The sequence below is a fragment of the Lactuca sativa genome, chromosome 3, assembly GCF_002870075.4.
Source record: "Lactuca sativa cultivar Salinas chromosome 3, Lsat_Salinas_v11, whole genome shotgun sequence".
NCBI lineage: Eukaryota > Viridiplantae > Streptophyta > Magnoliopsida > Asterales > Asteraceae > Lactuca > Lactuca sativa.
In genome coordinates, this window is record NC_056625.2 from 86,138,129 (window position 1) to 86,210,217 (window position 72,089).

At 36.7% G+C, this 72,089-nt stretch overlaps 1 protein-coding gene and 1 long non-coding RNA gene across 3 annotated transcripts; both read left to right on the plus strand.

Moving 5' to 3' along the window:
• Positions 1-32,517: 32,517 nt before the first annotated feature.
• Positions 32,518-37,156, plus strand: LOC111919010 (MADS-box protein JOINTLESS). 2 transcript variants are annotated; one of them, XM_023914619.3, is made up of 9 exons: positions 32,518-32,832; positions 33,115-33,309; positions 34,932-35,010; positions 35,624-35,688; positions 35,772-35,871; positions 36,139-36,180; positions 36,298-36,339; positions 36,424-36,578; positions 37,034-37,156. In XM_023914619.3, exons 2-9 carry the CDS (start codon positions 33,122-33,124, stop codon positions 37,050-37,052), a joined length of 690 nt encoding a protein of 229 aa, XP_023770387.1. In that variant the 5' UTR covers positions 32,518-32,832; positions 33,115-33,121; the 3' UTR covers positions 37,053-37,156. The 2 variants fall into 2 exon arrangements, with proteins under 2 accessions (XP_023770387.1, XP_023770386.1); XM_023914618.3 differs by having other exon boundaries at positions 32,518-33,309.
• An 11,701-nt stretch (positions 37,157-48,857) lies between these two features.
• Positions 48,858-49,921, plus strand: LOC111919008 (uncharacterized). Its single transcript, XR_002859384.3, has 2 exons — positions 48,858-49,436; positions 49,512-49,921. It is a non-coding gene; the product is annotated as an uncharacterized LOC111919008 (long non-coding RNA).
• The last annotated feature ends 22,168 nt before the right edge of the window (positions 49,922-72,089 follow it).

A 72,089-nucleotide genomic window follows, 5' to 3' on the forward strand; every position in this document is an offset into this window, starting at 1 on the left:
GAGTAGTTGGCTCCAGAATCAAATAAAATTTGGGCAGGAAATTTATTAACGAGAAAGGTACCTGAAGCGACATCAGCTTCATCTTTAGCAGCTTCCAGTGTCATCTGGAATGCTCTCGCCTTTGGCTTTGGCGGAATGTTGGGTCTTGCTGCTTCCTTCTTTTTCGGACAATCCCTTGAGATGTGCCCCTCCTCACCACAACCATAACAAACATTCTTGGTGAAGGTGCAGTCATTGGCATAATGCCCTAGCTTTCCACATTTGAAGCATGTGGTTTCCCCGCCACACTTCCCATGATGCTTCTTCTTGCACTTGTCGCACCATTTCGCCTCTACCTTTCCTCCACTTCCTCTCGAACTAGACTTCGAGAATTTACTTTTCTTGCTGGACCCTGAAAATCCATCGATTTTCCTTTTCTCGCCAACCTCTGACCTTTCCAGACCTTTTTCCCTGATCTGGGTCTCAACATTTCTAGCAGCCCAGATGGCGGCTTTCAATGTGGTTGCTTGCTTAACCATTGGACCATAGTCCGCTGGTAGTCCAAGGGCAAACTTGTTGACCTTAGAGAGTTATGTAGGCACCAAATATGGGATAAAATTCATCTTTTCTGTGAAACTTGCAGCGTATTCAGTAACGCTCAATTTCCCTTTCTTCAAATTCTGAAATTCATTACTGATTTCCAGAAGGTCCTGCTCGGAGCAGTATTGCAGTTTTAGTTGTTCCACAAAGTCTTCCCAAGACATTTTGCTTGCTTCTCCCTTGGGCATAGAGTCAGCTAACAGCTTCCACCAACTCAACATCCCAGATTTTAGCAAAGGGATCGCAAGAGCGGTCTTCTGCCTGTTGCTGCATTCGCAACTTTCAAACATAGTCTCCATTTCGGAGACCCAGTCCATAACTTGCACCGGCGTCGGGCTTCCGGATAGACATGGTGGTTTGGATGCCATGAAATCCTTATACTTGCACCCACGACCATCATTTCCTCCATACTGGTTATTGCGTCTAACCACTGGTTGTTCGTCTTGACCAATGATTCCACTAAAGTTTTCTCCTTCAGACTGCCCTCCATTCTCCTCAGGCTCTTCCGCTTGAATTGACGGTTCTTCACGATTCTGCCTAAGTAGGCGTCTTGTTTCTTCCATCTGACGATCCAACATCATTTGAATCATCATTTGTACACCAGCCATTGTTATCGGCTCAGGTGCATCAGCTACAACAGGTACTTGTTGAATTACAGGCGGTTGATTCCTGTTTTCATCAGCATTTCCAACTCCGCTTCTTGTTCTCACCATTTTTGATCTACACACCGAATAATTTCACCTTATTACTCCAAACGATTACATGCTAGTTCTAATATCGTATACATACGCTTAGAATTCTAAACACATAAACCTTCAGATCCGGTTGGCAACAAACCGTAGATCCGAACAAACAATATCATATATGGCAACATATAACATTTAGCACATAAAAGCATTTTAGGCAACTTTCCTAAAATAAACTAGTGCTCGTGTCTAAAATTTATCAGACACACATCTCATAATCTCCACTTAGCATACTAAGTTTAAGTCTAGAAATTCAACAAATTCCTAGTTCGCTTAAACTAATGCTCTGATACCAACTGTGACATCCCCAAAATCTCGGCCAGAAAAGACCGATTTCATTTATGCTTTTTAAACATTTTCAGAGTAAATCCGTTTGATTTTAAAAGAGATGCGGAATTTGTTCCCAAAAACAAAACATGATAAAATAGATATTTATCAAAACATTTCATATAGAAATATGATTTCATTTCATAATCAAAAGTCGGGATGTCATGTTCCGATACAGATCACAAAGCATAAACGATAACATTACAAGTCGTTCAACAAATATACACATATACAGACTTGTAAACAAAACAACTTGATGATTCGCCCATCTTAAGCTCTTGCGCCACTTCCTGTAATACAAATCAACTGAGTGGGTCAGGCTTGGGAGCCTGGTGAGCATATAGGGTTTTCAAACCCACAATAATTATATTTAATTTCATCAATCAACAATAAACCCGATTACCCATTCCCGTTATCCTCACCTTACGTTCCTAAAAATAACGTCTATTATAAGGAACTTATTTCAGGATTTTCATCGGGACGGACATTACTGTAGAGGGGCTTCCTCAACAATAAGTGTCCTAAAGGCAACCATGTGGGGGATAGAGTACACCGGTGAACACGTCGTTCACAACACCTACAGGTAATGAGCCTGCTAGTGTTCCACAGGACAGTCTAGAATAGTCCGTGGTCGTCATCCATACTCTGCTGAATGACTAGAATAACACCAATAACACTGAGGCCTCTCATCTGTTTATTTCACACCAATTATCTACCCATGTTCTACCCAACATATTAGTAGATAAAAATATATACATTTTTATACATTATTTATAAAACCTGTATAGCATGCTTTAATCAATACATATTCCACATAACAGATGAGGCATACACACATAACACGTATTTCATAGAGAATATATCAGATCTATGAGATAGAAGAGAGTGAATATACATTCACACATATAACCACAAAATATATACACGTAGCACGTATTTTATATTAAATACTTCATAATATTGCGTTGGAAAGAAAATAACTACACACTCACATCCCGTATTCTTAAATACGTTTAAAAATTACTTGTATAATATCGCGTATTGAAAAGGGACTATACACTCACTTAATCAGAAGATGATCCGACAGCACTACGGCTTATAGAAGTAGTATACTTCGATAGATCTGGAAGATCTTCACCAAAACCGAACTCCTCGCGGGCAGAGCTTCGGCTCGGGAATAACGCTCTTCGGGATCCTCGGGGCTTCGGATCTTGCTTCGGGGCTCGGGAATGATACCGGGGCTTCGGGATATGATTGGCATGCAATTTGAGGCAAAACTTAGAGAGAAAGTAAGAAAAATCGCAAGGAAATGGCTGATCTCGAGTTCTATTTATAGGCTGCTGGGTCTGGGATTACGCGGGACGTAATCTCAAATTACGCAGGGCGTACTCAGTACGCGGGGCGTACTCGGTTACGTGGGGCGTACTTTGAAGTCACTGCGTGCGTCGACTGGTGGCACTCGAGTATTGGTCAGACAAGTTGCATCCGACTGAGTACGCGGGGCGTACTCAATTACGCGGGGCGTAATTGACTCGTCGAACTTCTAAATTGCGTAACTTTCGCATACGAGCTCCGTTTTCGACGTTCTTTATATCCACGCGAAGGTCAGACCATACTCTATAACTTTCATTTAGACTCCGTCGGCTAGTTTTGACTTTTATTTTTATTAATTATTTTTAGAAGGCCCGGACAGGAAAACTTCGTCATAAAATCATAACTCCTTCGTCCGATGTCCGTTCTCGCCTATCTTTCCGTCGTTTCGCTACTAACAACGAGATCTTCGATTCTCATTTAGATTGTTTCGGCTAAAAACCGCTCGATCTCAAATCGAGTATTTGGGCTGCATACTGCTAAGTCGAAACTTAGAAAAATCATAACTTCCTCATACGAAGTCAGATTTGGGCGTTCCTTTTATGCACGCTCTCGGTTTAACGAAATCTACGAATTTCGTTTAGATCGCTAAGGCTAAATATCGCTCTATCTTAAATTCATATTTTACGTCACTCGACGTTGTGCCGGTTCTGTCGCGAAACTTCGACAGGTCATAACTTCTTCGTTATAACTCGGATTTTGGCATTCCTTGTATCTCCGGAATCCTTGTTTCAACCACTACAACTTTATGCAAAGATATCAGGCTTATCTCACAATTTAATTTTGACGCTTATTTTATTCTTAATTCATTAAATTATAATAATTAAGAAAATAAACACATAAATCACATAATTCACATAATTCACAAATAATACATTTTTATTATTTCAAATTGGGGTTACAAAGGTTAACCTAGACTATTAAATTGCTAAAAATGGCAAGCCTAGAAACACGGGCGTTACAATGTCGATATGGTCCATCCAATATGGAAACATTTCCATAATTTCCATATGACAAATCATTCTTAATAGAATCTTTTCTATTCATAATAATGTCGATATGGTCCATCCAATACCATGCTTCCAACTACTCACAAGCGACCAATCCTCATCAAACTTTGGATTGTCCTTTGATAGTTGTTTAATTATTTTAGTCAAAACCAATTCTAGTCCCTTTTCCCTCTAAATGCGCTCGACATTTGGAAAATTTTAGAATGGTCAAACATTAAAGCATTTGCAATTGATCCAATACCCGAAGCGTATGGGACACGACGCATAATGTTTTATTTGCTATGTTCTCAAAATTCGAATTTTGAAGAGGAATGCCGTAATCATAATCGAAATTTTAAGAACACACTATGTACCTTTGACTAAATTTATTAACATTCTACAACCTAAGCCTTTAGATTTAAAATGAAGCATAATATTCTCTCCCTTAATTATAGCACAACAACTATTCCATCCTTACAACTTTGCAAAGAATGACTCTTGTTTTCTATAATTAATATTGCCAACTTGCAATACGTGCCTTAATAATCATACAATCATAACATTTATGCTCCCACTATCATGATGATTATTATAAAACATAACACTTATGCTCCCACTAGCTTTGACATGTATTCAGAAACAGCTTAACTTTCAGAAAAATAATGCTTATTGAATTTCTTAAGTTCATGTTTCTAATACTTAGTGCTTTGATAATCTTTTATCAAGGCTTCTTGAACTTATACACCTTTGCCTTAGATAGTTCATATGTGTGTGTAAACAATTGCCAAACCTCACAATTCAAATTATGGAAAGGGATACCGTAACCATAATCGAATTCGAGAATGCAATTTTACAATCACTATCTTCTTAAAATCTTTCTTAGTGAAAGCATTTCCTCACAATCATTTTCATGAAGGAGGAAATCTTATGACACTTAGATTTAAATGGTATATTTGTTCCTATCCATGTGAATTTGTTAAAACCAAATTTTACGACAAATTCAAACTCATATGGACCGAACTTCCTTAATCTTGATTTCTTGCCTTTATGGTAGCACAGTTGCCCACCATGTCTTCCAAGTAGTTAAGCAGCTCACCTTTTCTTATCAATGTACTTTCCATTGATCAAGGTCCTTGCCATTTATGCATTCAAATGAGAACTCATAGGACTCACATGCATAATTAACTCGATTGGAACGGCATAAAAACAAAATAATGTCAACACGATAGGTTGTAAACCTCAACTCGTGCGCTAGTGATGATTGATAAGGTCTATTTGATTTGTTCTTGAAACTTTTCAAGACCATTAAGACTCCCACTGACTCCTTGACATATAGGATCCTTTTTTCAATAAACATTTCTTGACAAACAAATATTCAAGAGTTAGTGTAGCTTTTATCAAGACTCTTCATAAATTGGTTCTAGTTGGTCTTTGTCTTATGCAAGACATCACAACTTTCCACATTTGATGAATGTTATAAACCTTTAATACTTTTCACTCATTGTCACAATCTTAACTTTAAGACTTTTCATTGGAACGAAGTATGATAGACTTCTTGATTTAACCATTTCTTCAATCCTTGATTCCTCTTCTTAAACATACAATTGTGCTAAGATTTACTTAGAGGATCAATTGAGATATGGTTCTTAATCATTAAGACCCATCATAAAGCATAAAAGGTACTCTCCCTTCTTCTTAGAATGGAGAAACTTTTATCTTTCTGCCTACTTGATTCTTCTTATTCGTTCTACTATTGATTTAAACCCCTTTTCAATCAATCTAGAATTACACTTAATCTTGTAAGTATAATCACATTTACTAAACCTTTAGTAAATCATGAAGAATATCTTTGTTACTCTTATGGTGGACTTGATCAACACGCAACTTTGTGTGCTCGATCTCCTAGTCCTTCACTTGACACTTTGTCAACGAATTAGTCTAATTTCCAAATATGAAATTTCTCATTCATCATGCAACCAAGTTGCGTGATTCCAAATTTCTGTCCAATTGAAACTTGGGCGATGAGAAACTCTCCCTATTTGGTAAACTCTCGACTTTCCATAAATAAGAACCAAATCCACTATAGAAACATTCAAACATTAATTTTTCATATACGCCATTGCAAGGATAAATAAATAATATAAAATCAAAATTTATTTTATTGCGGAAAAATTTTGTCCTTACAATGCAATTCATTGAAAAACTATGCTAACACGTCTTTCTTAGCAATCTAATTCTAACTCTAAGTAGTAGCTCAAGAATCTAATCTTCGAGAAATGCGGTCGAAATCCATTCCTTCATGGTTAGATTCTGCTCACTTCTTCCCTTAAGCTTCCTTTCTTTTCTTCGATCCTACAAAACATCAATTGTAATCTTATCACATTATGTATTAAGAATCTAGGATAGAAGCTTAAAAGAGTTAGTTAATGGATTTTACCTATATTAGAGCCATACGTTTCGACTCTCCCATCTCTTAGATCTCTTAGGTAAATGGGGTAGCTTCGTCTCCAATGCCCTTTCTCTTGGCAATAAAAGCAAATTGACTCTTTTGGAACATGACATGGAACTACTTCAGACATTGCCTTTCTCTTATGATCAAACTATTCGATCATAGCATGTATTTCGTTGTCATTGTCTATATCCATTCAGGTCTTGAAGGCAGATTCACCAATCAACTTTGCTTTTCTATTGTGCCAAACCATTGTTGATTCAGCAGCAATAAGCATATAGGTGAGATCTATAACGGTCACATCGCGATTCGTCATATAGTACTCTCTTACGAACTCACTATATGAGTTAGGAAGTGACCGAAGAACCCAATCAACAGCCATTTCCTCACAGACAACGGATCCCAACATTCTTAACCTATCAATCTGTGACTTCATCCCTAGGACGTGTGCACACATCGACTTTCCTTCTTTATGTTTACTTGCCAAAAGGGCTTGAGTGATCTTGAACTTTTCAAGCCTTTGAACTTGTGGGTTAGGGAGAATAATTGGATGAGGTGGAGGAAGTGAAGCATGATTTCTTGTTCTTTGATCAAATCGTGGAATATCATCTTCATGTGGAAGGCTTGTTCCACGGGATTTGGGAAAACCATAGTTGTCGAACTCTAACATCTACAAAAATGGGAGAAAACGAATTCAAGTTAGTTGATAGATTGAGTCCTTCGTAAATCACCAAAATGAAATACTAAGGCTAGGACCCAACACACTATTCTACAACTCGGGAGAGGGATGTCGTAACCCTAATTGTAGAATATTTGAAGGTAAGTGAATGACGATTCACTAATTTCCACCACGAAAAAGAATTTAAGTTTTAAATCTATGAAAACTCCTAGATCCTTTGAGATTCATTGAACTTTCAATGGCATGTTTAAATCTCGATATGCCCCTCTTGTTTGTCACTGGGATGCCGAGGATCACAAAGCGGGTGTGAATAACCATGCAAACTTACATGGTGCCCTCACAATTTACGGTCACCTATTCGATGTGCCGGTAAACCACACACGCTCCACCGAACTATGACAAACATTGAGTCACCCTTTGTTACCTTTTCTTAGAACCATTTAGTGTGCCGGTAAACCACACACGCTCCACTAACGTCTTCGCAAGGGCACAAAGTGTAATTTCATGGAATTGCATCAATTCACTTTTGCCTAAGTAACTAAGATTGGGAATTTTATGAAAACATTTAGTTACTTTAGTAATTCATTATACTTATAATGGAAGGTTTTGTCCCATCCTACCCGTTCGGCTAACGACCCTCCACTAGTCAAGAGTGCGGTGGGTAAGAGTGGATACCCATTCAATCGCCATTTTATAGGCAATTTCCTTAAACACCCCTTATAGACTAGCTTCGTGAATGAGGCCTACTAACGGTAAGACTGAATTTTTACTCATACATATATATAATGTTAGACTTTTAATGTTATATATAGTATAGGGTGTATTTTATACTTTTAAAATAGTAGGTGGTCAATTTTAACAATTTAATTTTAAACCTAAACTTTTATGGATTTATCAAACTTCTTTTAATTATACACCTTAATTAATTAATAAACCATAAGGGTGTGATTTGAACTTTTTCAAAACTATAATAAGGTTTTAGAATTTAACATTCCTAATTAAACTTTTAATCAACTTTTAAATTCCAAAACTTGAGGGCAAGTTTTGAAAAATTTCAAACATTAGGGTTTAGAATTTAAATATACATCAAAATTAAACAATTAATCAAAATTTAAATTCCAAAACTTGAGGACAAGTTTTGAAACTTTTCAAAACAATTTAGTTTTAATCTTTCTTAAAAAATTTCGAATTTATGGCATTTAAATTAAAAAAGTTAAATATTTAAACTCTTGATTTAATAATTATCTTGAATTAGACTATTAATTTAATTATTAAATCATAAGGGATTATCTAAATCATGAGGATAATTACCATTTATACATTTAAGATATCCTAATCCCTTAAATATCTCTATAGATTTCGAAAATAAGGATAGGATAATGCAAAATCTATAATTATCATATTTAACAATTAGAGGATAATTACAAGATATGGGATAATCCAAATCCCTAAAATTTAGGATCTTATCTTGGGGAGGAGTCTAATTTCGAAAATCAAGGGATTAAAACAAACCCTAGATTTCGAAATTTAAGGGTTTAAGGAAAGGATTTGAAGATCTTATTCAAACTCTTGCAAATTAGGGTTTGCAAACCCTAATCTCGAAAAAAAAACCCCTAGCCTCCTAGGGTTTATTGGCAATAAACCCTAATATGTCAAGTTCATACAATTGAATTTTTCATACATATCAAGCATCAATACAATAGAAACCAGTCTAGGCTCTGATACCACTGATGGGTTTTGGTCATAAGACATCCTATGTGCTCATACAAACCCTAATGCTTGGATCTAGGTTTCTCTATTGTACATGCAAGTTATCCAAGACTATAAACCCTAATTCTAGCATATGGGAATCGATATTAACATAAGAATAGGTTTATAATATTACCTTGATTGTTATGTAGCAATAACAATCCCAATTCCTCCTTGAATTGACTTTGGAAGGCTTAGAGTCACAAGTGTCACTCCTCTAATGACTTACAAACACCAAGAGCAAATGGAGAAGGTATAAAAAGAGAGGAGAGGTATAAGAATTCGTCTCTAGGACCTCTTGGGAAGGCATGGACGAATTCATGAGCCTTGAGGGTCTTTATATAGGTGTAGAGATTAGGGTTTTAGTCCTTATCCTTATCTTGTTGCTTGCCCACCAAGTAACCATAAGATAAGTCTTGAAAACCCTTATCCTAGTCGAATTCTAAGGCCTTATCACCTTAAATTCGTCCAACCTATTAATAAGATGATCCTTACCTTATTTTGTAACTATCACATAATTACAATTCAGCCCCTCTAGTTTAATTAATTACATTTGACCACAAAATTAATTCTTAATTAATTATTGACCAATATTAATTAAACAAATATGATTTCTCCTTTAATATATTATTCTTATAACATATTAATAAATCATAATAACCTCTCTCTCTAGTTATCTCTCCAATTGAGTTGCTTTGGTGAAGGCAACCCAAAAGGACTATGCACCATCGGGTCAAGTACATACCAAAATAGTTATGGACTTAGACACTAATCCAACAAAAACTTGGCAAATGGATGTCAAAACCGCTTTCCTTAATGGAACGTTGACTGAAGATGTTTACATGAGTCAGCCAGAAGGTTTTGTCAGCAACGAGTACCCTAATAGAGTGTGTAAGCATGAGAAATCCATTTATGGATGAAAGCAAGCACCTCGCAGATGGAATCTTTGCTTTGATGAAAAGGTCAAGGAATTTGGCTTTTCTAGGAGTGAAGATGAATCTTGTGTTTATGTCAAGGCTAGTGGGAGTATAGTTAGCTTTTTGGTATTGTATGTGGATGACATACTACTCATAGGAAATGACATCCCAACTCTGCAGGAAGTTAAGTCCTGGTTTAGGAAGTGTTTCTCTATGAAGGACCTAGGAGAAGCTCCCTATATTCTAGGGATAAGGATTTTGAGAGACCGGAGTAAAAGACTAATTGGACTTAGTCAAAGTACCTACTTGGATAAGGTGTTGAAGAGATTCAGTATGCAGAACTCCAAGAAAGGAGAGTTACCCATCCAGCGTAATGCCATATTGAGTAAGACACAAAGCCCTAGTACTGAGGCTGAGATATCAGAAATGAGTCGAGTGCCTTATGCTTCGGCAGTGGGCTCGATCATGTCTGCTATGACTTGTACTCGACCTGATGTAGCCTTTGCCTTGAGCATGGTTAGCAGGTATTAGGGGAACCTTGGCAAGGCTCACTGGACTGCGGTAAAGAATATCCTCAAGTACCTACGGGGGACTAAGGACTGGGTCCTTACCCTCGGTGGGAGTGATGACTTGAGAGTTGTAGGGTATTGTGATGCTAGCTTCCAGACTGATTGGGATAATTTCCGCTCTCAGTCGGGCTGGGTCTTCACCCTAAACGGAGGAGCAATCACTTGGAAGAGTTCCAAGCAGGAGACAGTGGCTGATTCCACTTGTGAATCAGAGTATATAGCAGCGAGCGAGGCAGTAAAGGAGGCTATATGGCTGAAGAACTTCATTGGAGACCTTGGAGTAGTACCAACTATAAAGGAGCCCATGGAAATTTTATGTGATAGTGAAAGTGTTGTTGCCTTAGCCAAGGAACCAAGGGATCATGGGAGATCTAGACACATCGACATAAAATATCATTTTATCACACATCGCATAGAAGAAGGAATCCTCGTGGAAAAGAGGGTATCATCGGATGAGAACCCAGCAGATCCCCTCACGAAGGGACTGAGTAGGGTTAAGCATCTCCAGCATGCTCGGAGCATAGGGATGAAGGATGATATAAGTTTTAGAAGTTAGATAAATTATGAAATTTGTAAAGTGTAATTGACATTTGATGATGAATAAAACTTGTGTTTATTTATAAGTAAAGTGTTACTATCTTTTATCAATCGTTTTGAAACAAGAGGGCTTGGCCGATTTTGAGCGTGTTAGAGTATTCTCTCAAGTTTATACTTTGCATTTGGTGTTGTGTGAAGCATTTGAGGCATCACACTTTAGGTGCTAGGCTCATAAGGTTTCAAGGAACACTATCAACAACAAGGTATGTAGTTCTATCTATTATTCAAGTTAAAATTGTTCCCCATGTATGCTAGATAGGATCATAGCCTTGGAAATCAACTGTGCATGATAATTAGACAAACATAGATCCAAGGTTATTAGGGTTGCATGTACGCTTAGGAAGTGTTAGAATGCTCAAAACCCATCACCTAATAGCTAAGCGAAAGCCATGGCAGGCTCCGAGTCTGCTAAATGGAAAGAGCCAGTGGACAGCGAGATACAGTCCATGTATGATGTCACAACTAGGAATTTTGATGCTTTGTAACGACAACAATGATAACAATTGTGAACCAAAAATGTGAAAGCATGTATGATTCTTATTCAATAACAACAAAACTTCCATCAAACACTTTATACAAGCACTGCAAATAGTCAACAAAGAATTGGAAACCCTAGAAATCTCGGTTTAAGTCCATTTTGGACTATGACTTCCCTATTGGGCCTAATGGGCCAATATGTTTCCAATTTGATTATTTTGGGCTTAGAACTCTTATATGGGCTCTAATTGGACCCACTTTCATTTATTTTAACATTTTGGGCCATAATGGGCCTAGAATGAAATAAAATATCCTAATGGATCTTATTGGGCCATAACAAAATTAATTAGCCCTAAAGGGGCCATAAAACCCATACCTTGATTTCTTTGGGCCGTGAGCCATATCCAAAGGCCAATTGGGCCAAAAATCATTTAAATGGGCCATATTATGGACTTAAGCACAAAAGGCCCAACTTCTCTTCTTCCTTTTACCTCTCTCGGCCCAACTACAAAGCAAAGGAAGGGAAAAGTTGACTTTTGCTTGCCACCTCACAATTATACATGGGATATCCATGCACTTTTCCCATATTTCCATGCATATCAACTCAATTATCTCTCTTCTCCCTCTCCTTTCTACTCTCGGCCAAAGACACCCACACACACACACCCATTTCATTCATCTTTTGCAAACAAAACTCTCTCTAGAAAAGTTCTTTCTTCTTCATCAAAAATTTCGAGATTTAGGAGCTTTCAAGTAGGATTTTCCCTAAGAGTCATCATCTAAGGTAAGTTAATGCTTAAATCCATGATCTACTACTTCATTTCATCAAAAATCTCCTCTTAATCTATTCAAATTCGTGATCTTGCCTCTTAGAACTCATCTAAGCCAAAGATCCTCCAAGAAGCTTATTAGGCCGAGAATAGCATCAAAATTCTTCCATTTTTCTTCAAAACCGTGATCAACTAGAAAAGGTGAGTTCATACCCCTCTCTTTTCAGTTTTTACAAGTTTTATGGGGGGAGAATACAAGTAAAATGTGTAGATCTATGTGTATGTGTATGCTATGTATGATTTCATGTATGTATGTTAGAAATTATGTGCTTATGTGTTGAATATATAAACAAAAAGGAAAGAAATCTCGAGATCTATGACATATGAAGGAAAACAAACAGGATCTAAGCTATACTACACTAAACAAGTCAAGAAAAATAACCTCTAGATTAAAATTAACATATTGTAACATAAAACCAATTTTTGGGCTTAAATTATCAAATAAACAAAAGTTGCGTTAAAATTGCCATTCATGGTTTTTCTTAAGGATCAAAAGAGTCAAAACAGTTACAATAAATGTTTTTATGAACATTATGCTCTTCAAAGGACTTGAAATGTAAATTGTAGCTTAAAGGGCTAATTTTTGGGCTTTTCGACCCACTAAGCCCAAAGTTGCGAAAACATGATTTTCAAGGGGATGTAATGATAAATTTCTCAAAACAGGGGATAAAAAGTTAAACAAGACTATTTCAAGGGTTAAAATGCTTTTCTTTTCCAAAAAGGATAAAGAATGTAAAGTTTTTGGATTTTGGGCTAAAATTGTAAAAGTTGCAAAAGTTTGGGCTTTAACCAAAAAACACTTTTCTGGAAGGGCTGAAACTGCCAAAGAATAAGTTTTGAGCTAAAAATATTAATTGAGTAAGTCTATAGGTCAAATGTGTCAAGAAAATGATTTAAGGGCTTAAAATGACTTTTTTTTGTATAAAGGACTAAAATTGTTATTTTTATTAAAGAAGGGCTAAAAAGGGGTCAAACCAACATTTTGAACCAATTATTTTATTTTTAAGATATTTGAGTCAAAAATACCAAAAGTTACAACTCATGAAAATAGAGAGATGAACATACGTATAATCCAAATATCGTTATAAACAAATCGACCGGTCTCGTGTTGATTCGAAAATAACACTCGTTCAATCAAACCTTCCAACAATCATGCAATTCCTAAAACAAGTTGTGACAACCGTCAATTTTCGGTCAAGTCAAAGTCAACTAAAGTCAACAAGTCAAACTGGTCAACTCGATTTGCCCGTAGGTACTAGAGTTTACGTTATGTAATTTCTAAACAACTTGCTATTCTAATGAGAGATCATAAATCGAAAAGTGCGTACATCTAGATCTCCTTAACCTAAAACTATGGTACGTGGCGAGCCAAGCCGATAAAACAATGTTGCATACTCATCGAGAGTATGCAAAATCCTTAAACATGGCCTAACGGTGTTTACGGACCTTGCATTGCGAAGCCAGACGCTCAAAAAGGTCACAAATGAAACCTCTGTCAATCGTTTTCACTCTATCCCTCTCTATGTGAAATCTCTCCCAAATCTCTCTTTGTATGTGGAATCTCTCCAAGAATGTCAAATCTCTCCCAAATCTCTCCAAGAATGTGAAATCTCTCCCAAATCTCTCTTTGTATGAGAAATCTCTCCAAGAATGTCAAATCTCTCCCAAATCTCTCTAAGTATGTGAAATGTCTCCTAAATATCTCTTTGTATGAGAAATCTCTCCAAGAATGTCAAATATCTCCCAAATCTCTCTCGAAATCTCTCTCAACTTTCTATAATCACTCGAGGCATTCCGACCCTCGAATTTGGCGAAAACAGCCCAAAAACGGAAGTCTACGCGAAAAACGGACTTAAGGAGCCAAAACCCCTCTTAGGACCCGAAAGTCCTCTTAGGACCCGAACCCTTCTGAGCCGAAGGCTGCTGAACCGAACCTCACTCAAAGAACCGAACCCGAAGGCTCCTGGAACCGAACCTCGCACATCATCCGAACCCGAACGTTCGGCACATTTCGGGTCTGATCACTTTCTCTTCTGAAGACCGAAGACCGAGCCCTCGCCCCCTTCGCTTCGCGCCAAGCAGTCTTAGGGACCGAACCCAGCCACAGGAAGACCGAGCCTCGGCCAGGACCGAGAGGTCTCGCTGGGAAGCCTCTTTTCTTCCGGTTTTCGACTAATTTTGCGTTTTAGGCCCGTTTTTAATTGTTTTAACACGGGGTTTTCACCCAAAACTTTATTTTAACATATAAGACCTCCTTAATTAATGATTAATCACATTTTAAGGATAAAACCTTATCCAAAAGAGAGTAGGTGAAGTACAAGGGTAGAGTGTTGACTTTACCTTATTTTATGACACAAGCAACCACTCCCACACCCACTCCATGTCACTATTCACCACCAGCCCATCCCTAGTCACTTCATAAGTCCTTTCTCACTATTTTCAACCATTCCCACGTTCTTAGGGCTGGAACATCCACCCTCTCTCCTCACACTTCATTCATTCTCTCATTTTTCACCAACAACCACACTCCAAACTCTCTCATCTTTCTCTCCAATTCGAGAATTTCAAGGCATACTCCAAGACTTTTCTCCTACAATTAGTAAGTATCATCATCTTTCTTATGATTATTGCACACCCTCCTACTCAAAATCATAGATTGCTTACACAAACATCATCACATTCTTGTTAGATCTTCGAATCTTCAAGTGATTCTTCAAGTGTTCTTGGGTTGAACACTTCTCTTCTTCAACACTTACCTACTGAAATCACTCAAGGTGAGTTCATACCCATACACTTTCATATTTTCTCAAGTTTTTAGGGGGGAATACAAGTTAAAACACCAAGAACATAACTAAAATTTTCTAACAGCTTTCATCAGAAAAGTTGGACTCCATTCACGGACTGTTTTGTACAACTTAAAAATTTTTGTTTGAAAAACTGTTTTAGGTGTAAGTAGTTCCAGTTCTTAGCTTTAAAATGACTACTTGCACATCTCCATACGATTTTTCTACAATTTATGGTGATTTTTACAAAACTGCCTATCATTTCAAACACCAATCCAGACCAGTCTGTGATTATGGACTTTTTCACCCAAGTTGAAGGTTATTAAAAATCATGATAAAAATTATGAGTAAACTAGACACATTTTGGGAACTCTCAGAATTTACGGATTTAGTTTTCGACTTTGTATGATTTTTCTATGACTTTTCTAAAACAGTGCAGAAAGGTTTAATTTAGTTAACATCATATAACTTTCATAACACTTTGTATTATGTTTAGCAAAGTGTATAATAATAAGTTCTAAGTATTGAATGTGTTTCTTTGTTAATTTTATCATCATAAACTGAAAATTTGTCATTCATAATAAGAATATTCATTCATTTGGAACACGTATATTAAGCTATAACAAGCATAGTTTATGGATTCATAGCACAAATGTGTTTCATAAAAGAGTTCTTATACATTACAAACGTTTTGGATAAACTATAATAGGTATAGTTTATGTATCATTTACTTCTCAAACTTTTTACCAAAAGTTTTCAGTTTAGATCACGTAAATCTGTTAATGAATAAATTTGTGAGTCATTCGCTTCGGGTTACTTCCAAAGTAACCAAATCAAAAAGTCCTGTAAATTGTAACCAGAGTCTCTTGTTGGAAAAACGTGATAGTTGTGATAGATCTATATTGGGTTTGACAAACCCACACGAGAGCTGCTTGCAACAGCTAGACCGGCAGGTCTGTGGTGACAAGTGTCATTTCGGTTTCGCGACGCCTGAAGAACGTCGCAATTACGAGGCCGTCTAAGTCAAGTATGGTTATGATAGCTCACATGTGGTATTAACAAATCATAAGATTTACGGGTTCTAACTTTAAATTAGTGAGTTATGTCGATTTAGCTCTTAGAAATTACTTTAAGTATGGAAAAATACTTGTACGTCTTCATATTAAAAAGGGTTTTATGTTCATTTAAAATCACTTTTATATCAATTACAAATATCGCTGTATATTTTCCGTCTTAGTATTTAAGACTACACACCATTCATTACGAGAGTTTTTCTCAAATCAGAAAGGGTTTTACGCCAATTTGAAACCACTTTTATATCTTTAAGTATGACAAATACTTGTTCGATTTCGGTCCTGGTATTTAGGACCACATAACTTATGTAAGGAAAATATTGGATTTTTCTTGGTAACATACATCTCTTTACAAAGATAGATTTTCAAACTCTTACCGTCAAAAGCTTATGAACTCACCAACCTTTGTGTTGACACTTTTCAAAACTACTTGTATTCTCAGGAATTCAGTGAAACAGGAAATCAACCACATTTTGAGGATGGGACGATAAATCGTCAAATAGTTCATTTTGTATCATAATGTAACTGATTTGAATCATGTAAACATATACTTTGGTGTAACTTTTTTTTTTCAATTATATTTATGATGGTTGTATTTACTTTGAGCACTATTATACTCGTTGTTGTGATACTCTACATGAAGTCCTCCACCCCCGGACGTTTCCTCCATCCTTGGTTTTGGGGGTGTGACACAAGTAAACATTCAAAACTTTGGGCTTGAAAGTCCAATCATGCTTGTTGGACCTTTGTGACCCATTAACATGATTTTGGGCCCAAGAAATAATAATAAATGTTATTGGGCCTTCTACGACCCAATTTCATATTTAAGGGACCCTCAATGGCTTTTATGTGCTATTAGGCCTTAGTGGCCCATTAATACTGCTAGTAAGGTCCAAGTAAACAAATACAGGTCGATAATCAATAGTAATCAAAGTCAGTTGGGATTTAGTTAGTAATAACGGGTGGCACCAACGTGTGTCGGTCGTAGTCTGTAGTTATAATCAAAGTCTCCTGGAGGGAGAGCGAGAGTTTGTGTATAGATCTATACGGGGGTGACTACCCCACACCTCAGCTGTTCGCTACGGCTAGACTCGGCCAGTCTAGGGTGACAAAATCTTAAGATCAATTCCGGCTTTCACCAAAGTGCTAAGACAGGCGAACTAGTCATTATCATGCATGGTTATAACGACTCACATAAATAAATCCAATATAAATCAAGTAATCAAGGTAAGTCAAAATCATTCACGTGATAGGATAACAATTCGAACCGTTATATGATATTTTTATTTTCGGAAAACATCGGGTTTTCCGGGGAAGTTCAACATTTTTCATTGGTACTTTTAATACAAAGTTTTTCAATTATACACGTTTTGAAATCATCATGCATATATTTACGGATCTTCACAATTTTTATAAACAATGGTCTTTTCAGAAAATATCGGATTTTCTGGGTTGTTTTCGTTCAAACTACACAAAACATTTTCATATCAAACCTGCTTATGAACTCACCAACATTTATGTTATGATTCATGTATATTCATTGTGATGATATTCAATTTAAGTCACGTGAGCCCTCAGACATTTCCGCCGTCTGGTTCGGGAGTGTGACATATGACAATCAAGTTTGGAACTTGGTTGACAATGTACCAGGTCGTAAGACAGTTGGGTGCAAATTGATCTTCAAAAAGAAGACCAACATGGATGGTAATGTACACACATATAAGGCGCGAGTGGTTGCAAAGGGCTTTTCTCAAACTCCGGGAGTTGATTATGATGAGACATTTTCACCAGTAGCAAAGATTAAGTCCATTATGGTTCTATTAGCCATCGCTACATTTTATGATTATGAAATATGGCAAATGGATGTCAAAATAGTCTTCCTTAATGAAAGTTTGGTTGAAGATATTTACATGAGTCAGCCAGAGGGTTTTGTCAGTACAGAATACCCTAATAGAGTGTGTAAGATCGAGAAATCCATTTATGGATTGAAACAGGCACCTCGCAGATGGAATCTTTGCTTTGATGAGAAAGTCAAAGAATTTTGCTTTTCAAGGAGTGAAGATGAATTTTTTGTCTATGTCAAGGCTAGTGGGAGTATAGTTAGCTTTTTGGTACTGTATGTGGATGACATACTACTCATAGGAAATGACATCCCAACCTTGCAGGAAGTGAAGTCATGGCTTGGGAAGTGTTTCTATATGAAAGACCTTTGAGAAGCTACCTATATTCTAGGGATAAGGATTCTGAGAGACCGGAGTAAAAGACTAATTGAACTTAGTCAGAGTACCTACTTGGATAAGGTGCTGAAGAGGTTCAACATGCAAGACTCCAAAAAAGGAGAGTTACCCATCCAGAGTAATGCCAGACTAAGCAAAACTCAGAGTTCGAGTATTGAGGCTGAGATAGCAGAAATGAGTCGAGTACCTTATGCTTATGCAGTAGGCTCGATCATGTATGCTATGACCTGCACTCGACTTGATGTAGCCTTTGCTTTGAGCATGGTTATTAGATATCAGGGGAACCCTGGCAAGGCTCATTGGACTGTGGTAAATAATATCCTCAAGTACCTACGGAGAACTAAGGACTGGGTCCTTACCCTCGGTGGGAGTGATGACTTAAGAGTTGTAGGGTATAGTGATGCTAACTTTTAGACTGATAGGGATAATTTCCGCTATCAGTCAGGTTGGGTCTTTACCTTAAACGGAGGAGCAATCACTTGGAAGAGTTCCAAGCAGGAGATAGTGGCTGATTTAACTTGCGAATCAAAGTATATAGCAGCAAGCGAGGCAGAAAAGGAGGCGATATGGATGAAGAACTTCATTGGAGACCTTGGAGTTGTACCCGCTATAAATGAGCCAATGGAAATTTTCTGGGATAGTGAAAGTGTAGTTGCCTTAGCCAAGGAACCAAGGGATCACGGGAGATCCAGACACATCGACAGAAAATACCATTTCATCAGACATCGAATAGAAGGACTCCTCGTGGCAAAGAGGGTATCATCGGATGAGAACCCAACAGATCCCCTCACGAAGGGACTGAGTCGGGTTAAGCATCTCCAGCATGCTCGGAGCATAGGGCTGAAGGATGATATTAGTTTTAGTAGTTAGATAATTTTTTGAAATTTGTAAAGTGTAATTGACATTTGATGATGAATAAAAGTTGTATTTATTTACGAGTAAAGTGTTGCTATCTTTTGTCAATCGTTTACTATATTTCTTTTGCATGTTTTGACTTCCAGAATAATTATGTTGGTATAACATATTACTCGAATTCTCCACAGTCGGTCATATGTTGGATGTAGGTATGAATCAATACTGTCATGAGTTGGTTGCAGAGGTCTAAGTTGTTGGACATGGCTACAACATTCATGAGTGCTCATAAGTTCTGAGTATTGGATTCAACTCACGCTCACTGGTATCACTTCATGGAATTTATCTCGAGTGATCGTGAGACGGTAATATCATATAAGTCTTCAAACCTAGAGATATGACTTATTGCCTATGATTTGGTTATGCATTGATCGTACGAAACCGCATTGGTAACTCGATGTTATAAAACGTACTTTTGTGTGTGAATCAACAAGTAGTAGAATAAGCATACGAGTCGAAGTTTATCTGTTCCTTCTTGGATTAAAAGCGATATCTGGGTCTCTCGATGATTTTGTTTTGACCTATGTACCGGGCCTAGTCAGAACTAAGTTGATGTGTTCAATTAAGTTCTTTGTCAAACAAATCAAAAATCGAGAAACAAACTGCTGGACAATAAGTAAGACATTGGTCCATGTATTTGTCCGACTGATATCTAGAACAGAGGATTATATGATCACTTATCTTAAATGGCGTATCATCATCTTCTCAGTTCTGAGAGACCTTGAAAGAGCTACGATTGATGATCGGTTCCTGAAGTCATACTTGTAGTTATAGTAATTAGACTTATCCAAGTGGGTAACTGTTGGATAAGGTGTCTAAGTCCATAACTATATTTGGTATGTACTTGACCCGACCCGACATGGTCCATTTGGGTTGCATGGCATCATGCATTTGGATAGACTAAATGAGAGAAATAACACTTGTGGTTTATTAATATATTATAAGTTCTAATATATTAATAGTACTATTTAATTAGTATTCATCAAGACTTAATTTAGAATTAATTAAGTGATCAAAAGATAGCTAATTAAATATATGGGTTGATTATGTAAATCATCCATAACTTGTATAGTGGGCTAAAGGCTCCATGGATTATCAAGTTGGGCAAAGGTACATAGGATGCTCCATGGGAGTTACAAACCCATGGGTCATGGAAATGGAGAGTCATGTTGGTGTAACCCTAGATGTGAAACACTATATAAAGATCATGATGCACACCAAAATCGGTTACACTAAGAACAAGAGAGGGCAAGCCGATTTTACAAGTGTTAGACATTCTCTCAAAGTTATTCCAAAGCATTTGGTGTTGTGTGAAACTTTTGAGGCATCACACTTGGGGTGCTAGGCTCTCAAGGTTTTCAAGGAATCAAATCAACTACAAGGTATGTAATTCTAGCCATCTTTTATATTAAAAGTTTCCCATGTATGCTAGATAGGATTATGAACCTCAGAAATCATATTTTGCATGTATTTTAGACAAACATAGATCCAAGGTTTTCTAGGGTTGCATGTACCCTTAGGGGTGTTAGAATGCTCACAACCCATCATCTCTTCCCCAGGATGAAAAGTATACATTTTATACTTCTCTCTTTCTGAGCATGATCCCAACAATATCCTTTGTCCCGTCCGGGCCGACAGGACATGAGGAGTCCTATTGGTGGATCGTGCACCACTAGTGGTCATCTGCTTTTGGTTCAGAGGGGACAAAGGTTAACACTCTAAGTGTTACAGTTGTTGCCCCGAGTAGTGACCAACTGTGTTTTGGCTTATTATAGACCGAAGATTATTGTCTGGAATTGGACTTGGGCATGAGAGAGCCAACCACCAAGGTCCTAGTGCAGGACTACGAGGGAGACGACCTAGGTTTGAAGCTAGGTCAGTCAGCGACTGTTAACTAGGTTGTCCTAAAGAGAGAAGTTATGTTATCTTTAACGTATTCATAGAGGGATACATTAACAGATACCTTCAGAAATTGCATGATAGAATTTCCTGATTTGTGATGTTGTGTAGCCTAGGAGGAATTAGATGTTATGTGTTACTTGGAATCTATGTTTGCAAAGTTAATTGCTAACTGTATGTTTAAAAACTGTATACGATTAGGATCATATAGAATTAGAATGATTCACTTAGCCTTATTTCATGTTCCTTTTCTGGTTGTGGGCTTAGGGTAGAATCAGTTATTTGACAATCTATTTGATCCCGTATTGTCTATAATTTGCATGCCTAAGGAAACCGACGGTGTTGGTAGAAGTTCCTAGTATCGCAGAAGCAAGTGAGACAAGGATTCCTAGGAGAACCTAGGGAGTGTTATAGTGAGATATGTATGTTGTTTAACATAGATTTTATGAGAGTTTCCATGGTAAAGTGACATAGAAGATTTGGGATGATTCTTGAGGAATGTACCGATAGGTGTAGAAGGTAGCATTGGGATCATATTACTAGAAGCACATGATCCTTACTTGAATCAAGGAAAATCACAGAGATCCTAAGGAGCTTGCAGTGTGAGAGATTCCTCAAGTATAGTCAAATTGTTTATATGTTTGTATTTCAGTATGGTGGTGAGCACTCGAGGAGGAGGTTCGGGTTCGGGTTCGGGTTCAGGTTCGGTTTCTGGCTATGGTGTCGAACCAATTGATGAGAGGATATGCGAGTTCATCACGTATGAGATCATGCGTGGTATTTAAGATGCTATTCCTGTGATGTTTGGTACCATCAATGAGGCAATTATAGAGCTACAAGATGATCTATTGGGGACCTTTTGCACCGAGATCTCAGCTGGTCAGCTAGGGATACATACTCTATCTTTTTGGGAGTTCAAGACTTGTGGAGCCCCATAGTTCATCGGAAAGAAGGACTCGATTGCTAGCAGATGATTGATCGTTGACATGGAGAATGCTCAACGAACGAGTTTCAGCACCGAGGGGTCAGAGGTGGGATTTACATCCTGCCTTCTGAAGGACGGAGCACATGATTGGCGGGAGGATGTTGGACACTATTCGGGAGCTAAAGCTGTGGCATCCATGAATTAGGATGATTTTGTGACGATATTCATAGTTGATTTTGCACCAGCTATCGAGGTACAACGGGTGGCGATGGAGTTTCAGGACCTTTTCCAGACTATGAAGACTGTGACAGAGCTCACCACCAAGTTTCGAGAGAGAACTTTGTTGATTCCATAATATGTCATGAATGAGAAGTCGACGAAGACAAGATACCATGACATGCTCAGGGATGGCATTCAAGAGTTTGTGAGCATGTCGAGCTGCAAGATCCTGGAGGACATGATTGCTAGAGCCTGAGAACGGGAGATTGAGTTGGAGGTTTGGACAAAGTGCAAGCCGGAGCAGGTTATGATATCCATGATTTCACAGTCAGAAAAGACCTTTTTATTTATGCTTATTTAAAACATAGTTTATTTATAAATGCGTATTTTTTCCCATAAAAAGTATTTCTAAAGAAAATGTTTTTCATTGATTATGAAAACTTGGGATGTCATAACTGATACAAGAAATATAAGTATAAATGAAATCATCACTAGCCTTACAATGTCCTATGGCCTACATTTCTTTTAATCACTCATCGGATCCAAACATCAAATACCTTTGTTTCGATACCTATGATACAAAGAAACCGATTGGGTTAGTTTGGGAGAGATGGTGTGACAACCCGAAATTTCAATCTTGTACAATTAATCAATTCAATCAATATTCAACTTGTTTTGTCGATTTCTAGTGCTATTCAAGGGGTCATTTAAGTGTTCTAAGCTTATATAAATAACCAAGTTTGAGTTTAGGAATGAGTCAGAGTGTTGATTAGTGAGAAAATTGGGTCATACACACCTCTTGGAGGAGTGTACGGCTGTACACATAGGTATGAGGCCTCACACCCACTCCCTTGGCAGCACACTCACTTTTGGGCAACACCTTTACCCCTATATAAAGGGTAGCCCCTTCTTTTCATTCCTTTAGCACCTTGGCAGCACACAAAATCATTTCCTCTCAAGTTCCTCCAACTTTGAACCTTCCAAAGCTTCAAAAACGTGAGTAATCCATCCCTTAACTTGTTATGCATGAAGGAAATCTTGATCTAGGTCTTGAATCATGAAAGTCCCGTCATGTTCTTCCTCTCGTTGAAGGAGTGCGGTAGCACACTCATGTGTGCGACAGCACACTCTTGTGTGTGGCAGCACACACATTTGTGCGACCATACACACACCATAGGACCACAAACCCATTTCTAAGACCCTAAACTTGTACTACAACCAAGTATGGGCCTAGGACACTTCATGGATGAAAGTATGGACCTTGAAAACACCTCAAAGGCACCTTCCATCATGAGTGTACGACCGAACACCCATGGTCGTACACACCTTTAAAGTGGCCATACACCTCACTCATGCAATCCTTTGAGGTCCTAACACTTAGTGCAAGTAGTCCCAAGTTCTTAGAATGGTTCTTCTTCACATATAGTGGTGCAATACCATCATTTGACTCCTTTATGTGTCATTACTTGTTGATTAGGATCAAATCGTGTTCAAGGCTTCACTTGAACATTCCGCATTCCGTATCGATCCTTCATTCAAATCACCCGAGGTGAGTTCATAGCCCTACATTTTCCGTATTATTAATGTTTTCAGGGGGAATACGAGCTAAACATAAATGTTTTCAAAACTTATGCAAACTTCATACTTTAACCCTTTTGTACTGTGTTGAGCATAAGGGTCATTTTTCACTAAAATTTCATAGTTTTCCGGATTCGCTATTCACTACGTTATACATGCAAACTATAATCGGTATAGTTTGGGTTTTTTCTAAACATAACAAGGATAGAAACTTTCACTACTAAACGTATGCACTAAGACATAAATAGTTTACAGTTTGCACCACTAATTTATCACGTTTTCATAACTGTAATTATCACTACGAAAAGTATACATTCGGATTTTCACTATGGTAGAACGCTACTACACTACATGTAAACTGTGAGGCGCTACTTCACTACTAACCTTTAGGTGTACATGGATAAATCCTACCATAGTATAACCAGAGTCTCTTGGAGGGAGAGCGTGAGATTTGTGAATAGATCTATTTGGGGCTGACAATCCCACACCCGAACTGCTAGCTACAGTTGGGCAGGCATGCCCAGGGTGACAAATGTCATTTAACTCGACGCCTGAAGAATGTTGGAAAGGTCTCTAGTCATATCAAGTGTAACATCCCCCTCTGGCACGTATCACAATATTGTCCGCTTTGGGCCACTCGGCACGACGACTTCCCAGGGGGTCACCCATCCTGGTACTACTCCCGCCCGAGCACGCTTAACTGCAGAGTTCTTATGGGATCTGCTGCCCTCACGGCTTTAAAACGTGTTGTGATAGGGATGGTATCCACACCCCTTATAAGGAATGCCTAGTTCTCCTTCCCAGCCGATGTGGGATCAAATCTAACCTACTTTCACCCCCATTATAGGGTTCGACGTCCCCATCGAACACATCGACCCATGCCCTGGCTTTGATACTATTTGTAACATCCCCCTCTGACATGTATCACAATATTGTCCGCTTTGGGCCACTCGGTACGACGACTTCCCAGGGGGTCACCCATCCTGGTACTACTCCCGCCCGAGCACGCTTAACTGTAGAGTTCTTATGGGATCTGCTGCCCTCACGTCTTTAAAACGCGTTGTGATAGGGAAGGTATCCACACCCCTTATAAGGAATGCTTAGTTCACCTTCCCAACCGATGTGGGATCAGATCTAACCCACAAACCGTGACATCTCCATTTTCACGGCCAGAAAAGATCGATTTTGTTTATGCTTTATAAAAATTAGAGTACTTCTTTTCATAAAAATGTTGCGGAATTTGTTCCCAGAAAAATACGATAAATACATTATCAAAACATTTTCGAAGAAACGTATTTTATTTATTTTAAAACGTTTGGGATGTCATCGTCAATACAGGAACATAAGCATAAACGGAACTTACATTTATTTACACTAGTGATGTACATCTCTTTAATCTCTCAGTGTAATGTCACTTCGTATCGACACCTGTGATATAAATAAACTGAGTGAGTCAGGTTGGGAAACCTGGTGAGTACATAGGGTTTTCAACCCACAATAATATAATTATTATGTTTAAACAATCAAACAATCAACCTAGTTACCCATCCTCATTATCTTCTTTACTCTTAAGGATTTATCCTAAGAGTCATCTATCCTGCAATCGTTTATTTCGAAGTCCCTTACATCCAGGGTTATAGGACTGGCATTAAATCCATAGCTACCAATGCTCGTTCGTAAAGCACTAATTCCATAGCTGCTATAGTTTATTCATCGAGTACTAAATCCATATCTACTGGTGTTTATCTAATAGGTACTAAGTCTATAGCTACCAATTCCTAACAGGTACTAAATCCATAGCTACCAGCGTTTATCAAATAGGTACTAAGTCCATAGCAACCAATTCCTATCAGGTACTAAGTCCATAGCTACCAGTGTTTGTCCAATAGGCATTAAGTCCATAGTTGCCAATGTTATTTATTAGACACTAAGTCCATAGCTGCTTATGTTTACTCACATCATCTTTTCTCTCTCATCGTTCATCTACCCATGTCATCCCCCAACATATTTGTATATATAAAATACGTATACAGTTTAAATCATTTAAAACATGTATAAAAACGTTCATCCAGCATACACAACAAGTACTCAGATAATATGCACACATAGCATGTAATTTATATAAAATACTTCATATCTATGTATAAGATGAAATGAACTATGCACTCACTTGATAAGGTGGTGAGTCGGCACTCGGACAACACTTCGTTACTCTTAAAACAATTATCCCTTGACGAAACCTAGTATCATTACCACTAGAATTTAGTCTAACGTTTGATGAGACTAATTTAATAGTCTACTATTATTAATATTATATAAATGTTAAACAATACTTATATAACCCATAATAATAGCCCAAACACTCCTTATAAGGTCCTAATAACATTACTATATTGTAACATAAGCTATACTGAAGATAGGATAGGTACAGCTCACTTACATCGGGTTTTCTCGAAAACCGGGCTTCGCTGGAGCAGCGTTCCTGAGCCGAAAGGCTCTTTTCTTGGAGCCATCGAGCGCTTCGGGGCTTCCGCCTCGTGCTAGGGAGTTACCCTAGGCTTTGGGGGGTTAGGGAGGCTTAGAGAGAGAGAGAGAGTTTAGAGAGAGAAAGAAGAGGGTTGAGGGGTGAGGAAATGAAGGAACCCGGCACCTCTATTTATAGGGTGACATCCTGATGGACTCGCCGAGTCAGTGCCACGTGTCATCACCTGATGGCTTTCCTTGGGGAGAAAGCCTTGGCCCATATTCAGTCACGCCACCCTTTTTGCAGCAGCACCCTGCTGACTTCTAAACCCCGTACCTTTCGCATACGAGATCCGTTTTTGACGTTCTTTATATCCACGCGTAGGTAAAAACAAGATCTAAAACTTTTGTTTAGACTCCGTCGGCTAATTCTCGACCGATCTTAAATTTAATAGTAAGAGGTGATTAGACTGCTAAATGACCGCAAAGAATTCATAACTCCTTCATACGAACTCCGTTTTCATCTATCATTTTACCTTTGATTTCCTATTAATGAGATCTTCAACTCTCATTTAGGTCGCGTAAGCCAAAAACCGCTCGAACTAAAATTCGAGTTTCGGGTCGTGCATTGCTAAGCCGAATCTTAGAAAAGTCATAACTTCTTCATACGAAGTCAGATTTGGGCGTTTTTTTATGGATTTTCTCGGTTTAACATATTCTACGACTTTCATTTAGATCAATAAGGCTAAAAAGTCCTCCATCGTAAATTCACTATTTGCGCCTCCCGGTGCCGTGCCGGTTTTGCCGTAAAACTTCGGCGGGTCATAACTTCTTCGTTATAACTCGGATTTCGGCGTTCTTTATATGTACGGAAACCTTGAGACATATTCTACAACTTGGTTAAGACTATTTATTATAAATAAGCTTTTTCCGAAAAGTCGTTTTCGACACTTATTGCCTCTAAATTGACTAGCCCGGATCTGCGGGCGTTACAATTATCTCCCCCTTAGGATGATTACGTCCCGGAATCATCAACGAAACAGGGCAGTATAATGACTCCATACGTTATATCTTCATCCTAGGTAATAACTGTAACTTCTATGTTTCTTCGAATGAATATCTAACTCTAAGATCTCCTGACTACAGGCGATGCCCGATCTTGGACCCGCTCCCTATCTCACGTTGGACTCCCAATTATGACCTTCAAGTCACAATCTCGATCCTTACTGGAGACTGCTTCTTCCTCTTAAAAATCTTAGGGTTACTACTATGGACCGATGTGTCGTATTGTAATGACCTAACATCGTATGTTGCAACGCTTAGACTCAGGTCTGTTAGAGTCAAATTCCCGAAAAGACTACCTTCCACCCCAGAACGTTTCTGCCATTCTAGTTTTGGGGTGTGACAGATGGTGAGTACATAGGGTTTTCAACCTACAATAATATAATTAATATGTTTAATTATCAAACAGTTAACCCGGTTACCCATCCCTATTTTCTTCTATCTTTATTCTTAAGGATCTACCCTAAGTTTTGGGTGTGACACATTCCACTGCCTATCTGATCTTCATTGTATATAACCCTGATGTATATACTAAATAATAATATAGTTATTACTCCCTTTAGACTGTTTGAAAATATACCATTACGTAAATATTTAGTTAATGCTTATTGTGAATGTTGTTATAACCATGCTTACAACAATACGACGTTATTCAGGCGTCGGAATATAATGACATTTGTCACCCTTGAACTTTCGTTATGACTGTAGCTAACAGTCAGGGCACGAGATTTTCAGTCCCATATAGATCTATACACAAACTCACGCTCACCCTCCAAGAGACTCTGGTTATAACGTTTTAACGGGTACCTTTGTTGGTACAATGAAATAAGTGGCTCACAATCCTATATTAACTTGATATTTATAGAGAAGCGAAATAAACTTTTAGTAAATAACATGTAACTTTGTAAATATGTCCGTTTGTTCCATAAACTATACCTGTAATAGTTTATAAGTTTGTTTCCGTGTTGTAACCTGAACTTTGTAAAATAGTACATTTGCTCCATAAACTATAACTATAATAGTTTATAAGTTTGTTTCCGTGTTGTAACCTGAACTTTGTAAAATTATACCTTTGTTCCATAAACTATACCTATTATAGTTTATAAGTTTGTTTCCGTATTAATGTGAAAACCGTTACGTCTTGACAAGTTCTGTATGTATATATATTTTCATGTAATAGTTATAAAAACTATAAGAAAATAATAACGATGTTTTGTATTTTAACGCAAGTATTCCTATATTTTTACTTGTATTCCCCCTTAAAACAATTAAAAATCGTGAAAACATAGGGGTATGAACTCACGTTAAGAGTAATTGCAGGGAGTGTCTAGGTAGATACTGGCAGCAGTTAGCGATCGTCGGCACGGGAAAACGGCTTGAATTCAACAACACGGGAGAGAGGGTAGTGTCTTTATGTAACACAAAGAAAGAGAGCAAGCTCTCTATTTATAGTACGAGATTTTGACTCTCATGTCGTGAGCATGCATGGCCCACGTCGTGAGTTTGGTCCTGATCATCCCGTAGCTTTGCCACGCGCGTTTCTAGGTCCGAAATGTGTCCGGATGACTCCTCATGTCGTGAGAATTCAAGATCACGTCGTGAGCTTTTAATGTAGACTTGTCGTGTATCATCTAGGCTTGAAAGTGGCGTTTCGACTCCTCACTTCGTGAGAAATGATGCTCACGTCGTGAGTCCAGTCAGATTAGGGTTTCTGACACGCGTCGTGCTCTCAGACAGCTGTATCTTTGGAATGTCATAACTTTTGCATACGAGCTCCGTTTTTGACGTTCTTTATATCCACGCATAGGTCAAGACGTAATATACAACTTTCATTTAGATTATTAAGGCTAAAAAGTAATCTATCGTAAACTCACTTTTTATGATTCCCGGTGTCGTGCCCGTTTTATCGTGAAACTTCGACATGTCATAACTTCTTCGTTATAACTCGGATTTCGGCGTTCTTTATGTTGGATTAGATGTCTAAGCCCATAACTATTATTAGTATGTACTCGACCCGAGAGTAGCATGGTCCATTTGGGTTGCATGGCATCGAAACATTTGGATAGACAAATGAGAAAAGTTTATTTATGATTTATATTAATATATTATAAGTTCTAATATATTAATATGAAATCATATTATTTAATTAGTATTGATCAAGAATTAATTTGGAATTAATTTTGTGATCAAAAGAGACTAATTAAATATATAAGGATTGATTATGTAAATCATTCATTCTTATATATGTGGGCTTGTGATCCATTGTCCTTCATGTTGGGCTTAACCATGTGGTAACCCATGGATATTCCATGGAGGTCAAAACCCATGGATCATGAAGGAAAATGGAAAGTCATGCACATTAGGGTTTACAAGGTGTAACCCTAAATGAGCCACACTATATAAAGGACCATATGGTTCATGAAATGGGCACTAGTGGATACAAAAGAGGGCAAAGTCGATTTCATAGAGTGAACCAAGTAACCTCTTCTCAAGTTATTTCAATTTTTGGTGGTGTTGTGTGATTCCATTTGAGGTGCAACACTTGGGGCACTAAGGTCTTAAAGGTTCAAGACTTCAAGCTCCATCAAAAGGTATGTCATCTAACTAGACTTTTGTAGTATAGATACTCCATTGTATGCTAGTTAGGATGATGCTTTAGAATTTTGAATGTGTGTATGTATAATAGAGAAAACATAGATCCAAAGCATATAAGGTTGCATGTACACCATAGGAGTGTTAGAATGCTGAAAACCCAACACTTTATATGTATGGAAACCTTGTGACATATACTACAACTTAGTTAAGATTATTTATTCTAAATAATCCTCTATCAAAAAGTCATTTTCGACGCTTATTGTCTCTAAATTGACTAGCCCGAATCTGCGGGCGTTACAATTATCTCCCCCTTAAGATGATTACGTTATGAATTCACTGGCACATGATTGAAGTTTAGACCTAACTTGGTCTAAAATTTTCCAGTTGTCACAGTATGCCTCCCTACAAGCGTCTCTACGGGAGAAAGTGTCGAACCCCGGTTTGTTGGGGAGAAGTTGGGCAGAGTGTCATGGGGAGCATGATAATAGTGCTCAAGATGACAAAACTTATTCAATAGGTAAAGCATAGATTGCTAATGGCTCAAAGCCAACAGAAGATCTATGAGGACCGACGCCATTCGGAGTTAGATTTTCAGGTTGGGGATATGATACTTCTGAAGGTATCCCCTTGGAAGGGTGTCATCCATTTTGGGAAACGAGGAAAGCAGGGCCCCAGGTTTATTGGTCTGTTTTGATTCATGGACAGGGTAGGCATGGTGGCCTACCGATTAGATGTACTAGATGAGCTCATTCAAATCCATAACACCTTCCATGTTTTTGCAATTGCAGAAGTGTGTGGCCGACGAGACAACTATAGTTCCATTGGATGATATTCATGTCCACGCACGCCTGAACTATGTTGAGCGATCATTTTCAATCTGGATCGGAAGACGAATGCCTTACGCAATAAGGAGATGGGGTTGGTTAAGGTACAATAGCATAACCGAAAGGGTTCCGAATGGAGTCGGGAATCCGAGGAGGAGATGATGAAGCACTACCCTAAGTTGTTCATAACAGTGGATTTCGAGGGCAAAATCTGGCTCAAATAGGGGATAATTGTTACATCAATTTTTCCAAGTAATGATTTTTTCCAAGTTTAATTTATTAAATATAATTTTGAGGATTTTTTGGCGAGCCATGTCATGGTGGCTAAGGCCCCACTCCGTGGCATCGATTAATTAAGAACACAAAGCCGTGAAACGCCACGACATGGCGAGACCCTTGCCACGACGTTGTGGTTATTTTGGTACAAACCTATGGATGCCCACGACGTAGAAGGTCATATGGGGTTGACTTTGACCGTTGACCTTGATTGTTGACTTTTTGACCAAGTTGACTTGTGGTCATGTTGGTGGGTTTTAGGGAGACTAAGAGGGTACTTCTATATTGATGATCAGGAGATTCTTAGTACTAGTCTTCACTGTCAGAGAGTTGTTGTGTTAGTATGTTATTTGTGAGGCGAGTCTTCTTTCTTTATTACCTATGCCATGGTGATGTGCATGCTAGACTAGCTGAGTATTATTTGCTTATTTATGGTATGTGTATTATTGAGTTGCCGATAACTCCAAGATTACTAATATTCTGCAAGGTTGATGATAACCCATAGGGCTATTGTGAGCCTATATAATTGCTGATAGTCCTCAAGACTGCTAATAGTCCATGGTTGCTGATAGCCCATATATGTTTACTATGTTGTGATATATGTGATATTTTGGGGAACTCATAAGCTTCGTGCTTACAGTTATGGATTTAAATGTGTTTCAGATACTTTAGAAGATCATGGGAAGGCAAAAACTTGACTGTACACACTCATCAACAACTTTTGTGATTTTGCATTTCTATGATACTCTATTTTTCAGGATATGACTGTATGTAATACTCATACTTTTTTCTTGACCTGGTTTTTATGAACTAACACTTTTACCTAATTTAAAAATAGAAATTTTGGTTGTGAAATTGGGACGTTACAATTATTATTAAATTAGTATCACTTTTTAAAATTTTTAGTAACAAGAATAAAAATAATTAATCATAAGTTATTCTTATGTTTTGCTTAAATGAGATATATTTCTGTAAATGTAAGAAATAAAATACAACATATAAAGGGTATTACTATATCTACCTCTTCAGTTATATAAATCGTTTCATCATGGTGTGCTTACACAAACATTATTACACTCACATAGATGAGTACACAATGCAATTGAAGGGAACGTATAACCTTTAAAAAGAAACAAAAACATGAAAAATAAATCAATATAAGTTGTAAGAGGTAATGGAAAATAAATCAAAGTAGATGGTAAATAGGAAACAAGAACACCGTTTACTCCGACATAGCTCATGGGTCTTCCCAAGAGCCGAGCATTCGCATCAACTTCCTGTCAAATTTAAAACTTACTTCACATGGTAAAGGTAGGTGAATCAATCCAAGAATTTGTTTCACCATAAAAAGAATATTTTCCTTTAAAATTGGAAGTTAATAAAACTACATAAACAAAACAAAAGTCACCTCTTCTCTTCCCTCCCATGCCTTATTGCACATCAGTTTTTACCCAAATACAGATCATTTTCCTTTCCCCAAATTCACCACCCATCACGACTGACATGAACTCAACCCCATAGATTTTCTTTAGAATATATTCCAGTCTGTGAAATCTCCACTGCATTGTCGATGGGTTTTCGTTTTCTTTTTGAAAGTTCAGTTTTTTACTTGTAAAAGATTCATCACCTTCACCAACTAATCATCATCATCATCATCATCATCATCACCACCTTCTTCTTCTTCATCTGGATAAAAGATAGAATTGGGTAAATGGGTGTTGCTATCTGCTTTTGTTATGTTTAGGGTTACTAATTTTAGTATTTTGTATGCCCACCAAATTTGGCAAAAGAAATAATGCAAGCTTTTTGGTTGTTTACCATCAAAGATCAATATTTCCATTTATAAGAGACCCCTTCATTTGTATGCTGGTTTATTCCGTGCTCTCTTGAAAAATCTTTGTCAGAATTTTGATTTTCTTGATCACCTGTTTTGTGTGTGTGTGATTTTCTTTCTCTTTCGGGCACAAAGTGAGTGTGTATGTGCTGCAGTGCACTTATGATCATGGCTAGGGAAAAAATACAGATTAAAAAGATTGATAATGCTACAGCAAGACAGGTGACCTTCTCCAAGAGGAGGAGAGGGCTGTTCAAGAAAGCCGAAGAGCTCTCTGTACTTTGTGATGCTGATGTTGCTATCGTCATCTTCTCCTCTACTGGCAAACTCTTTCAGTATTCTAGCTCTAGGTAATCTTCGTTAGATGTATTTATTACATATGTGAGTGTTTCAAGATTGCTTTTCTTTTTCGGTGCTAGAGTTTCTATCATGGAATTTCATAGTTAGGGTTTTTTTTTTATTTCGTTGTGGAGATATTGTGACAGCCGGATCCGTCAAATTTGGCTTTTAATTGCGAACTAAGGGTTTTGAGTTTATCAGAAAACTATGGAGGGATAATAGACTATTGACAAACTGTGAAAACGTAAATGTAAAAACAAAACCACTGTTCATTCTTTAGGATGTGATGTTTTCTTTCCTTGTAAATTTTGGTTTGTACTACATGCTTGTTTGGTTTGTACTGTGCCCAAGCAATGAAAGTTTGATTCTTGTTATGCTTACCTACTGTAGCTTTCTGCTGTTTTCTATATAGAATGTAACCCTTTATAGTTTATAGCTTCCTCCAAAAGTAGCTCAGATTTGATTTCGGAAGTTTAACCTAGCACTTACTTCTTCAGATCAAAGTTAATTAAACCTATAACTTTTTGGCTTGTAGTTCTGTAATCCATATTTTTTAAGATAGTTTAATGGTTTTAATCTGTTTGGCAAATTGTTTGGTTGGACCACATGACTTTTGATCATTGTTGATGTACAACTGAAACTCTGACTCCAGGGGTTTAAATTTGATTTTATTTTTGAGATGGATGGAGTAAGCTTTTCATCATAGATCCTCACTGAAGTAGTTTCAACCAATTCATCAAGAATAGCTAGTCTTTTTTTTCTAGAATTTTTTGTTTAGATATAAATCACTAAATTAGATCCTTATGGTCATACATTAAAGAGCTCAGAAATTCTTTTAGGATAGATCTATTCCATTATATGATACAAGATCTCTTTATTAGGCTTCTTTTGAATTAACGTGTGTAATTTTGCCACTTGAGATAATGGGTGCCAATAATTTGGTCAATGTGATAAAAACTAGGTCTATTCTCTTTTTAACAATTATTGTGCACATAATATGTTGGGTTGTTCTCTTCCCTAATTTAAGGCATTTTCTATTACTTAATGAGGCCAGGACCAAACCTTGTTTTTATAGTGAACAATTCACAAGCATCCTTCACAATATTCAGACAATTCAAGCATCCTTCTGAATATGTAGGTCACTTCCTTATGCTCTTCACAAACTATGGTTTTTATGCACATGTTTTCTTGTACTCAACATTAAGCATGGTAGTATCCATTTCATATAGGTGGTATCCGTATCTTATGATTCTACTCCTTGTCTCTTTCAAATCCTTTAAGCAGAAATTACTCTGAAGTTTTCTAATGGCAAATAGACCTCTTAACATGAAAAACTTTCCATAAAATTAAATGTATAATTAGTATAACAAGGCTATTATCTCTTATTAAGTTATCTATGAACCTCAAAGTTGAAAAATGACTTTCATTTATGATGATACATTCAAAGTCAAATGTTGAGTGTAATTTTAGGTTCATGTCCCTCTATGTGTAAACATGTAGTACATTGATCTAGAATGATTTGATTGGAAACGTGGAGTAAGTTACTCTTTTATAGCATATCTAGGCCTCTAGGGTATTTGTACCCTCATTAATTTGTTCTTTAATCCATTTATATGTTTGGCATGTTCTCCAGCATGAAAGAAATACTTGAAAGGCATAGCCTGCATTCAAAAAATCTCCAAAAGCTTGACCAACCATCACTTGAGTTGCAGGTGAGTTTATTATTTCACTCTAAGGTTGTTAATTTTTGTCCACATTTTAATTTATAATATATTATATAGTTTGATGTTGCGTGTATGAACTTGTAATGCCTACGGTTATATATACTGTGATCTGAAATGGCAGTTTTTCGAGTACACAGAAAGTAACTTTTTTTGTAAAACGCAATTTAAGGACCATGTACAATTGTACAAAGACTTCCCTCTCAACTATTTAAACTTAATTAAGGAGCTTTGGTGAACTAGCTTAATTTGTAATTATGGTCTTATAGCTTGCAGCACAACTTTAGTCTTACTTGATCTTCACACAATTTATTGTGGAGTCTTTTGATTGTAAAATTAGTTACTGGGTGATTCAGAAATGATTTCAAAAAGCTCCTATACATCTCATCATTTTCTTCAGCTCTTTAATCTCCTCCCTTCTTCCTTCTTCCTTTATCCTATCCATCTTCATTCTTGTTACCTTGAGGAAATGGGATCTCAAACCACATCCCTTCCTTTCTCCTCTAAGCATGTAAATGACACCCAGATAATGATAACTATGAACTACAGTCTACTTATAAATCATTTTCTTCTTTCATAACTTGGTTAAAATTTTGTTTTGCAGCTGGTTGAAGACGCCAACTATGCCAAATTAAGTAAAGAAGTTGCTGAGAGAACTCTTCAATTAAGGTACATTCTCATGGTCAAGTCTTTGTGATCTTTTACTTGTTTTACATGTGTTTGGTTTGCATATAATTTTCTATGAAAGACAGGAGGTTGAGGGGGGAGGAACTTCATCTTTTAAGTATCGAAGAGCTACACCAGCTGGAGAAGTCCCTTGAAGCTGGATTAGGGCGTGTTGTTGCAAAAAAGGTCCATTTCCTTCTCATAAAATTGCAAAGTTCTATTGTATGCTTCTTATTAGTAAAATTTCTAGAGTAACATGAAAAATTGGAGTTTTCTAGACCCAAAGCAACCAAAATATTTCATAGGATTGCTTTTTTGTGCAATCTTGTCTGAATGCTTGTAAATTTATTTAAATCTTATATATGTTTGTCAAATTAGCAAACACTCAAAAGTATGTGTTATTTTTTAGTAGTTCTACTGTAGGTTTTACATTCCATTTTTTATTTCGTCCAGGGAGAGGTAATTATGAATGAGATCAATCGTCTTCAAGAAAAGGTAAGAATTACAATCTACTTGTCCCAATTTTAGAAAATATCATATCTTATATCATAATCTTGAACAATAATGTTCATGAATATCTGGGTTCATAGCAATCTTGGTATAACTATGCAGGGAACAGAACTGATGGAGGAGAATGACCGACTTAAAAAAGAAGTATGAGTCCTATTTTCCACTTACCTTTTTTGGTGTTATACCTCTAACTTTTTATTAACTTTTCATCTGAATGGTGGAATGAAGATGATGGAGATATCAAAGGTTAGAGAACAGGTTCATGGTGATACTGAGAATGTAATTGGTGAGGAAGGCCAGTCATCCGAATCGGTGACCAACATTTCTGATTCTGCTGATCCTGGCCAAGACTATGAAAGCTCCTATACATCCCTCAAATTAGGGTTAGTACATCACCCTCTAATAAAGCATGCTTTTGGTAATGATTTTGAAAGTTTAGCAAATCAGATATAAAGTGAAACTACATATATAGCTATATTTTCCAACATGCCTATCTCATTGAACCCTACTATACCAAGCCTATATATTTTTGGTTTGTGAGATTCCAAAGGTAAATAAGAAAAGTTAATGGCACAGAATCTGTTTTAAAATTTGAAAAATATTTTAGAAGAATGTATAAAAGAAAAGTTTCTTTTGTTTTACTTGTAATGCTGTTCTGTAACTATGAAACGGTACTAAAATTAATCATCTTTCATGTTTGGAAATGAAATATGGTTTTTGTGTACGTTTGGTTTTTCATCTGAGTTTTACACCTTTATATGAAAATAGAGTCGACATAATGAAATAAGAAGCAAAAGCAATGAACTCGGATTAATCATTTGTTGGGATTTTGGTGCAGGCTTCCTTACCCAGGTTGATTGGAGCTTGTAGGATTTATATATGTAATTGATAGCTAAGAAGATGATGCTTATGGATATGACCTTTGACAAGGATTATTATAATTATGATTGATTTACCCCTATATATTTCTGCCGATTATTTTTATGTTCTTATTAGCAGGACTCTGATCTGAACTCAATTGGTGGGTAAGTTGTGTGATGTGCTCAACATAGAATGATGTATCTTGACTGACTTGTATCTATAAATCAGTCATAAATTCCTTTAGTTATTAAAAGATACTAAAACATTTCATTTTGAGTGTATATGTGTGTGTGTGTGTGTATATATATATATATATATATATATATATATATATACACACACACACACACACACTTATTGAATAAAAAAAGATTTAATAATTAGTAATGAAGATTTAGGAATTATAAAACAAATATATATATATATATATATATATATATATATATATATATATATATATATATATATATATATATATATATATATATATACACACACATACACACACACACACACAAGTTGAATAAAAAAATATTAAGTAATTAGTAACCAAGATTTGTGAATTATAAAACAATATGTTAAGATAAAACATGATAGAAATTACAAATAAATAAGTACTTTAAGTAATAAAACAATAGTAAATACTAATAAAAAAAAAAAAGATATAGTGACAATTCATAAATCTATAAATATTCTTTTAAGTAATAAAACAGTATTAGTTAATAATAAAAAGATATAGTGATAATTTATAATTCTCTAAATATTTTATATATAATATTTGATGTATTATTGGTAAGTTTATTATTTTTATACGAATTTTCAATTTGTAAGTTTGTTTTTCGTGTACGTTTGTCATTCTCTCTAACAAAAGACTTCATGTAAAACTTCTAACAACGCCTATCAATAACATCTACACAATTAACCAAATAAATTGTTAGTAAAATGGTCATGTAAAATAAGATACTTTCATCCACTAATTTTAAGATTTAAGATTATGTACTAACCGGTAGGTCACAAATTAAAAAACACATATACATGATCAATAAAATCAGTGCACTTTATAACCTTCACGGTATAATGCAAAAACTTATTTGATGCAACAATCATACCGAACGTGGTATTTTCAATGTAAAAAATCAATAATTTCTTAAAAAGTAATCTATCAAATTTGGAACCCATCTTTTTGAATGGTAGCTTGGATTTTTCTTCATAGAAAAACCTGTATAAAAATCTTTATGTTTTGACCTTATAATCAATTTATTTCTCACCATTTTTTTATAATTAAGTCATAATTATTGGTTATTATAATCAAAACAAGGTAAGTAATGGGTTAACTGGTAATCTGATGTGACACCTTACTTGCCAGTCAACATGTGAAATGGCATCCTACATGCCACTTAAGAGGGATAAATTGAAGCAATTTACACATCAGCTTCTTCTTAATCATCAAACACTCGAAGGTGCGATTAGGGCAATCAGGCAAATCGATGTTGAGTTCTTCAAGTAGCAACATTAGAAGGTCTTATTATGGAGATACAATTGGAATGTGGATATCATGGACTCGAAAGAATCCAAGTCGGAGGTTCTTTGGTTGCCCAAATTACATGGTATATATTCTTCAATTTCACTCTTTTGGTTTAAAACTTGCATCTTTCTATGTTTCTATATGTTATGTAGGATGAAGAGAAAGATTGTGGGTATTTTCGTTGGATTGATCCACCACTATTGAACAAGTGGTATATAGAGAAGATATATGAATTGGGAGTTGTTGCTAATGATGGTGTAGTTCTTCCTTTCAATAACCATGTTAATGAAGTTGAAATACTTGTTAACGACTCTAATGCCCTTGAAGCTGCTAATCAGATTGCAATGCCTGTGAACGCTCATATACATGCTAATGTACTTGGATTCTAGAAGTGGATGATGGTTTGTTTGGTGTGTTTCATTGTAGGGATGATGTATGTTTAGTTTAGTATAAGTTTTAGGGTATTATGGTATGGTAGGACATGCAATCTTTTGGTTTATTGTCATGGTGTAATGGAAATATGATCATGTAATCTTTTGGTTAATGAAATGGGAATATGATCTTATGTTCTGCATATATGAATTTCAAGAAATATAACCTTGAACCTGTGATGAGAAATATGACCTTGACATACGCATATATGAACATATATGACAAATATGACCTTGACATATGCATATATGACCATATATGACAAATATGACTTTGAAACTTCCAAATGACCAATATATTATTAACAAAACAAATATGACCAATATGCCATGTCCTTAACAAAACAAAAATAACCTTAAATGACAATTATGACGATGAAACTTCCAATTGGCCAAAAGGTAAGGAACAAAACAAACATGACCATGAAATATGCACAATTGACCTATATAATCTTAAAGCAACAAAATCCAATATGTAATTACCAACCATGTTAAGGGCATTCACAATGTGTCAATGTGTTTACAAAAAATGTGCAAAAATGGTTATCACCAATTAGTTTAAGGGCATTCACAAAAGATGCACAAAAGCAACATTCAAAAAAGATGTACAAAAATGGAAACCTAATCACCATTGACTAATTATTACGCTTAATACCTTAACATCCTAATAAACTCTAATGTTGAATTTGAAGAAGTACCAGCGCATCCTATGTGTTGTTTTTTCAGCTTGGTTTTAACAATTATCTGTGAGGACCTTATTCTTTTCACAATCCTCAGGTGCATGTTACTAACTTGGGTGTCATCAATGACTTCTTCTTTTTCATCATTTTCTTGGGCGTCATCAATGCCTTCTTCTTCTTCAGTTTATTTTTGTGTATCAGGGATAATTTCTTGAATCTCCTCAACTTGTTCTCAGTCTAAGGTAGATCATCCACCTGTATCTCAGTCAACGGTGGACCACTTCATAGTAAACAATAACCAATTAATAATAGGAACAAATGTATATATAACCAATTAATGTAAACATGGAAAAATGAAGGGTATACAATAGACATAGGAAGTACTTTTTAAATAGTGTCATAGTAATCAATGCATTGTTTCATTGTTCATCTGTCAGACTAAGGGTATTTTGAATCATAGTCACATAAATAGCTAATAGGGCCACAATTTTGATATTGGGTCGTCTGTACCAAAACGCGGTATGTCACACCCCCAAACCAAGGATGGCGGAAACGTCCGAGGGTGGAGGACTTCATGTAGAGTATCACAACAACGAGTATAATAGTGCTCAAAGTAAATACAACCATCATAAATATAATTGAAAAAGTTACACCAAAGTATATGTTTACATGATTCGAATCAATTACATTATGAAACAAAATGAACTGTTTGACGATTCATCGTCCCATCCTCAAAACGTTGTTGATTTCCTGTTTTCACTGAATTCCTGAGAATACAAGTAGTTTTGAAAAGTGTCAACACAAAGGTTGGTGAGTTCATAAGAGATTTTGTTGGAGAAGTAAATCGTTTTCCTTGTAAAAGCGATAGAATATGTATCCAGAAAATCCGATATTTTCTTTATAAAATTTATATAATGTAGTCTTATAACCGACGACCAAAATGTATAAGTAACCTCTCTTACTAATAGAAAATGATATGTGTTTAAATTGACATAAACGCGCTTGAATTAAATGAAATTCCCGTAAATTCTTATGTTTGTTAATACTTTATGTATATGTAGTCCTAAATCTCAGGACCGAGAAAATAACAAGTATTGTCCATACTTAAAGATATAAATGTGGTTTCAAATGATGTGTAGTCATAAATACCAAAACCGAAAGTGTACAGTAATATCTGTACTTATTGAGATAAAAAGTGATTTTAAAATCGACATAAAACCCATTTAAGTTTTATAAAAATCCCGTAAACTTTATGTATTGTTATATCCCTATGTGAGTTGCTATAATCATACTATGACTAAATGAACCTGCCACGACGTTTCTCAGGCGTCGTAAAACTGAAATGACATTTGTCACCCGTAGACCTGCAGGTCCCACTGTAGCTAGCAGCAAGGTGTGGGGTGTCAAACCCAATATAGATCTATACACAACTATCACGTTCTCCCTCGAGGAGACTCTGATTATAACTAACAGGAATTTATATCCCGCACTCGGACGTACGGAAAGAGATTGTCTCACAATTTAGGTTAACAAGTTTACAAGTTGTGTGCGTGAGTGTAAAACCTTTCTGTATGAATGTACCCTTTTTGTACGTGTGTGTTATGTGATGTATCATAAACTATACCTATTATAGTTTTATCCAAAATGTTTGTAATATATAAGAACTCTTTTATGAAAAAGCGTTAGTGTTATGAAATCCATTAAACTATGTTTATTATAGCTTATATACGTGTTCTAAATGAATGAATAATCTTATCATGAATGACTTATTTTCAGTTTATGATGATAAAATTTACAAAGGAACACGTTCATTACTTAGAATTTATTATTATACACTTTGCTCAACATAATACAAAGTGTTATGAAAATTATATGATGTTAACTAAATTAGACCTTCCTGCACTGTTTTAGAAAAGCCATAGAAAAATCATACGAAGTCAAAAACTAAATCCGTAAATTCTGAGAGTTCCCAAAATGTGTCTAGTTTACTCATAATTTTTATCATGATTTTTAATGACCTCCAACTTGGGTGAAAAAGTCCATAATCACAGACTGGTCCGGATTGGTGTTTGAAATGATAGGCAGTTTTGTAAAAATCACCATAAATTGTAGAAAAATCGTATGGAGATGTGCAAGTAGTCATTTTAAAGCTAAGAACTGGAACTACTTACACCTAAAACAGTTTTTCAAACAAAAATGTTTAAGTCGTCCAAAACAGTCCGTGAATGGAGTCCAACTTTTCTGATGAAAGCTGTTAGAAAATTTTAGTTATGTTCTTGGTGTTTTAACTTGTATTCCCCCCTTAAAAACTTGAGAAAACATGAAAATATAGGGGTATGAACTCACCTTGAGTGATTTCAGTAGGTAAGTGTTGAAGAAGAGAAGTGTTCAACCCAAGAACACTTGAAGAATCACTTGAAGATTCGAAGATCTAACACAATTATGAGAGAGTTTGTGTAAGATATCCATGATTCGAGTAGAAAGAAGTGAAATAAGCATAAAGATAAGGGATTATTCTTACCAAATGTGGAGGGAAATCCCAAGATCAGCCCTCAAATCTCGAGTTCTAGAGAGGGAAAATGAGAGAGAAAAGTGTTTGCTCTTTTTGGTGAAAAGAGAGAAAATGAGAGAAATGAGGAGAGAGGAGGCTTTTCTAGCCTTTGACCAATTGTGGGGTTGGAAAAAGGTGGGAAAAGTACAATGAAATGACTAGGTAAGGGCTGATGGGGAATAGTGACATGGAGTGGGTGATGGAGGTTGCTTGTGTCATAAAATAAAGGAAATTCAACACTCCACCTCTTTGTACTTTACTCACTTGCTTTTATTATTTAAATAAAGATTTTTATGAAAATATGATTAAATTGTGAATATTTAGGGTTTATTATGTTAAAATATGATTTTGGGTGAAAATCCCGCGTTAAAATAATTAAAAACGGGCCTTAAACGCAAAACTATGCAAAAACCGGGAGAAAAAGGCTTCCCAGCGAGACCTCTCGGTCCTAGGCCGAGGTTCGGTCCCTAGGCCGAGGTTCGGTCAGGATGGTGCTGATTCGGAAGCGAGAGGCTGAGCTAGAAGCGAGAAGCGAAGGGCGAGGGTTCGGTCCGAAGAGTAGTCAGAACCGAAGGAACTGTAGTGAACAGTACCTTCGGTTCGGTTCTTCCTTTTAAGCGAGGTTCGGTTCCTAAGAGGACTTTCGGGTCCTAAGAGGGGTTTCGGTTCCTAAGAGGGGTTTCGGTTCCTTAAGTCCGTTTTTCGCGTAGACTTCCGTTTTTGGACTGTTTTCGCCAAATTCGAGGGTCGGGATGCCCCGAGTGATTATAGAAAGTTGGGAGAGATTTCGAGAGAGATTTGGGAGAGATTTGACATTCTTGGAGAGATTTCACATACAAAGAGATATTTGGGAGAGATTTCACATACAGAGAGATATTTGGGAGAGATTTGACATTCTTGGAGAGATTTCTCATACAAAGAGATATTTGGGAGAGATTTCACATATAGAGAGATATTTGGGAGAGATTTCACATACAGAGAGATATTTGGGAGAGATTTGACATTCTTGGAGAGATTTCTCATACAAAGAGATATTTGGGAGAGATTTCACATACTTAGAGAGATTTGGGAGAGATTCAACATACTTGGAGAGATTTCTCATACAAAGAGATATATGGGAGAGATTTCACATACAGAGAGATATTTGGGAGAGATTTCACATACTTAGAGAGATTTGGGAGAGATTTGACATACTTGGAGAGATTTCTCATACAAAGAGATATGTGGGAGAGATTTCACATACTTAGAGAGATTTGGGAGAGATTCTACATACTTGGAGAGATTTCTCATACAAAGAGATATGTGGGAGAGATTTCACATACAGAGAGATATTTGGGAGAGATTTCACATACTTAGAGAGATTTGGGAGAGATTTGACATACTTGGAGAGATTTCTCATACAAAGAGATATGTGGGAGAGATTTCACATACTTAGAGAGATTTGGGAGAGATTTGACATTCTTGGAGAGATTTCTCATACAAAGAGATATATGGGAGAGATTTTTGATAAGAAGAGATAGAGTGAAAACGATTGAGAGCGTTTTCGTGTGTGATGAATGTGAGTGTCCGGCTTCGCAATGCAAGGTCCTTAGACCCCGTTATGCCATGTTTTAGGATCTTACACACTCCCTATGAGTATGCAACATTGTTTTATTGTTCTTGTTCATTGTTTAGCACTAAGGTTAAAGAAATTTAAACACACGAACTTTCCAAGTGATGTTTTCTCATTAAGATAGTGAGTTATGCAGAAATTACATACTACAAACCCTATTATACAAGGTTTAATTGAGTTGACCGGTTTGACTCGTTGACCTTGTCCGGCTTAGACTTGACCCGAATTTGACTATTGTCACACGGTATGCTAACGTTCCCGGTACGCCTTGGTACGTGATTTCTTCCTATAAAGTGACGTTTCCCCTTTCATGTGTACGATGTACCGAATGCGATTTGCTTCGCGTTTTTGTTTAATTGAACCCACATTTCAGTAGTAGTATGGTACTGCGATCGGTATCTCAAAAGTCACGATTGAAGTAGTCTGAAGGTCTATCGATTGGAGGGAAAATCACTGATAAATTGAGATGCTCGATCATGCCTCAAACACAATTGAGTGTTCTTCTTATTCCACAATACAGAAACGAGTTTACCCCAACAAAATTCTGCATTCAATTTGTGAAATTCAAAGATGGTTTTTGGAAAGAAGGACAGAGCAGGTACCGGTGAGGAAGATGGAGACCTGAATCAAGATGATTTTGTTGATCTTCCAAACGAGGACGACCAGAACGTTGAAGAGGCCGAAGTTCCAGTTGGGAGTCAGAATCGTAAGCAGTCATCAGGGGCTCATCACAACAATCGGTACATGATTCTTCCAATTCTAAGCCTTTGATTGATGAAGTTAGGTTTTTAAAGCATGGAAACAGTAAAAACGCAGGGGGCTCTAAACAGTGGGTATGTAATCATTGTAATGGAAAGTTTACAAGCTCATACACTCGAATACATACTCATTTTTTTTTTGGAGCCGAACTGGGAAAAAATGCAGAAATTAAAAGGTGTAAAGCTGTTTTGAATGATCGAGAACTTTATCAATGGTTGTTGAAGAAGGTGAATGATGCAGAAAAATTTGGAGTCTCTAAATTCTTAAAATGTTCTGTAGTCACTAAAAAACATAATTTATACTCTAAGAAACTGCTAGAGCAATCATTTTCCATAATGGAGAGAAGCATGGTTGATTTACAAATTGTGAAGGCTTTATATGTAAACAGGATTCCATTTAACGTCTTGCGTAATCCAAAATTTCGTGATATGATAAATGCTATAAGAAAAGCACCCGAAGGCTACAAAGCACCGTATAGTGACAAAGCAAGGACAGTTCTACTAGATGAATGTGTTAGAGATGTTGACAAGAGCCTAACACCATTTAAGGATACATGGTATTCACAAGGTCTTTCTATAGTATCCGATGGTTGGTCAAACATCAAACACAACCCGTTGATCAATGTTCTTGCTGTAAATAGCCGTGGTGCTATGTTTATGCATGCCAACGACTTTTCTGGGGTGGAGAAAAAAGGGGCAAGGATTGCAGAATTGTTGAGGCAAGCAATTGAATCTGTTGGGCCAAGTAATGTTCTCCAAGTCGTAACGGACAACGCAACCAATTGTAAAGCAGCAGGAAAGGAACTCGAAAAGGTATACAAGCATATATTTTGGTCGCCGTGTTGTGTTCACACGTTAAACTTGATTTTTAAATACTTTTCAAGTGAGTTTATTTGGTTAGAGGACACTTATACAAAGGGGAAAAGGATTGTGAAATATTTTTAAAACCATGGACAAGCTTTAGCTATTTTTAGGGACAATTCTAAGTTGGCGCTTTTAAAAGTTGTAAAAACTCGATTTGCCTCTCACTACGTTTTGTTAAATAGGTTACTCATTTGTAGAGAGGCCCTATCTACAACTATTTCTCTTAATTCATGGAGAGATTGGGTGAAACAAAGTGATGAACACACTAGACAAGTTGGACAGCTTGTTGTTGACAATATTAGGGATGATGAATTTTGGATTGAAGTTAAAAATATTGTATGCATCACAAAGCCTATTTTTTGATGGTCAAATTTTGTGATGGTGAAGGCTCAAAATGGGTGAAATATATGAAAAGATGGACAATATGTTGGGAGAAATCAAAGAAGTGATGACGGAAAGTATGTATGAGTCGTATTTCCCTCAAGTAGAGGAAATTGTATTAAAAAGGTGGGAAAAAATGGACATCCCATTGCATTGTTTGGGATTTGCTTTAAGTCCCCGATTTTATGATACGGATTATCTTGAAAAGTTCGCACCGGATGGTATACGAAGACAAACACCTAACCTTTATAAAGAAGTTGTACAGGGTGTAATGCAAGCTTTTAATCGCATTGCAGAAAATAGAGATGAAGAACGATTATTACGAGAACAATTTGCTACTTTTCACATGAAGAAAGGTCTTTATGCATTACCTTCGACGCAAATTGATGCAGTTAAAATGGAAGTAATTGATTGGTGGTCTACTTATGGTGCAGAAACACTAGAATTAGCTGTAGTGGCAAAAAAATATTGTCCCAGCCCATAAGTAGTTCTTCAGCCGAAAGAAATTGGAGCACTTATTCCTATATTCATAGTATGAAGAGAAATCGGCTTAACTGTACAAGGGCTGACAAACTTGTTCTTGTTCATTCAAATATCCGTTTGACTTCAAGATTTTCTGAAGCTTATAAAGAGGGACCACACAAGAAATGGGATATGAATCCCGAATCAACATACTTAGGAAGGTTCAAGTTCACTGCTAGAAGATATGGATTGGGAAGAGTCGGAGGAGGATGAAGATAGAGATAGTGGAAAAGGAAAAAAAACAAAGGGTGAACTAAGTTTTGCTGTTTGTTACTTTGTTAATTTGTTTTGAAGTAATCTCTTTTGTATTTTTAATGTTTGATTGATTCCATGTTTTGGACTTTTAATGTTTGTTTGATTCCATGTTTTGGACTTTTAATGTAATATGTAGTTTGATTCCATGTTTTGGACTTTTAATGTTTGTTTGATTCCATGTTTTAACTTTTTAACTTTTAATTTTATTACTAATATGTTTTGAAGTTTGATGTTAACTGGTACATCGTATTACAATATATGGTACATCGTACCGGAGCGTCTCTGAGCGTACCAAAATGAGCCTACCCCTTACGTACCATATTTCAAGTGCCTAGCGAATTGCGTACCCCATACCTATACCCGTACTGGAGCGTACCGCGAACTATGTGACTATGTTTTGAATCTCATCATTTTAATACCATGTATTTGTCACACCCCGGCCGAGGCGGCGGAACACGCCGAGCTGTGCAACTAAGTTCATGGATCAAAAAGTACAAAAATAAACAATATAGCATTCGTGTTCCATCTTGATATTTGAATACAATGTTTTCACAAATAATAATACATGAATTGCCTTAACAGATAGGCATATAATACAATAACAAGTAAACTAGATCACCTGTAATCCAATCCGTCTTGAATTTTTGTTTAGTAGTTTACTGAGAATACATGTAGTTTGAGGGTTAACACAATGTTGGTGAGTGTTACAGGTTTTCTGCTAATAACAGTAATACTTTTAAAAAATTAAAAAGTATTATCTTTGTATGAATAACAATAGTTGAAACAGTGTTTGCCATGAGTCATTAAAAGCCAAAATGTATCTTTGTATAAGTAATCCGTACTTAAAAACCATATTTGTAAAGAATCTTTAAATATACTTGAAAACCAAACTATATTGTTACATAAGTAATTATGTACTTAAATAGTTTTGAAAGCAACCAAGCGTATGGTTGTAGTGATATATATATATATATATATATATATATATATATATATATATATATATATATATATATATATATATATATTCTAGTTAATGTTTATAGTAAGTCCTATAACCGAGCTGTGTGACTGAGTGTACCCCCTACAACGCTTCATTGGACGTTGTAGTAAAAATTGTAGACATTTATCACCCTCTTCGATTGATCGGTCAAGGGTTGTAACTAGCAACCGCAGGTAGGGATGTCAACCATGTATAGATCTATATATATATATATATATATATATATATATATATATATATATATATATATATATATATATATATATATATATATGTATCTCGCGGCGAAGATTAACATTTATAGTACTGTGGGTATGCTAAGGGTTTAGACTCATTTAATGAATAACGTCTCACTAAAAATCCTTAACTAAAAAGTTTGTGAATAGCTCTCAGCCTTAACTTAATTGCGATTAAGCCACTAGGCATAATAAATTTCATTGTATAAAGTTTATAAAAGCTGAGTATGCTTGATATGCATGTAAAAGTTTAATGTACTTTCTTTTATAAAAAGAATGCTTCAAAGTAATGAACATATGTACATGTATACACGTTGTATACTTAAACATATAAATATACATGCATACTAATAGCTTGAATCCTTGAAATACTACAGAGTTTTATAGCGTGCTTGTTATAATATGCAATGTCACATAAAAATCATATATTTTTGTATCATATAACATTTGTTGTGTGGACTACTTATTTCACGATAAAACAACCATAATACGTATACGAAAAGTTTATACTAGTTTATTTGTAACAATATGTTAAATTGTTAAATAACATTTTTATAAACAAGATGCATTGTATTTTTGCATAAAGGATAATATATTTTTTATAAGCAAAATATATAGGCACATGTATTTTTTATAAACAAAATATATAGGCACATGCATTGTATTTTTCCATAATTCTTGAACTTTGAACTATTCTTTGGACCGTTCCATAACAAATATAAACTATTGGGGGTTGTTTGGTAATTTAGTCAACCAAAAAAGGACTGCTTTTGGTTAAAATAATTAAAGGGATGGGCTGAAATGGTTATTTTTATTCCAAGTTTGAAGATTAAGATTTATTATGTTAAAAATAATCAAAGGACGGGTCTTTTTAGAATAAATGGGTCCAATATTTGTGGATTGGGACTGGTTTCGAATAAATGTTTCAATATGGGGGTAATTTGGTTATTTCATCAAAGTTGAATAAAACTAGGGCTTTTATGAAAAGGAATCCCATGGAGGGACTGATTGTGTCTAAGTGGTCCAAACTTATCCAAATTAGGGCTTCCCGTTCCCTTTTTGTTGATCGGGCAAAAGAAATGGAATGCTACAACTGAAAGCAATCGACGCGAAGAACACAGATGAATGGCAAACGCAAACAAACAATCGATGGGTCGAAAGAGAGCACGGAGGTTCGTCGCTCGACTCGCAATCGGTGGTGGCCTCCGGCGTTCGACTAGACTAAAGAAGGAGAAGGATCGCAGCAGCGAGGTGGCTGTGACCTCGGACGAGAAGGAAGAGACGAAGCAGCGGGGCTGCTCGTCTAGTTGCGAAGGGGAAAGAGGTCCGAAGGGGGTCTGGGAGGCGTCGCGAGCAGCAGCAGCGACGATGACGGGGTGTTTGGTGGGTTTGCTCGACGGGAGGGGAAGAGGAGGGTGCGAGGGTTCGGTTGTCGGTCTCGGTGGTTCTGCGATGAGGCTAGTTGAGACCGGTGGTTTTGAGTTTTCAGTCGTATGGGTAGTGGAGGGGAGTTCGATCGTGGCTGATTATTGATTCGGGAAAGGCAGCAGCTATCAACACAGGTGAGTGTCCTTTTTTTTTGGTTCGTTTTTTATAGATATCGATGGAAGAAACCAAATGGATGTGGTTTGTGACAGGAAATCGGTAGGCTCAAGTGGGTGTTTGGCTTTGGTTCTTGACAAGAAAGAAGGATGGACGAGGGATGCTGCTACTCCATGGCATAACTCTAAGGTAAAATTCCTTTTTTTTTTTTTTTTTTTTTTTTTCCTGTGATTTCTATGTTCAACAGAGATTGAATGGAAGTTTTTATGAGTATAAAACCATACTTGTAAAAACATTCGTATAGGTAGGTTTTTATTGACAGGAATTGAAGAATGAGAAAGGATGCGAGGGGGTCCTTACAGCTTCAGCTAAACCAAGGAACACGTTATGTGCGTAGTTATCCTTGTGTATGTATGTGTATAAAAACATGTTTATTTTTGTACGTAAAATTGTATAAGCCTTTGTGTGTTGTTTTAGATGTGCAAGATTTGGCGGTTGTCTTTTATTTATAATATGTGTATTTATTTATAATATGTGTATTTATTTATAATTATAGGTGTGAAACCCGTGTATTACATGGATTGATTAAAAATATATATCAAAGTTTAAATATTAAGAATTTTTTAAAATAAAATTTCAAAATAAATTGACATATTCAACTAATGAATAAATAAAATCACTATTAAGAAGATCATCCATAATATCAATGATTGTTTTGTCATATTCATTAAATTTATTATCATATTCAATGTATTTTAATATATCTTATATAATTTTTTAAGATTCTTTACATTTATTATCATATTAAATATATTTAATACTTTACATATATAAATTTAGTATTATGTGACATATTAATTGATTTAATTCAAAAAAACCACAAAACGGCATGTGGATTTAAATTTAATTAAAAAATTTACAAAATTACATATGTCAAATTTAATGAGAAGATAGCATTTTGCAAAATGATCTTCATTTATTAGGATATATGTGTATTTTAGGGGTGTTTGGCTTATCTTTTCGGAGGGCAAAAGGACTTTTGGGAAAAGTCACAAAAAGCTAGGATTTCCTGACTTTTTTCAAAAAGTTAGTTTTTCTTATATCAAAATCCAAAAAGTTGCTTTTAAAATACTTATACCAAACATCTTTTCCCTTCTATATTGTTCTAAAAGTCAGTTTTCCTTATATTAAAATCCAAAAAGTTGCTTTTAAAATACTTTTACCAAACATCTTTTTCCTATTATCTTTTTCTAAAAGTCATTTTGTCTCTCAAAAAATAAGTTAGACACCCCCTTTGTGTGAAATTTGTAAATAATGAATTTTTCTATGTATTATGTGTATATTTTGTGTATTGATTTGTACAATTGATTTAATGGATATGTATTTGGTTGAATTTGGGTATGCATTGATGTATATTCATGTTATATATATGTATGATGTATATTCATGTTATATATGTTGGAATAGTGTCTAAGGCTGTAACTATATTGGGCAAGTACTTGACCCGGTTGTGCATGGTCCTTTTGGGTTGCCTTCACCATAGCAACTTGATAGGATGATTTATTAAGAGAGAGTAGATATTATTAATATATTATGAGAATAATATAATGAATAATATATTTGTTATTTGATTAATATAAGTCATAGAATTAATTAGAATTAATTTGGTGACTTAAAGAGATTAATTAAATAAAAGGGTATAAACTGTCAATTGTTTGATAGTTAAGCTTTAGACTGTAAATCCATTGGGATATGCTTTGGACGAATTCTAAGAGTATTAGGATAGCCAAAATCGTCCAAAGGCTTATCTATGGAATGGATTTGGATAGCCTTAAGAGAAGATTATCCAATTAGGGTTTAGGTTGTAACCCTTAAGGAGTCTACAAGTATAAATAGACCCTATGGCTGATGGAGTTCGACACTTGACCTAAAGTAAGGAACCTCTGGTAGAAATTCCTCCCCTTTCCTCTCTCCCAAATCATCCTCCTTGCTTTGGTGTTTGTAAGCCATTAGAGGAGTGACATTTGTGACTCTAGAAGCTCCAAGACCTCAAGATCAACAAGGAACTCAAAGGTATGATTCTAGATCTGTTTCAATGTTGTTATTTAACCTAATTAGTAATTAGAAGTCTTGGATTCAAAGCATGTTTATTAGAAAGCCTAGATCCAAGCATTAGGGTTTTTGCATGCGCACATAGGAAAGTTCTTATGGCTAAAACCCATCAATATATATATATATATATATATATATATATATATATATATATATATATATATATATATATATATATATATATATATATATATATATATATAGGGTCCGGTTCCTGTGAAGATTTATTTTAAAGTGATGACTCGTAAGGAAATATTAAAAGAATTGGTCGTGATTAGATCTAGTTTATGCTTTTGGTTATAAAAGATTATAAATCTGGCTTGATCCTTGTGCATATTTTGTATGTTTGAATTTATGAAAACTACCTGCACTTATGACTTAATATAAATGTACATTGTGTTATGCGTTAAAATGATGAAATTTTCTGGGTGTACTTTATGTTGAAGAGTCGAGTGTTACAATTCGGTATGAGAGCCATGGTCTGATTGTACTAGGCATTGTACAGGAAAATCCTTAAATTTAAACTGTGAAGAGAGTAGGATGATGGCATATTTGTAAGATAGGGTTGTTACTCTGATTGTTATATGCTAAAAATAGGTGTGAGTTGACTAGACTTTGTGGCCTTAAGTTAGCCAACTATTAGACTTAATTAGGGAATATGGTGATATATATATATATATATATATATATATATATATATATATATATATATATATATATATATATATATATATATATATATATATATAATTCCCTATTACTCATCTTGTAGAGGCGAATAATCTAGTTGTTTGGAGCTATTATGACTATGAGGGCATTTTGGTAATTTATATGAATATAAAGGAGTTCGAGCTGTTTTTGGCAGAAGTTCCATGAGGAAATGGGCACGAGGCTACACTTCAGCACAACTTATCATTCGTATACCGACGACCAGAGTGAATGGACAATACAGACTCTTAAGGATATGTTGGGAGCCTATGTCATGGATTTTGATGGGAGCTGGGACTCCTACCTGCCTCTTGCCGAGTTCTCCTACAACAACAATTTTCACTCCAGCATTGGTGCTCCGCCTTTTGAGCTCTTGTATGGGCGGAGATGTCGTACCCCAGTTTGTTTGGGCGAGGTTGTTCACAAGGTTATGGGGCGGATTGAGGTTGACCTTTAGACTACAAAGATAATCTAGTAGATCAGAGATTGCAGACTTCTCAGAGTTGGCAAAAGAAATATGTCGACCGACGCCGATCCGAGTTGGAGTTTCAGGTCGGCGATATGGTATTGCAGAAGGTCTCACCTTGGAAAGGTGTGATTCGCTTCAGGAATAGGGGAAGTTGGGTCGCTGATATATTAGGCCATTCTGGATTATTGCCAGGGTTGGCAAGGTTGCTTGCAGATTGGATCTTCCAGAGGAGCTCAGTCAGATCCATAGCACTTTCCATCTTTCTCAGCCGTGGAAGTGCGTATTGGATGAGGATGCAATTGTGTCATTGGATGATATTCAGGTTGATGAGCGCCTGAACTATGCTGAGAGAACAGTAACTATTCTGGAGAGGAAAGTAAAGGTTTTGAGAAGCAAGGAAGTACCTTTGGTAAAGGTAAAATGGCAGCAACGGAGGGGCTCCAAGTGGACCCGGGAGCCGGAGGCTGAGATGCGGGAGCGTTACCCAGATTTATTTGCTCCAGCAGACTTCGATGACAAAATCTAGATCAAGTGGGGGAGAGTTGTAATATCTTGGGTTTTAGGTATCCTCAAATCTTTCCTTTGGTTTTTAATATGTCATTTTGGGTCCTTGGATTATAAAGATGTAGCCCTAGTGACAAAATGGTAATTTTAGGAGCAGGAGTAGTATATTGGGCGTACATGTGAATGGGCGTACACATATGTACGCTGGGCGTACTAATGTCCGAGTGAAACCATAATTTTTAGGGTTTGAAGAGTATTTAAGCACCTTTATGGGTCATGTAGCCTCACTCTTTCAGCCTCCAATTCCTTGGGTCGTTCTTAGCAAACACTAACCCCATAAGAGAGTGTTTAGAGATTAAAGTGTGTTATTTATGTGCTTAAAGGAGAAGGAAGTGCATCAAGGAGTCTAGGAAGGAATACAAGCTTGTAGATCTTGGATCATCATCTTCTTGGAAGCTCCAGAAGGTAAAAAAGTTGCTACCTTTATGTTTGGTTTGTTTAGATCTCATCTTGGTCGCTTTATGATGTTCTTTTGTCCCTAAAAGTCTCGTTGCTGTGCATTTTTGGTTTTGGACATTTTGAGCTGTCCTTCTAGATCCTAGGAAGGGTCCTTAGTCATAAATGAGGCCCCAATGGCCAGAAGTGTCTCATGCATTTGGAAAAAAAGTCTTAATGAATTAAGACCTTGTATTAAGAACTTATGGACATGTAAAGTCATAAATTGGAGACTTTATGACTCTAAGGTGCATTTGGACCATGGATCTGTAATATAGGCTTAAGTGCTTAAGCCATTAAGAACTTAATGGACTTTTGGGATCTGCGAGGGAATGACCCGCATAGGGAGGAGTACGCCCCACGTACTCAGTCAACCACCCTAATGGTGGTCAATACGAGGCGGTGTATGCCTAGTGTACCGAAGGAATACGCCCCACGCTTCTGTTGGACTTTGGACTTTGGGATTTTAGTTTTGGGCCACCTTTTGGGCTTGAATGCTTGGGGACCTCATTGGACTATCTAAGTATGAGTGTTTTAGGCTATTTGTAGAGTTGGACATTAGGATAAGGCCCAATAAGGAGTTTAGGCCCAATTTGGAAAATTAGGCCAATTATGGGTCTTGAAGTAATTTGGCCTTTTGGATCAAAATTGGACTTGGGTCTTGGCCCAATTAGGGAAAGGGAAAAGTCGACATTTACCCTAAGTATGGATCCTTAGTCAAGGATGGTAATCCAATTGTTAATCAGATGTTTGTTTTGTTGTGATAGTTTGAGATTTTTCATGAGCCAGCAACCGGAGGTTTTCAGTGTGGTTTGACATTGTGAGGTGAGTTTTCCTCACTGTACTTGCGGGTCGAAGGCCCCAATGCCGACCCCTTTCGATTGATATCCTGTTATGCATGATGTTACATTGTAGTGATTTGTTAGATTGGACTCCTGGTAGATAGGATAATGTTATGCTTTGTGATCTGTAAGATCTGTCTATTTGTTTGCTGGCTGGTTAATAGTATGTTTATCTATATTAAATGCACATGATTGGTTGGTCGCCGAGGCTTCACTGCTTTGTGCGCAAGCCAACAGTCCGGGGCATTCCGTCTTGATGGTTGAGGGCCTAGGGTATTCCATCCCGAGGATGATTGGACCCATAGTATGTTGGCATTCTAACCCGATGGTTGAGGGGCCTGGGGTATTCCAACCCGATGGTTGATTGGAACCATAGTATGTTGGCATTCCAACCTGATGGTTAAGGGGCATGGGGTATTCCTACCCGATGGTTGATTGGGCCGATAGTATGCTGTTTTCTTGTTTGTGTTATTTGTTATGTATTGGTATTTTGGGGGAACTCACTAAGCTTTGGGCTTACAGTTTTGGATTATGTTTCATGTACCTCAGAGGATCGCGGGAAGGTGAAGGCGTGATCGTGCACCTCCTTATGTTTTGTTTTATGATTTTGGGATTCCTTTGATATCGAACTCATTTTGAAAATAATGATGGTTTTTGGGTTTGTTTAAAACTTATTTCTATGGATGTTACAAGTTGGTATCATAGCCTTGGTTTTAGTGAATTGGAGGTACACTCGTGTGAATCCAGTCTCAAACTAAGGAAACGATTTTTTAAAATGGTTTTCAAAATAATCAAGGAGGATGCAATGTGTACGATCAGCCGAAGCCAGTAAGTAGACCCCAAAATACCATACTGTTATATGATATTGTGATATGTTAGAACATCATGCTAGTGATAGGCTAGAGATCTTTAGGTTTTGCATGATAGAGTTTCCTGATTATATGATGTATGATAGCCTAGGGTTCTTCTCTAATGGAATTGACATCATTACTGTAGTTGCTTAGTGTATGCATGATGGTTAAATATAACTAAGATCTTATAGCCTAAGAATGTTTGGTTTGGCCTTATTTCCTCTTCTTGTTTGATGAAGGGCATAGGGTAGGATCAAATATTCGAGTGTATATAGGGTCCAGCGTTATGTATGGCTACCATACACGAGTGCTGCAGGGATGGTGGAAGTTTCATGGATGATTCGTGTGGGGTCAGCCGACCAATTTATATATATATATATATATATATATATATATATATATGTATGTATATAGTATTCCTCTAGGGTGTGAGAATTGAGCATATGAGTATGCTAGCAAGTATTGTTAGGGTGTTGTGATGACCCTCTGAGACAACTACGGGTAGGTATGAAAGGTAGTATGGGCCCATACTACTAAAAGCACAGGACCCGTACGGATAGAAGTCACAATCCCTAGGGCTTTGTTGGGAGTCGGTTCCCCGTTATGATATGCGTGTTATCTGATATCCTCCTAGTTTATTTTCAGTATGGTGACTACGCGTCGAGTTGAGGCAGGATCCGGATCGGGATCAGGAGCTGTCCGTCAGGGTGAGTCAACTACGTTGGATGAGAGGATCATGGAGATCTTGTAGGAGGAAGTTGTTTCTCGGTTCCAAGTTCAGTTGCCAGAGATGTTTGAGTCTATCAGGACCGCCATGGTTGAGTACATTGATGAGTGTTATGCTGCGTTGTCTGAGACTGTTGCTGCTGCAGCCACTACAGGCGTTGTGGCCGCAGGGGTTGGATCGGGTCGGGATTTTCAGTATCGGGACTTCGACAATACGAAGCCCAAAACTTTTGATGGGGTGCAGGACCCGATCATCTCCATGAGGTGGCTATCTGATGTGGAGGGATGTTTCTTCACTTGTTTGTGCCCTGCTGACCATAAAGTCAGGTGTTCCGCTAGCAGGTCCATATGGCGAGGGATTGCCGCCAGCAGGCCCTATCACTCAGCTCTAGGATTTGTTATCATTGCGACTAGGTTGGCCATGTGATGGCCAATTGTCCCTCGCTTGCGGATAGGCCGGCGCAGGCTCTAGCGCCGACTACTTTGAGGATCACTGATGGGAGTTAGGGTAGGGTGAAGCCCCTGAGGGCTCGAGATCGTGCTTTCCAACTCACTGCTGAGGAGGCCAGAGCAGCTCCAGATGTTGTGATTGGTATGTTGCTATCCATTATTTTGTTGATTATGTTTTATGTTAGGCGTATCTATGTGCCTCTGTTAGGTACGTTCCTAGTAAACTCTTTTCCTGCTCTTGTTTTGTTTGAATCAGGTGTGAGTTGGTCCTTTGTGTCTCGATCGTTTAGTAGAGAGTTTGATATGCCCATTGGGGAGTTAGAGTGTCTGGTGCGAGTTTCTATTGCCAACGAACATGGGGTTTTAGCATCATCAATGTATCAGGGTTGTATTCTGGAGATCTTAGGGGTGCCTTATCCGATCGATTTGATCCCTATCCCCATTGGGGACGTTTTCGTGATTGTGGGTATGGATTGGCTAAGCCGTTTCACTGCTATGATTGACTATGAGGGCCAGCGAATGGTAGTTCGAACCCCAAGTGGGGGAGAACTAGTTATCTATCGAGAAGGCACCAGGATGGGTTCAGGGTTTTGTTATGTAGTTAGGGCTCGGTAGTATATTCAGCATGGGTGTGCGGGTTACATGGCTTATATGGTGGATATGCGTGTTGGGGATCAGGTTTCAGTTTTAGAGGTCCCAGTTGTCATGGAATTTTCCGATGTGTTTCTGAAGGAGTTATCTGGTGTGCCTCTTGAGAGGCAGGTTGAGTTCAGGATTAACCTTGTGCCAGGTGAGGCCCCGATTGCCAAGGCGTTGTACTGCTTGGCACCATCCGAGATGCAAGAGTTGTCATCTCAGCTGCAGGAGCAGCTAGGCAAGCAGTTCATTAGACCTAGTAGTTCTCCATGGGGAGTGCCAATTTTTTTCGTGAAGAAGAAGGATTGTTCACACCGGATCTGCATTGATTTCCGGGAGTTGAACAAGTTAACGGTGAAGAAACATTATCCCCTTCCACAGATTGATGACCTATCTGATCAGTTTTAGGGTGCATCTTGGTTCTCCAAGATAGATCTAAGGTTCGGGTATCATCAGGTTAGTGTGAGAGAGGAGGACGTGGAGAATACCGTGTTCCAGACTCGTTATGGGCATTATGAGTTCGTGGTGATGCCATTTAGGCTCACCAATGCGCCTGCAATATTCATGCATTTGATGAACCGAGTATGTAGGCCGATGCTCGATCGTTCTGTTATTGTGTTCATTGATGATATATTGGTGTATTCTAAGACCAGAGTGCAACATGAGGAGCATCTTCGTGAGCTTCTGAGGGTTTTGAGGCGAGAGCGGCTTTATGCTAAGTTCTCAAAGTACAAGTCTTGGTTCCAAGAGGTTCAGTTCCTTTGACACCTCGTTAACTAGGATGCGATATTGGTCGATCCAGGCAAGATCAAGGCCGTGATGCAATGGGAGGTTCCGAAATCTCTCTCGGATATCAGGAGTTTCTTGCTTTTGGCAGGGTACTATCGGAGATGCATTTAGGATTTCTCCAAGATTGCGATACCCCTCACTCATCTCACAAGAAAGGGGTGGATATCCGATGGGGTCCTGAGAAGCAATCGACATTTGAGACCCTTCGGTAAAGATTATATGAGGCCCCGATTTTGACTCTCCTAGAGGGAATTGATGATTTTCTGGTATTTTGTGATGCATCCATCACTGGTTTGGGAGTGGTCCTCATGCAGAGAGGACGGGTGATAACTTATGATTTGTGGTAGCTGAAGACGCATGAGAGGCGATATCCCACACATGATCTAGAGTTGGGGCAAGGGTTTTTTCCCTCAATATTTGGAGGCACTATCTTTATGGGGTCTGCTGTACTATCTATACGGATCACAAGAGTATAAGGCATATTATGGATCAGTCGAACCTGAACATGAGGCATCACAGGTGGCTGGACTTAGTCAAGGATTATGACTGCGAGATCCTTTACCATCTGGGTAAAGCGAATGTGGTGACAAATGCCTTAAGTTGCAAGTCAGCTGGGTGTTCAATTGACGTATCATGTATGAGGATATCAGTGGATTCCATGCTTTTGGGATTGAAAGGGAGGCTCATGTCGAGGGTGTTCGAGAAGAGAATTGGAAGAAAGAGAGGATCAGGGGTGAGATTGCCAAATTTGTTCTGGATGGTCGTGGGTTGTTGACCCGATGTGGTCTGGTCTGGGTTCCGATGTATGGTGGGGTTAGACATAATGTATTAGAGGAGGCTCATAAGTCTCGTTTTTCTATCCATCCCGGGGCCACCAAGATGTATTGGGATATGAGATTGAGCTATTGGTGGCTATGTATGGATAAGGAGATAGCTTGGTATGTGGAGAGATGCATGACCTGCAAGATGGTCAAGGGTGAGCATCAAAGTCCACATGGCAAGATGTAGCCTCTGGAGGTTCCCATGTGGAAATGGGAACATATTTCGATGGAATTCATCACCAAGTTGCCAAGACGAAAAAAGGTTTTGATGCTATTTAGGTCATCGTGGATCGATTGACCAAGAGTGCCCATTTTCTGGCGATTCGGGAGAGTTCTTCGGCCGAGAAGTTGGCCGATGTGTATATTCGCGAGATCGTTGCTCGCCATGGGGTTCTGGTCTCCATTGTTTTAGACTGTGAGGTTCGGTTCACGTCCCGTTTTTGGCAGAAGTAAGTACCTTTGGTAAAGGTACGATGGTAGCACCGGAGGGGCTCCGAGTGGACCTAGGAGCTGGAGGCTGAGATGCGGGAGCATTATCCCAAGTTGTTCACTGCAGCAGACTTCGAAGACGAAGTCTAGTTCAAGTGATGGATAGTGGTAACACTGTTAGGGTATAAATGTTGTAATAAGTTGAAGTGTTAGTTGTATGGTTATGAAGGATCTCTAATCTTCGTAAGTAGAATCTTTGGATGTAATGTTATATTTACTAAGGCATTTTAATGAATAGTCTGAATGTCTAGTCCTTAGTATTTTGTTATGATTTTGTACTCCTATAAATAGGAGACTGTACTGAGTGAGTACTTAACTTTCACATATTCTTTACAGAGAATTCCTTGTTACTTTGTAAAATCAAAAGCATAATATGAGTTGATCAAAGATTATATTTACTCTCGTGTTCATCGTATTTCTTCTTTCTTAATTCTTACGTGAATTGATCTTTAAACTCGATTTCAAATCTCATCAATTGGTATCAGAGCAGGAATCCTTTCTGTGATCTGATTTTCATTCGATCAAAAAGGTTTTTGAATCTACTGTTTGATTCAAAAAGTTTCCGTCCTTTTTGAATTTTCAAATTTCATCTAGATCTCAATCTAGGATTTGATTCTGCAAAAATATTTGTTAATCGAGTGTTCGGTGTGTAATTCTAAATTGAATTATACAATTTGACTTTCAAAATTCTCAAAAGTTTAGTATCATCTTGAAGTTTTTGTCCGTACAACAATGGCGTCATTCAATCTGAATTCGATGACATCATTTTCTCATTTGCTTGGATCATCCACAAAAATTCCAATGCTTATTCCAGAATATTATGATCAGTGGGTAGATCGTATGGAAGATTACTTGAACGGATTAGATGAAGAATTATGGAAATGCATCTCAGGAGAAATCAATCAACCTGCACAAGTTCAGCCAATCGGCATGTCTTCAGGCAGTTCAGAAGTTGATAATCAAACCGATCGTTTAAAACGTCTGGAGAAGAAATGCATGAGGGAATTAAGAGGTGCGTTGCCTCCTGTTGTGTACAATTATGTTAGAACATGCAAAACAGCTAAAGAAATCTGGAACAATCTCAAAGACAAATTTCAAGGGAGTGAAAAGACGAAGATCACATCTGTGAAACAATGCCTGGTAGAACTCAAAGATTTCAAACAGAAAGAAAATGAGTCTATTGAAGCATACTATGATAGGTTCAACGAGTTAATCTATCGTTGTAATCGTTATAGTATAATAAGGTCACCAATGGAGTACAATTTGATATTTGTAATGGGACTTTGAAAGGAGTGGAGAAGTGTGAGCATGATGGTGAAAAATCAACAAAGTTTTGATACTTCGACTTTGAATGACTTGTACAATCAATTAAAATCTAATGAAAATGAAGTTAATGAAATAGCTGAAGAAGCTATAGCAAGTCTTGGTGGTCCTTTGGCTCTAGTTTCGAAGGTTTCAGAAAGAGAAAGTGAAAAACTGAAGTCTGATGAAGAAGAAGGTTTTTTGATGAATTCTGATGATGAGGCTGTTGCTTTTTACTCAAATAATAGAGTAAAGAAATTTTTTAAGAAACCTTTTAATCCAAAGAAGTCATTAGATTCGAACGGTAGTTTTGAGAACAAAAACAAATTGGATGAAAAGAAAATAGAAATGAAGACAAATCCGAAGAATGAGATGGAGCAAATGAAGATGCTATTGAAAGGTGATACAGGGATCAATTGTCATTATTGCTATGGAGCAAATCATTTGGCAGTAGATTGCCTGTTGAGGAAGAAGGAAGAAAAGAAGAGTAAAACAGAGGATGAAGCTTACTACACTGAGAAACTGGAGGAAGTAAAGAAGAAAGCGAAGAATTTGTCATTGGTGGCTCATAGAGAAACTGAATCGGATGGCACATATCAAATATGGTCTTCGGGTTCAGATGATGAAGAGATGAAAAATCCAACTCATGGAGCTATGTATGCAAAAATGGAAGAGGATTCAGATGATGAACAGACTGACGAAGTGTGTGGGCAATGCTTCGTTTCGAAGTCTACTGACAAGTCGCCCATGACTACCAAGGTACGTAACATTCTTGAATCTTTTAACATTCCAGTTTCTGCATATAATTCTGAGTTAGTATCTTTTGATGAAACTGTTACTTACTTTGATTCAATCATTGTGTCTGCTAGCAATGAAGCTAAAAAGCTAAGTGATCAATTACTAGAGACGAGAAAAATGTTGGATTCAAAAGTCACTAGGATTGATTACTTAGAATTGCAAGTTTCAAATATCATGGAGGATAGAGAAAAATTAGGAAAAGAAATAAACTTGTTGTTAGCTCAGAGAAATGTTTTTTGTAATTCAGCAAAAAGATTGTATGGAAAATTAACTGAGTTACATCATTCGTGTGAAATAAGTAAGGAACAACATAGAAAATTACTACCATTTTTAGCTTATGATAGAGCTAAGGTTGATAGTATTTCATATGATTGTGAAAAAGAAATTTCTGATTTCAACAAAGTTCCAGATGATAGGTTTAGATATGGAATTGCTAAAGTCGAAGATTATCTTGATGCTAATGATTTAGTAAAAATTGTAAATGAAACCTTAACTAAATCAGAACAACTTCGAATTTTGAAAAAGACTGAGAATTCTACATCTAATAGTGAAACTAATAATGCTAATATTTGAAGAAAATTCTGATAATATTAGTGAAATTAGTGATTTAGAAGATGTAGATTGTTCACAGTTGTCTGTCATAAATGTTGCAAATTCATTTAAAGGGAAAGAAAAATGTGACGATTTATTAATGAAAATTGAAACTAATAAACCCTCAACTTTGAAAGTTTGTGATATGGAATATGTGGAAATACATGAGAGTCAAACGGATGATAGTGACAATGAAGAAGAAAATATAAGTTCAAAGCAAAGTCAAAGGTTGGAAGAAATTGAAATTCCTCGAGTGGTTGTTGATCAAGTCTATTTGGATACACAAGAATTTGAGAAAATTCTTAATGAAAAAGGTGCTCATTGTCTTGAATCGAATACTGTTGTTTATCCAATCTTCAAATGCACTGATGATATTGTGTTCCCAAATCAAGTCTTCGTAACAACAGGTAATGTTGAAAATATAAAACCTGAATTCAAAAAGATGGTTGGGGAAGACAATATGCAAGCATCAAATGAAGGATTCTTTTCAAATCAAAGTACAGTTGAAAATAATCTTACAAAGAATTCATATAAATTTCAACATCATAAACCAAAAAGAGTATGGATTGAAAAGTCAAAAGTTGAAAAGAAGGAAGTTGTCCCAACTGCAAATATGTTTTCAAAGCACGAAGATGTTAAAACTGATGTTAAAACAATTAAAAAAGTGATAAAATTAAATTCAAAAGAATTTAAAGCTCAAGTTGAAATTTTTTCAAAGGAAAATAATATTTCGAAACGTCAAGCAAGGAAAACAATTTTTTGGCAAACTGTTGAACCATCAAAAATGAGATCAACAAATTTTTCAAAAAGAAGAAAAGTTTTTAAAGAAAAATCAAAATCTCAAATTTTTGAAGAAAAAAGTGCTTTGTTTTCAAATAAAAATTCAAAAGTTTCAAATGAAATAAAATCTACAATACCAAGAAAATCTTTTCAGAAAAAAGTTGGAAATCAAACTTCAAAGTTTCAAAACAAGACATCTTATCATGAATCATATCTTTCAAAACCAAAAGTTGATTATGTTCCAAATACAGCAAAATGTTATAATCCTTTGAAGAAACAAGCTGACAAAGTCTCATATGCAAAGGGAATAACAACAAAGAGAAATATTGATCATTGGTTGGAAGGAAAAGGAAAGATATATCAATCAAGTAAGTTTTTGAAAGAACAGATACATGAGGCGTATGACAAATATGCCAATCCTTCAACGAATGGTAGTTTATCATCGAAAGAGTCAAATATATCAGTTAAAGGTTGGCAGCCGGTCACAAGAGCAAAAAGGGAAAAATCACAAACTCAAGATGCGAAGGGTGAAATTAGTGAAAATTTGAATAGAATAAAAACTCATATATCTGACCCTTCGAATGAAAATGTTAGATTTATAGACAGTTTCAAAACCAAAGTATATGATTGGGTTAATGGTTGTACTTTACAATTGAATCTCAAACCTAATTTGAATGGACCCAACAAAGCTTGGGTACCTAAATTTTTCCAATGATTGCAGGTACTTTGTGACGAGCAATATGATAACAAGTGGTATATTGATAGCGGTTGCTCGCGTCACATAACTGGGAAGAAGGAAAACTTGCGTGATTTTCGAAGCCTAGAAAATGGAGGAGTGGTTAAGTTTGGTAATAATCACAAATGCAAAGTCAAGGGTTATGGGAAGATAACGAATGGAAATTTCACTATCAACAAAGTTGCATTTGTTGAAGGTTTGCAACACAACTTGATAAGTGTTTCACAACTCGTTGTGGGCACTGGAAATCAAGTTCTTTTTAATGAAGAAGGAAGTGTCATTTCGAATGTCAAGACTAAGGAAGTTTTACTTAAGTCAAAAAGAAAAGGTGATATGTTTACATTGGATATTGTTCCTATTGTAGGCAAACCTGCTGTGTGTCTACTTTCAAAGGCTGCTGCTGATGTTAGCTGGTTATGGCACAGGAGATTATCACATCTCAATTTTCGAAACATCAACAAACTTGTCATACAAGATCTGGTAAGAGGTTTACTCATTCTTAAATATGATAATGACAGTTTGTGTGCAGCTTGCGAAGTAGGGAAACAACACAAACAAGGTCATCCAATCACAATAGATTCGAAGATTGTTGAACCCCTTGAACTCCTGCATATAGATTTATGTGGTCCTTCAACAGTTGCCACTCTTAACAAGAAAAGGTACATTTTGGTAATAGTAGATGATTTTTCAAGATTCACGTGGGTTTATTTTCTCAGGTTAAAATCCGAAGTTCCACAAATGATGATTGATTTTATCAAAAAGATGGAAGTTTCATTGAAGAAGACAGTTCGAAAAATTAAAAGTGATCATGAAACTGAATTCAAAAATCATGTCTTCGATACATTTCTGGTGGAAAAAGGAATTTCGCATAATTTTTCATCTCCTTATACACCACAACAAAATGGTGTAGTTGAGAGAAGAAATCGATCATTATGTGAAGCTGCAAGAACAATGTTGGCATTTTCGAATTTACCTCAATATCTTTGGGCTGAAGCTGTTTCAACTGCGTGTTTTACTCAAAATCGATCATTTATTCATAGATGGTTTAATGTTACTCCTTATGAAATCATCAATAATCGAAAACCTAATGTCAAATTTTTCCATGTTTTTGGATGCAGGTGTTTCATAATGAATCTTAAGGATAATCTTTCGAAGTTTCAAACAAAAGCAGATGAAGGAATTTTCTTGGGATATTCACACAATTCAGTTTCTTATAGAGTGTTAAATAAGCGAACTCGCAAAGTGGAAGAAACTTTTAATTTGACATTTGATGATCATTACATTAAAAAGTCTAATCATAAATTTGTGAATTATTCTATTTTGCAAAATTCTTCAAATATAGATGATTCAATTGAAATGAATGATGTTGATTATGATTCGATTTTCGGTATTTCAGATCAAGCAGTTGATGTAGAAAGAAATGCAACTGATAATCAAACATCAGAAAATTCGAAGTATAACAATGATTCAACTTCAAATTTGAATCTAAACCCAAATGCACAAGCTGATGATCCAGTGGAGGGGGAGCACTTGGATTCAAATACTTTTGTTGAGGGGGAGCGTTATAGTGAACAAGATAACATGTCAACAAATGTTAGTTTCAAAGAGGAGCAAATTCTTGAAGAAGAACCGATCAGTGAACCAGAGCAAAATATCGAAACGGAGTCAATCATTGAGGGGGAGCACATACTAGAGAATGATCCAATTCTTGAAGAAGAACATTTTGATGATGCTGATGATTCTATTTCTATAAATGGATCAGAAACAGATGTAATGTTCGAAGATGCACTTTTGGAATTTGATCATAATTATCCACCATTGGATAAATGGACAAGAAATCATCCAAAAGATCAAATTCTTGGTGATCCACAAGCAGGAATCATGACAAGAGCACAACTTCATGCACGAAATGAGGTATTGAACAATCATCAAGAGTTCTGCATGTTTCATGTTTTTATTTCCAAAATTGAACCAAAGATAGTTAAGATTGCAATGGAACACTCTGATTGGGTTGTTGCTATGCAAGCTGAATTGTCTGAATTCGAAAGAAACAAGGTTTGGAGATTAATTCCAAAACCTGATAATGTGTCAGTTGTTGGACTTAAATGGATTTATAAAAACAAAACTGACAAAGATGGAAACATTATTCGAAATAAGGCCAGACTTGTTGTTAAAGGATATTCTCAACAAGAAGGAATTGATTACGAAGAAACATTTGCTCCTGTCGCAAGACTCGAGGCTGTTTGTATTTTTCTGGCTTTTGCAGCTCATAAAGATTTTGATGTCTATCAAATGGATGTCAAATGTGCATTCTTAAATGGAGAACTAGAAGAAATGGTATATGTTGAACAACCTCCAGGTTTTATAAACTCAGAGCATCCTGATCATGTTTATATTTTAGATAAAGCTGTATATGGGTTAAAACAAGCACCAAAAGCATGGTATGCAACTCTAACATCCTTTTTGAAACAATCTAAATTTAAACAAGGTTCAGTTGATCCCACTTTATTTCGAAAGAAAATTGGAAATCATCTGATGCTTGTTGAAATTTATGTTGATGATATAATTTTTGGCTCAACTGACCCTGCTTTATCTAAAGAATTCGAAGATTTGATGAAAAGCAAATTTGAAATGAGTATGATGGGCAAAATTAATAACTTTTTGGGTTTGAATAGTAGACAAAATAGGGAAGGCATATTCATTAATCAAGAGAAATATACAAAGAATTTGTTGGAAAAGTTTGGAATGACAAATAGCACAAGGTTACGAATACCAATGGCAACGGGCATAAAGCTAACTCCTTTGTTCGATAAATCTGCTGTTGATATTACTTTATATCGAAGCATGATTGGGTCTTTATTGTATTTAACTGCAAGTAGACCTGATATTATGTATTCTGTTTGTAATTGTGCAAGGTATCAATCAAATCCACGTGAACCACATCTCACAGCAGTAAAGAATATTTTCCGATATTTGAAAGGTACTACTTCGTTAGGATTGTGGTACCCTTCGAAAACAGGGTTCTTTGTACAAGCTTATTCGGATGCGGATCTTGGAGGATGCAGTCTTGATCGTAAAAGCACAACTGGTGGGTGTCAATTGTTAGATGGAAAGCTGGTCAGCTGGCAATCGAAGAAGCAAACATGTGTTTCAATATCAACCGCTGAAGCTGAATATGTTGCTGCAGCTGCGTGTACATCACAAATAATTTGGATTCAAAGTCAATTAAGAGATTATGCAATTAATATGAAAAAGATTCCTTTATATTGTGATTCACAAAGTGCAATAAGAATTTGTCATAATCCTGTGCAGCATTCGAAGACCAAGCACATTGCTCTTCGATATCATTTCATCAAAGATCATGTTGAAGAAGGAAATATTGAAGTTCATTTTGTAAAAACAACGAACCAATTGGCAGATATTTTTACAAAGGCTTTGGATGAAAAATCGTTTCTTCGGATCTTAGATGGATTGGGAATGATTAATGGAAATTCTCTTCAAATTGATAAAAGCGAAGAGTGATGGGTCTGAATCATTTGGTGTATGGACGAAAAGAATGATTCAGTGTTCAGAGGTTACTGTTCATGGTCAACGCTTCGAACGCTTCGCATTCGGAAGTTTTTTTTTAATAATCAGAGGTTACTGTTCATGGTCAACGCTTCGAACGCTTCGCATTCGGAAGATTTACTTCTTATTGAAATAACAAAATCAGAGATTACTGTTCAAGTCAACGGTTCGAATGCTTCGTATTTGTACACATTTCAACTAAGGTTAGATTTTTAGTTTGTTTAATTTTTTTTATGAAAAACCTAAAAAATGAAAAATATTTTCTTTTATTGAAAAATCAAAAATCCAAAAAGATTTTGTTTCAGTTTGTCTTTAATTTTTCTGAAAAATTTCAAAAATACCAAAAATATTTTTTATTTTTTTCGGTTTTAACATGTGTGTTGTGAGTTTTGTCAAGTTTCAAATACAAAGGATTCATGTAACTGGTTTCGAACGAAAGGTATGATCTCGATACACTTTGGATTAGTTAGGATGTCCCTAGAAGCATGCTGCTGCATGTTGTGTCAAGCCTCGTATGATTCTATGTATGGGAAATGAAAGCCTTGATGAAATTATCTCATGAAAATTTCTTCCCAACAAGGCTTGTATCTGCATAAATCAACAAGAGCTACCTTACTCTTCTCAAATGAGTTAAGAGTTTTCTGTTTTGTCCAATATAACAGAGGTACCCTTCGATTCTTATCCAATCTTTTTAAACCAAACAATTCTTACATTCCAAATATTCGAAGCAATTTGTCCTTGAGGTCTTTGATCAAACCAATCAAAACCTAGACAAATCACAACTCTGTGTTTATGATCTAATATCATGAGTCCGTGATAGAAGTGAAACCCAAAATCTTATAAACCTTAAGGAATTGACGGGGAGCCATGTTCCAGATCTTACGAAGCTTTTGCTTCAGTACCTTTTATACTCCAAATCCTATTCATTTCTTTTGAGTGATCTTAATCAAACATTCGAAAACTACGATGTTTGTTCCCAACAAGATCGATCATAAATGTTTTTATGAATACGATTTCCGTGTGAGTATATTTTCAAAATCATAGTTACTTTGAATATCTTTCGCAACCAAGTTGTCACTGACTACATTGGTCATACAACTAATTTTGTTTACAATTCCTCACCTTATTTTAAGGTTGATATGTAACAAAATTTTCGAAGCCACCCCATGTGTCCAATAAAAGAAACCCTTCAAAACTTCTTTACAAGTTATCGATTGTAATTCACGGGAAACCAAACAAGCTGTTAATTATCTCTCTTGATAATTTTCGAAGATATCTTTGCCTGGGATAATATTGTTTTTGTGTCAAAAGAAATTGTTGACATCACAAGTTTTCAAAAGTTTTTTTTATCCTTGTTTCTCATCTAATTTCTTTTGGAACACAGCACACACGAAATCCTTGAGGTTTGAGTAACACCAACTTAAACTGACGATTTCGAAATTCTGGCAAATGACTTCGCTTTTTAAACCTCAAAGTGAAAGAGCCTAACCTCTATTCCGAAGGCATCTGACGGTTCCAATTCTTTTGGGGAATACCAAACAGTCCTATCTCTTGATGACGCATGGTGTATGATAAGCGTGTAAGGCGTGTTGACAGTTACGATTGTTACTTTTTGATGAGTACATTCTGGTTTTCAAGGTGCCATGTCAGCAAGCATTTAATGCATCCCGCTTCAAATTCAAAATTCTAGGGTTACATATAAAAGGGCAAAGCAGAACTCCATAACACTTTACGCGATCAAACTTTCTGAAACTCAAAAACTCTCTGTGCAATTCATCTTCTTCATAAGTTCTTTACTCAAAATCATCTTCAATGGCGACTACTTCATCACCAACTACAGATGAAATCATCAGTGTTCCGATTCTGAAGATCCAGGGTTCCAACTACCAAGTCGAATCGGATTTGTCAAAGTATCCGGAAGAACTACACATGCTTGTGGTTGCTTTGCAGAATGCTGTTCTGTCTAAAGCAATGTTTGACTCATTTGCTGCTCCAATATCCTGGTTATCAAAGGCAGGTTCTACGACATCATACAACAAAGAGACCGGGTGTGTTGAATTCACAATGTTCACAGATACAAGAATTAGGGTCTCAAAGCGGTTGTTTTGCAAGATTTTGGGAATTCCGAATTCTGGTCCGTTTGATGAACTTACTTCTTCACAAGTGGTGTATATGTTCAATGAGATGGGTCACCAACCTCCATTGACTCGTATTAGTGACTTCAAGAAGTCGGGGTTACCAATAATTTGGAATTTTTTGTTTGGCATTTTTCTTAGATGTCTTACTGGAAGAACTGTAGGGTTGGATAAAGGAAGGATGGAGGTCTATGCAATGGTAGCTGGGCTATACTACGATTTGCAGGTTGATTATTCTGAGCAGTTATGGACAGAGTTCATCACAAGTATTTTGAAGACCAGTGCTAAGCAGGTAATTTCTTGTGCAAGATATTGGAGTCTGATAGTTCAATATGTCTATCAGAAGGAGAAAATCGAAGTTCCGGATTACGAAGAGAAAGCCGTTTTTCATATGTATGGGAGTCCGAAGGAAGTACATGATGATCCGGCTATTTTTACCACAGTTGCTCGCATTCCGGATGCTATGCTCAAGAAGGTGGATCCCACGAATAATGTGTTGGTGTCATATTTACAATCTATTGACACAACCGTTGTTACTGGGATATTACAACAAGAAATAAAGAAAAAGTCAAAGAAATCAAAGAAGACAGAGGGTGGGTCTTCGGAAAAAGGGTAAAAGCAGAACAAAAGAATCAGGAGCTAATCGTTACATCTCGAAATGTCGAAGAGGTGTCTCCGGTTTTAACCTCAGTGGCTGATACACCGGTTATCGAAGCCTCTCCATCTAAAGAAACGATTCCTTCGAAGACGGGGGTTTTTCGAAGAATAAAGATCAAAAGAAAATCTCAGTTGGTAAAGAAAACTCAGGTTACTCATCAAGGGGTTACTGTTCGAGAAATTCCAGCTCCGGTGTCTCCATCTTCTAAGAAGCGAAGGGCTGAAGATATGGCGAAATTTTTGAAGAAAAGCCAACATATTGAAGAAGTGGATCAAGTGCCTGAGACTCCCGAAGATGAAATTCCAAAAGCAGAAGAAATCCTTCAGTCTACTGAAATATCGAAGCCTGTTGATATAAAGATCATTGAATCAACGTCTCTACCACAGGTTACTTCAACAACTGATTCTCCTACATTCCAATCTATTATGGATCAATCCTTCACCACCATATTCTCTACACAATCAACTGATCCACCAAATCCATCATCACCTGTTACTGAAACCATGGCTATTGATGAGGAAACTGATAACGAAGGGTTTGGAGGAACATTCGAAGCTCTTTCCTTTGATAAAGCTGAAGAAGATTTTCCTGACCATATGCTGATGACGATGAAGCAGTTCAAGATATTGAATTCAAAATTGAATTCTATCTTGCAATCTCAAGAGGATGTAGGAAGTGCTGGAATCAATATCTTGGAAGTTGATTCTCTTATGAAGGAAATGGAAAGCAGGGTGATTTCGAAGACTTCAGGGCTAATACGTGATTCTGAAAGCCACATTCTTGAGAAGATTGATCAGACTGATAGTTCTACTGAAAATAGAATCAATTCTATGAGATCTGATTATCTGAAAGAATTAAAGGATTTAAAGACAATTACGAAGGAGCGTCATGTGCTCTTCGTACAGGAAGTGAAGAAGGTTCGAGAAGACGTTAATATGCAAATTCGTGAACTTCGTGAAGAAATGACAAAAGAAGTTTAGCATATTCAACAGGGGTATGAATCAGCACATCAGAAGATCAATATCATTTGTGATGCGGTTGTTCAATGTGTTAAGATGTTCGAACTAGTAAATCCTCAGATGATCTCTCTTTCAGCCACAGAAGAACAACATTTTGGAGAGTTGCTGAAGCTGCTGAAAGAACTCAAAGAAATATCTTTGAAATCATCTTCTCCAATTATCTCTCAAGAATTTCTTTCTCAGAAATTCATTCATTTCGAAGCCATTCTTCAAAAACACCTTACTCCATTACTTCGAATTTCAAGCCTTTTGCCAAACGTATCAGATGCCCCACCTGCTGTCATAGGGGTGCAAGGGGGAGAAAAGGTTGGTCAAGCAAAGGCTGGGGAACATGAGAAGATATCTGAAGATTCGAAGGTGGTAGGAAAAGTTTATCCTTCGAAAGTTGTGGTTAAACCAACAATAGTTTCAGCTGCTCCAATCATTTCGACTGTGACTACAACTGTTCCAATTTCAAGACCTATTACAAAAGGTATTGTAATTGAGAATGTAGTTCCTTCGAATGTATCTTCGTCAAAGAATGCAGCTCCTTCGAATGTTAAAGACAAAGGAAAAGGAGTCATGGTTGAGAAGACTAACAAAGAGAAGAAAGCTGAGGTGGCAGCTGAAGTTGAAAGAATGAGGCATGTGGAAAGTATTATGCGACAAAGAGCTCTTGAAGGTTCGAATGTTGATAAGGGAGATCCTTCGAAATTGTTCAACTACGAAACTATTGAATCAAGGGTGATGTTCGATCATATGTATTCGTTTGAAAAGATTCCAAAGAAGAGTTTTGTGGTGACAAATACTGATTATGGTCAACTTGACTTTCCGATCAACGAGATGATGTTCGTCATGCCACAGTTTAAAGCAGAGACAAAGTCTATGGATGTCGAAGAGGTAAAGAAGATGAAGATAAGATTTCATGCTGTGTTAGCAAAGGCTCAAGAAGAAGTTTGGTACTTGGAGAAGATTAAGAAGGTGATATCCATAAAAAGGGATGTTATTTTCGAAGGAAAGCTTCAGAATTTGAAATATGTTGTGACAAGAGCAAGTGGAAAGATACAAGAGTTCACTGTGGCGGACTTTCCATTGATGAACACTTACGATCTCATCAATGTTGCTCTGATTCTTAAAGACAAGTCCTTCTCTTTTCTCCAAGAAACAGAACCAGATGTTTTCAGTCTTGGGTGTAGGCACATAAAGATTTTCTTGG

Excerpts from the sequence above, each read along its gene's own strand:
- LOC111919010 (XM_023914618.3), top strand. The coding sequence starts at position 33,104 with ATGTGCTGCAGTGCACTTATGATCATGGCTAGGGAAAAAATACAGATT. Across the intron at positions 33,310-34,931 it reads TTTCAGTATTCTAGCTCTAG|CATGAAAGAAATACTTGAAA; the intron begins GTAATCTTCGTT and ends CATGTTCTCCAG. Across the intron at positions 36,181-36,297 it reads TCAATCGTCTTCAAGAAAAG|GGAACAGAACTGATGGAGGA; the intron begins GTAAGAATTACA and ends ATAACTATGCAG.